The sequence below is a fragment of the Melozone crissalis genome, unplaced genomic scaffold (genome assembly GCF_028551555.1).
Source record: "Melozone crissalis strain CALT ecotype California unplaced genomic scaffold, PUWL_Pcris_2 ptg000012l_1, whole genome shotgun sequence".
Taxonomy (NCBI): Eukaryota; Metazoa; Chordata; class Aves; order Passeriformes; family Passerellidae; genus Melozone; species Melozone crissalis.
The window spans coordinates 16,358,384-16,424,877 of NW_026535790.1; the positions used below are offsets into that span (position 1 = coordinate 16,358,384).

General features: G+C 43.4%; 4 protein-coding genes across 7 annotated transcripts; 3 read left to right on the top strand and 1 right to left on the bottom strand.

Moving 5' to 3' along the window:
* Nucleotides 1-11,330: 11,330 nt before the first annotated feature.
* Nucleotides 11,331-18,508, top strand: KDM8 (lysine demethylase 8). Its single transcript, XM_054271293.1, is given in 7 exon segments — nucleotides 11,331-11,843; nucleotides 11,845-12,068; nucleotides 13,264-13,396; nucleotides 14,271-14,312; nucleotides 15,059-15,208; nucleotides 16,602-16,694; nucleotides 16,787-18,508. Coding segments are annotated over 7 exon segments (1,320 nt in total). The 3' UTR covers nucleotides 16,952-18,508.
* A 10-nt stretch (nucleotides 18,509-18,518) lies between these two features.
* NSMCE1 (NSE1 homolog, SMC5-SMC6 complex component) lies at nucleotides 18,519-26,666 on the bottom strand. 2 transcript variants are annotated; one of them, XM_054271307.1, is made up of 8 exons: nucleotides 26,602-26,666; nucleotides 25,451-25,625; nucleotides 23,130-23,251; nucleotides 22,234-22,311; nucleotides 21,342-21,488; nucleotides 20,243-20,359; nucleotides 19,254-19,374; nucleotides 18,519-18,786 (listed from the first exon to the last, which is right to left on the bottom strand). In XM_054271307.1, the coding sequence occupies exons 2-8, from the start codon at nucleotides 25,566-25,568 to the stop codon at nucleotides 18,713-18,715; spliced, it is 777 nt and encodes a 258-aa protein (XP_054127282.1). In that variant the 5' UTR covers nucleotides 25,569-25,625; nucleotides 26,602-26,666; the 3' UTR covers nucleotides 18,519-18,712. The 2 variants fall into 2 exon arrangements, with proteins under 2 accessions (XP_054127282.1, XP_054127283.1); XM_054271308.1 differs by having other exon boundaries at nucleotides 25,451-25,594; nucleotides 26,602-26,664.
* A 734-nt stretch (nucleotides 26,667-27,400) lies between these two features.
* IL4R (interleukin 4 receptor) lies at nucleotides 27,401-40,419 on the top strand. 2 transcript variants are annotated; one of them, XM_054271267.1, is made up of 10 exons: nucleotides 27,401-27,466; nucleotides 29,907-30,020; nucleotides 33,073-33,211; nucleotides 34,070-34,221; nucleotides 35,274-35,428; nucleotides 35,990-36,146; nucleotides 36,956-37,055; nucleotides 37,654-37,723; nucleotides 37,863-37,939; nucleotides 38,039-40,419. In XM_054271267.1, the coding sequence occupies exons 2-10, from the start codon at nucleotides 29,951-29,953 to the stop codon at nucleotides 39,777-39,779; spliced, it is 2,661 nt and encodes an 886-aa protein (XP_054127242.1). In that variant the 5' UTR covers nucleotides 27,401-27,466; nucleotides 29,907-29,950; the 3' UTR covers nucleotides 39,780-40,419. The 2 variants fall into 2 exon arrangements, with proteins under 2 accessions (XP_054127242.1, XP_054127243.1); XM_054271268.1 differs by lacking the exons at nucleotides 27,401-27,466; nucleotides 34,070-34,221 and having other exon boundaries at nucleotides 29,932-30,020.
* A 1,868-nt stretch (nucleotides 40,420-42,287) lies between these two features.
* IL21R (interleukin 21 receptor) lies at nucleotides 42,288-60,746 on the top strand. Of its 2 annotated transcripts, XM_054271281.1 has the most exons (9): nucleotides 42,288-43,699; nucleotides 50,387-50,461; nucleotides 53,545-53,650; nucleotides 54,272-54,468; nucleotides 56,092-56,243; nucleotides 56,645-56,822; nucleotides 58,124-58,220; nucleotides 59,040-59,121; nucleotides 59,620-60,746. In XM_054271281.1, the coding sequence occupies exons 2-9, from the start codon at nucleotides 50,407-50,409 to the stop codon at nucleotides 60,532-60,534; spliced, it is 1,782 nt and encodes a 593-aa protein (XP_054127256.1). In that variant the 5' UTR covers nucleotides 42,288-43,699; nucleotides 50,387-50,406; the 3' UTR covers nucleotides 60,535-60,746. The 2 variants fall into 2 exon arrangements, with proteins under 2 accessions (XP_054127256.1, XP_054127257.1); XM_054271282.1 differs by lacking the exon at nucleotides 42,288-43,699 and having other exon boundaries at nucleotides 50,225-50,461; nucleotides 58,127-58,220.
* Nucleotides 60,747-66,494: the final 5,748 nt, after the last annotated feature.

The following is a 66,494-nucleotide window of genomic DNA, read 5'->3' on the forward strand; positions in this document are numbered from 1 at the left end:
AAAGGTGGAAGGCTGGAGCTGCTGAGCTTGGCTGTGCTCAGGGATACCTGGGATCATCCTGCAGCACAGTCTGGCTTACACAGCAGCTGACACTAAGCTAATGCTGTCACCCTGCTAGACAGCAGCAACTACAGCCAGTGTACAGCACAGTCACAGACACAATGAAGGATGGAATGCCATGCATGGAAAATTGCAACTACCTTTTCTTACTATCTGAGGTTTCTCATTTTGCTGCTCAATCACTGTTACACGCTCTGTGACTACTAGCTCTGTTAGACCACAGCATGCTGTAGGCAAAGACCATACACATATACACTATGTGAAACTGTCTATAGCAACAGAAGTTTATATCCAACTGGATATATTTCTTCTGAATACCAGAGCAGAAAACAGCAGCTGATTCCTACCAAGCAGAAAGGTAGAGTGTGTGATAGAATAGCAGTCAGACCTTTATCACATTATTGCACCGGAGTGGTGCTTGTAAAACTGTCGCTGCATCCTGCCTCCAGACAGATTTCTCCTCTTTTTTCTCAAAGAGGCCCCAAAATATCTCAGGGCTAGGTTCACAACAGCTCTCCCCAACTAGGCAAAGAATGAGACACTAGCACCCTTTTTGTCTACTCAGCACCTCCCTCCCTTCCTGTCTGGGATCTTTTTTGCCAACCAACTATTCAGAAGAGTGGAGAAATTCAGCTATAAGGAGCAGTCCCAAATTCTTGCAGTAAAGTGCCAGAGTTGCTTATCATCTGGATACACAGAAGAAATATCTGTACAGTATATAAATCACCTGTCATCATCCTCTCTGGAAAACTCATTATTATAATAGTCTAATCATTGTGATATCCAGTGGCATTATTCCTGCTAACATTAATCCTTATTAGTTCATCTAGTATTAATGTACATGTCACAAGTATTTCCACATGATTTTCCAGGCTTCTTGTGTGCTTTAGACCATCCTTGTTTCTGCTTCAAGGAAAAAGCTGTTCATTCATCACCTGTAAGATAGGCACTGAAGTGCCCAGACTTCAACCTAAGGAATCCCTCCCTTAGGTCTCCCAGTGTCTTCCTCTTAGTGAAATACATATATCATACCCCACCACCTTGCAAGTTCCTTGGTATAGGGGATCTGTTTTTCATATTCTTATTTTGTAAATATACCACAGAACTGAGGCTGAGTTCAGCATCAGTGTTCAACAGGTAGTAACAACCTGTCCACAACACTGAGTCACAAAGTCCTTCCAATATGCAGGGTCAGTCTTTCAAAGGGAGAGAAGCACTGGGATTTTACATACCTGCTTTTCTGTGTCTGCACTCTCCCCTGGGGAGCAGTGTGGGACCAGCCTGCAGGCAGATCCCCCAGTACCAGACACTGCTGTCAGTCTGCAGCAGGCAGCACAACCACTACCAAGAGGCAATTTCTCCTGTAAGAACAGGAGTGGGGATCACTCTGCTCAGCCCGGGCATGTCATCACAGAGCCAAGAGTGTTACTACCAATTCCTTCAATGCTGTTTTACGTTTCACTAGCTCTGCCTCAAACATGGCTGGAATGTAAAGCAGAATTCCAGGCGAGGAGCATCAGCTAACCCATGCTGCCCTCCTCAGGAGCCGAGCACAGCCTGCACAGGGAATGATGGGCTGCTTAGCATAAACAGGCACACCATAAATTTCATTTTAGTAAAAGTTAAAGAGCTTCTCAAAAGGAAGGGTCTTGTCTACAGCACTAAACATGCTCGTCTTCAGCTGAAGCTCAAGGACTGAGAATAAGCCTTTCTTTAGGACAAACAGGCACTCAGGAAACACAAAAGGAGACAAAAGAGCCTCCTTACATCCCTACCACAGGGACTCCTAAAACCAGCTTCAAGCCCAGGGCTTCAGTTCCACACTAAGAACAGCCACACTGGTGCAGCAGACAGGAAAGTCAAACAGCATGTGTGACTTGGAAGCCATTTGTCACAGAGATTTTTAGTTTCTCATAGTGAAGAAAAGAGCAGAACATAAAATTAAAATTTTTAAATTCTATATAGTGACAAACTAGCAAGTGCATTTAACTACCAAAATACATTTCACAGCCAGTAATGGATACTGTAAAGTGTAAGCTGGTACTAGGATTATCAGAGTCTATCAATTTTTGGTTTTGTATTAAAGTTGCTTTTTCCATCTGTTGAAAGTGGCTCTTTGTGATTTCACAGGGCATTACACTTTATGTGTCTCATTTGCTGCACCCAAAGGAATTTCATTCTGCTACATTAAGAAATACCTTGGTACAATGGCTAAGCTTTTAACTTTCCAGAACACACTGTTTCATGTCTGTCTCCATCCTAGCAGTTACTTCCTTTAAGTGTCTCATTTATACACACACATGCACGTACAAGATATAGTGTAATTCACATGTGATATTGGCTTTGTCACAATGAGGATTCTGTCTCTGTCCCTTTGTGACCTCTGTGATCACCATCCCAGCTTCTGCCACATGTGTCCAGAAGGGACATGCCTGATTTCTGAAACATGCTTGGATCTGTAGCTTTTGTTTTGCTCTGCACCACACACAGGTGGATAAATGGGAAACTACACAGAAACTCCTTTTGCTGAGAATGTCCCACAAATGCACACTGCAAACACAGAGAGTTGTGCCTTCATTCTTGTGAAAATCTCATTTTTTCATTTTACAGCAACATACATTCCAGCAGGGTGTTCCCATGCCAAGGCACAGCTACCTTTAGCAGAGGATCACCCCAGTCGTATTACTAATACAATCTACGACAAGTGCCATCACAAAACCCATTTCCAGATGCATATTCTATTCTTTCTTAAAAGCCATGGCAACCAAATAGTTGTAATTATGCCTCAGTAGCAAGTCCAGTCTCCAGTTCATCCAAAGTTCACAATGCCCCCTTCTCCCTGCACATTTGTCCTTCCTTTAATTCTCACAATACTGTATCAGCTCAGATGTTGCTGTCATTAGATACGTATTCTGAAGGATCTTGCAATAAATTAAATTTAGGGAAGGTTTATTATACTGCTGAATCTAAGCTTCCTACGGGGTTTTTCCCACCTGCACTGTTACTTCACAGAACTGTTAACAGGAAGTGATGGTAGCTAGGCAGGTGAACCTGCTCCACAACACACACTGGCAAAAATACCTGCTCTAGGTGGGCCTGCTTTAGGTGGTTTGGACTAGATGATCTGCAGAGGCCCCTTCCAAGCCCAGCCATTCTGGGATTCTGTGAAAAGCAGAGACCCTACACTGACTTTTTGGAGCAATAGCGTTGTCCATGGTTCTCAAATGCAAGCTGCGTGTAAAGCATGCCTGGGTGACTCGTTGGAAAACATAAGTCTATTTCCACAGTGATGTGCATTATATTCCTTTAAAAATCATGATGGAGAGAATCTCCAGGGCAGAGGAAGCTGAAGCTGCACAACATTTTCATAGACTATTACAACATGAAGGGATGCTTCTTCCCTTATCCTCACTGCAGTGATCCAGAAAATTCTCTTCCACAAAAACCCTAGCCTCTCTGAACTGGAGAGTTACTCACAAATAAATGGAGGCTGTTCCTTCTCAGAATGTGCATGAAAATACACCCATTTCTATTAATTCTCCTTACCATGCTTTCCAGAGCACACTGGGAGCATGGCCTGACCTTACAGGACACCAAGGCCTCCCATTCTGGCCACACTCTCTGTATGCTTTGTGAAAAGCTTTGCTATCACAAGTATCAGGCAAGGTGGGTACACAGCTGCTCAAGAAAAATCAACCCCAAAATTCTACACAATATCTTGGAATGAGTCAGGAGGAGGCAAGAAGAGCAGCATATCTACCATCTGCCCGCATGGGAAAAATCAAAACCTGTCTCCAGTCCAAGGAGAGCACAGCCAAGAGCCCCGGATTGCTGCTGGGCAAACATGGAGCCACAACAAAGTGAAGCTTCTTATTTTCTAACACAATTCAAGCAGGGACACCAAGCTACACAGAACAGACAGATGCTGGACATTGCAGACAAAACTGAGACATACGAACCTGTTGGGTTTCTTTCCTGCATTTTCTTACAGCCTCCAATATTGCTATAGTGACGCACAACACCAGAGAATATAATTGCTGTAGTGATTACTTACAGCCATTACATTAAGCTTTAAAATGCTCCTTTCAAATTGAACAATGTTTTTTTCAAAGTCAACAGCTGGTTCACAGCTTGAAAGCACCAGTTAAGATAAATTAAATTAAAAGTGTAATAAAATCACAGACTAAATTTAATTTTTGAAGCACATGCAAACTCCAACAAAGACTTTAAAATATCTTTCAAAAGCATCCACAGAAACAAAATACAACCAACAATTGTGGTGCGCAACCACTGTGCTCATTAATAAGAATGTGATTTAGGAACACAGACAAGTATACTTAGAGCACAAAACAAATTCATGCAGCATTTATAGCTCTAGTTCAGGGGATGAATCAAACAGTTTCAAATGAGATTTTTAAATCCTGGGAGGAAGGCAAAAATGTTTATATATATGTATAAATATTCTTCCTCTTAATGTACATAAATGTATATAAAGTGTGGCTGATGAAAATTACACGTCCCAGCCCTTAGCAGAAAAAGGGAATCTTGTGTGAGCGCAAGATCAGTACAATGGCAGGAGCCTGCCTCTTGAAATGCACTATTGGAACGACAGGTAAGCCTTACATTTCCAGAGTGTACATCACCACCTAAATGCCAAGAGACTTTCCTCTGGCCTGGCCCTATGTTTGCCACTGGGAGAACACTGTTCGCAATTCCAATGGCCTCTGCCTCACTAGCAATGAAGTGCCAAAGCTACACATCCATTCGGATAAAACAGAAAGACATAAAGGACCCATGCCCTCACTTCCTTCCACACACCTGTCAGGAAGTCTAGTACCTGCAGCACTGTTCCAAACAGGCTGACTACAAGCCAGCTGTCTCTGTGCCCCAGACCTTCAGGCTGCCAATCAGCTGTTCGGCAGTTGACATCCTATGGCACTTGAACAAGAAAATGATAGAAAAATCAAGAATACATATTCTACCTTCTTCATCACAACAGGGTTTTCTGCCTCATGAGAAAGGCTGTTTCTCATTAATGCTCATTAGCAATAAGAAATATCCCAATTCAGTTTTCTTTGCACCTGCAGATATAAAGATTGTTTTAAAGGTTTGTTCTTGTGGTAGTGCATCTGCTCCATTCCTTCTTGGGTCGCAGTATGATCCAAGAAATGCTGGCTTGGCTTCGGCCTTGACAAACAGCACCTGCGCCAAGCTCCTCTTGAGCTTCTCAGAAACAGTGTCTGTTCCCAGGAAGTGGTGCTGTCTAATCAGCTCCTGTTTTTAACAAACAGCCTTGGAAACTCATTTTTCTAGCCTGAATAACAACCTAAGTGGAGCAACATTTTTGTTACCGAAATTTCAAAGGAAGTTACCAAAGCGAATTGCAGCCAGGATGAAAAATTACTGTGACTGAAACCCACTCTCTTGAGACCCTATAAACAATGGTCCTGAATGAGACCCTTTGAACTCTCCTGGACTGCAGAAGGCTGTGACCAGTGACTTCCTTTTGACTGGGACCACTCAGAGACAGTGAATTCTCATTTGCTGTACCCAGACAACCACTGCTGAATGAGAAGATAGATGCTGGGTTGATGCCTCCACTCCTTGAGGCTCAACCCTTTGCCTGTTGAGAAGATGCAAAGGCATCCAGTGTGAATCCTTCACTGAATTTGAAAGGAATTTTTCACATTTTTGTAAATAGTGTTTATGTCTCTGTGCATGCAAATGTGAATACACTATTTGAATTGTACTATAAATGCTGCTCTCTTAAATTCTTAAGTTTAGATTTTTAAGTAAATTAGGCCTGGTAGTTACTGTTGCCCTATAGTAAATGCTAAATTAATCATTTGTTAAATTGTTCAACTTGAGCTGTCAATTAAGTGTTGCTAAATATAAGAGCTGTAAAACCTTTGGGCCTAAACTGTTGGTCACACCCCAGCTCAGTTCAGCAGAGACGTCCATTCTGAACCTTGGGACTCAGCAGGAGGGTCTTCTTTATCCCTTTTTATCCTTATCATTTCTACCCTCACCCTTTTTCCCCTCCATTCCCCAGCCTTCACACAGATAACATTTGAGTTAATTCTGGGTTTAGACTGATTTTAGACTTTAGTTTGGTTTTTCTAGTTCTTAAACGAAGTAGTAGAGTTAACCTTGCAAACAAATTTTTTATGCTTCCACTTTTATATCAACCATACTTTTGCTGATACCTTCACTGGTGATTCTTTAAGCAACCTTAAAACACTCGTTCATTACAGTTGTAAAGATTTTATGTTTTCTTTAATGTTAAAGGAGCTGTCTGAACGTATTTGCATACATGAAGGGGATTCAAGTTGATATAAGGAAAAAGAACTTTAAAATAGTCTAACTTACATAATTTCCATCCAGCAAAGGTAACTAAGGCTACACGTGTAAGCAATACTGTCTCAGTTGCATCTCAGCACAGACACATGTCCCAGATGGATATTACGTAATGTTTTTGTAAAATGTTTCCCAGTGATTTCTGAAAGTAGAACTGGGTGTGCTGATATAGCTTGCCCCAGAAAGAACACTGTGTGTCCCATACCCAAAGCAATGAGATGCATTTCAAAGTGCCATGCAAAATGTCACCTTCTCTCACCTAAAGTTATTTCATGTAGTAATATCAGGGAAATTACAACAATATGTTGTTCTACATGAAAGTACATGACAGCACTATTTGTGAGACCTGGCAGCTGCCACTCGGCCAAGCAGATGGCAGTGATAAAAACAGTTCAGGGAACAGGTTGATAAAGATATATCCGTCATTACACTGTCACTGCACAACTACACTCGGCTCCAAGATACCATGAAAATACATGGCTGTGTTACTCTCAATCAGGAAGACCTTGCTCATCTGAGAAAAATTATGTTTAATAATTAATTCTATACATATTTTAATCAGAATCATTCATCTCCTGTTTGGAGGAACAGAAAAAGCAATCTGGTAAGACACTCAAAATCTTTAGTCTTATGTGTTTACAATATTTTTTTTGCAGAAGAGGAGACAATCATTTCCTGTAAAGGAAAATAAGAGCCAACTATGGCTTTTATGGCAGTTATCAATTTATATTCCCATTTAAGTGCCAGAGGGCATCTCAGGTTCCATTTTCACTTATTTTTACCTTTTTTTTGCATGGGTGGGGAGGCACAGGGGTGATGTTAAGTGAGTATATTGTGTGTACTGCTCATGGAAGGTACCAGTCAACCACTCCTGGAAGCAAAAACAGCCTAAGCACTGGTGGTAGGGCAGCAGCAGCATCAGCCTGTCCCCTCTTCATCCCTGCTCCTGGACACTGCCAAGATTGGCAGGCACTTACCTGCTGTGATGGCCAGTGAAGGCAATGCCCAGGCATTCCAAAAGCCCTGGAAACGAGGGAACAGATCACCTTCCCTGGTACAGAATTACAGAATGGTTCAGGTTGGAAAGGACCACAGGTAGGTCATCTGGCCCAATCTCCCTGCTCAAGCAGGGTCATCCCAGAGCACTTGACACAGGATCATGTCCAGTACATTCTGGAATATCTCCTATGAGGGACTTTCCACACCCCCTCCGGGCAATCTGTTCAGTGCATCTCACCCACACAGTGAAGTTCTTCCTCAGGGTCAGGTGAAACTTCCCACCAGTGCTTTGCCTCTTTTCCTATTGCTGGGCATCACTGAGAAGAGCCTGGCTCCATCTTCTTGCCATCCTCCCTTTAAGGAGAGTATAAATTCCAAAGTACCAGGTGCCAAAAGGGACGTGGCATTCCTGAGGAGCTGAGCAGCAGCCCCAAGTCCTGGGAAAGAAAATCTTCAGTGTTATTTGTTCTGCTCTGGGTTGCTAGACGTGATGTTGCACTGAAGAAGGTTTCATATTTAACAAGAACTCCAGATGAGGTAACTCATCTGAGATGACTTCACCATTCAGCACTGCAAGCAATTTACACGTCTTGACTTGTGTTAGATATTTGGGGCATCTATTTAGTTTTTATTACTCCTGGCCTCAGCTTTCACACTCCTTCACAGAACAAATAACTGCTTTCTCTATCTGCTAATTCCAACAGCTGGCTATTCCTCACCAGACTTCTGCTACATTCACCTAAGGAAGAATCATAAATAAATATGTACAGGCAAGCAGATGCTGTCATTTTAAAAATTGATCCACTTAATACAAACGTCCTATTTTGGACTTCAGTGGTGAACCACTGAGCATGTGTCTTGATGTAACTTTAATAAAATCCAAAAACAATCACAGGACTTTGTTCATTAACTCAAATTAGCAAATGAGGAAAGAGTGCTATGAAGGAGAATATTCCTATAAATAATTTTTTTAAAAAAATTAAATTCTGGACAGGCCAAATAATCTTTGGCCAATTCTCTTGTCAATTAAGACAAATGCAAGAAAAGATACAGAGTGTATTTTTTTTACACTTGGTGTAAATAATTATTTTTTCACCAGTGGCAGACAAGGTAACATCAATTGTGGGTTGTGGAATATATGACTGTAAACAGAAGAGCAAAATACAGATGGTTTTATCTGTATACAGATGGCATTATCTCCCTTAATTGTGTGCCTGTTTGTTTGGTTTTTTTTAAATAGATAATTTCTTTCTGAAAGTCCATGCTAGGAGAAAAAGAGGTGGCTGGAGCATATTTAAAAATACACAGAATATAAAGAGAACAAAAAGCACAGACTATAACCCAGGAAGCAGCAGAGGAAATCTTGGTACCAAGTTTTCTTCTATGCTTTAAGGGACATCTTTCTACAAGGTTAGGCAGTCTGCTTTCCACAATCTTTAAAAAATTTACTTCTAACAAAATCAAGTTTCAGTGATGGTGGCATAATCCATGGAACTCTTTTTCCCATCAGTTTCTGCAGGTTAGACACATGACAGTAATCTTTGTTCTTTGGCAGCAGGAATTAAATTCTCTCTTCTTGACTAAGATGGAAATGTCTAGCACTGAAGTCATCCACTTCCTTGGTCAGCCAGCTTATACAAAACATCTGCAGTAGCTTTACAGGCATTTCAAAGCTAGCATGCATTATTGCAAGGTTAACTGCTCTGAGAGACTAACCTTCCCAATTCGGCATTTGCAAATCTGTTGGGTTTTTGGGTTTTTTCCCCCCAGCGAAGATAATTTCAACCAAGTTGTTAAGATGCAGCATGATATTATGAGCATTTCGTGGATTTTCCTCCAAGGTTAGAGGCCGAACACACAAGACTCAGTACACACCCTAAGACCTGAGCTTTATTAGCTCAGCAGATATACAGCCCCTTTAACTGCAACAACAGCTTCCTGAAAGGAGTTTGTAGCCAGGTGGGGTTGGTCTCTTCTTCCAGGCAACCACTGACAGGACAAGAGGACACAGTCTTAAGATGCACTAGGCAAGTATTAGGCTGGATATTAGGAGGAAGTTCCTCACAGAAGGAGTGACTGGGCATTGGAATCGGCTGCCCACCGAGGCGCCCATCCCTGGAGGTGTTTAAGATAAGTCTGGAAATGGTACTCAGTGCCATGGTCTGGGTGACAAGGCGGTGTTAGGTCTTAGCTTCAACCTGATGATCTCAAAATATCTTTTCCAACCTAGTTGATTCTGTGATTCAAGACTATTGATGCTGTATCAGAATTGAAACTATTGCACCAAAACTGACTAGAAATAACTGTCTTCCAGTGTGTACTGGAAGGAACACTGAGCCTCCTTGAATACTCAAAAACTAAAATCACCTGAAGTGAAACTGACAAGGCTCACCCTGGCCTCAATGCTGTACTGCTGTGCTGGAGATTACTTGTTCGGACCTTGGTGTTGTTTGAAATTCCAGAAAGGAAATCCTAATCTTCAAAGTGAAACTCATGAAAATATTACTCCTATTTAAGCTACAAAAACTATTATTTAGGAGAATTGTATTAACCAACCTAAATGCAAATAGAGGTTAATGTAAATGGTTATAAAAAGTGGACAGTCCACAAACACAAGACTAACAACGGTTGCTATCATCCTAAATTGCAAATAATGAACAAAGGGTCTAACAAGAAAACCTCCTTGACACAAATACTTTCTCCTACACCAGCATATATTGACATTTAGCAGTTAAGTAGAAAATAGTGAATGAAGGTGCTAAAATAACACTGTCAGAGAAGGAATTTAAGGTGTTAAGAGAAAGGCAGTCAGAAGACAGGCAATAGACAGGCCAGCATGATAAGCAATGCACAACTTTGAAGTGTGAGAAGTGTGAAAGCAGAAGTGATCATTTCGAGGAGACAGCTGGGGGGCAGGGGAGAGCCACCACCAGCAACAACAGAAGGATTCACATCAACTTTTTTTTCCTTTTTGGACAGCACTAGTGACTGAGCATGGAACAAAGAAGAGTGAGTGTCTGAGTACAAAAAACGATGATTTTTAACTTTTTCTGTAAATTAGGATTTGTCTCAAATCTGAAGATTTCAACCCTAACTAGGAGCTAAAAACCCCTCATTTCTTCTTATGGTGTTTAGTTTCGTTCACCCCGTTAAAACATTCTTTAGTTGCTGAATTTTAAGTAAAATATTATTTTGCCTTTGCAGTCAAGTATTAAGTCCTGAGAACTTAATATTTAATATTAAGTTCAGGGCACATTATCAAAGCAAGTTGGGGCTCAGTGATGCCGTGCCCAGCGCGTTAGAAAGAAGACTTTCGTGCATATCCCATGCAGAAAGCACGTCCTATGTGCAGATTAACACCGAGCAGCTGAGCCAGCGGGAGGACACGGGCTCAGAGCCGCGCTGGGCTCCGCTCGAGCTCCTCGAGGGGGCCGGGCAGAGACGTTTCTTTGCAGCACAATAGGTCAGCTGGGAAGAGCGCATCTCCCTTTCCCCCAGCACTCACCGCCTGCGCTCCGCTGTCCCGCGACCGGGACTCAGAGGCTTCCACAGCGCAGGCAGCCCCTCCTCACGCCGGCCCTCGTTGAACGGCCGGAGAAGAGACCGTGACATTCACCGCGTCTTATGAGCTCCCGTTTACTGCGAAAGCAGCGCCGATCACAGTCACGCAATTCCAGCTGACTCGCTGGTCAAGTGCACAGGTAAAGAACGACGAGACCGAGCTTCGGCGGTACGACAGAAGCTCCGATCCCGGCGCGAGCAGCCCGACTGGCCTCCGGGCGCCGCCTCAGCCTCGTCCGGCCCCGCCTCAGCCTCGTCCGGCCCCGCCTCAGCCCCGGGCCCCGCCTCAGCCCCAGCCCCAGCTCGGCCCGGCCCGACAGCGCCGCCTCGCGGACGTCGGCGCAGGCGCGGCCATGGCGGCGACCGGCAGCGCGGAGGGCGCGAGCGACGGCCCCGCGCTGTGGGCCGAGGTGCGGGCGCTGCTGCCCCGCGCCGAGGAGGGGCTGACCTTGGCGTTGAGCGGCGAGGTGGAGGACTGCGTCCTGCCGCTGCTGCGGCGGGCCCGCTCGCTGCTCTACGGCGCGGCGGGCCGGCCCGGGGCGGCAACGGCGGCGGCGCTGGAGCGCCTCAGCGACGTCCTGCGTGACTACTCCTGGGAGAAGCTGAACGCGGGGCCATGGAGGGAGGTCGGCAAGGGCTGGCGCCAGGTCTACGCCTACGGCTGCCTCTTCGGGGCGCTGGCCGAGGTGGCCGCGGGCCGCCCGCTCTCGCGCGCCGTGCGGCTCTGCGACCTGGGGCTGCTCATGGGCGCCTCCGTCCTGGACAACGTCCTGGCGCGCCTGGTGCGCGCGCTGCAGCCGCACCTGCCCCGCGCCGCGCCGCGCGACGGAGCCCGCGCCCAGGTAGCGCCCGCGCCCCCCTCGCCCCCTCCCCCGGCGGCCCGGCCTCCCTGCGCCGGCTGCTGAGGGGGAGCGTCCGTTGCAGAGCGTCCGGCCCGAGCCGCCGCCGCCCTGCGCCGTGCAGCGTGAGGAGCTGATCCCGCGCCTTCGCTGCCCTTCGCTGGAGCACTTCAGAGACAACTACCTCGTTCCCCAGCGGCCCGTGGTCCTGGAGGGCGTCATGGATCACTGGCCGTGTATGAGGAAGTGGAGGTGAGAAGTAAGTTCCTTCCCTGTCCAAGTGAAGGCACGATCGTTCCTTGTGTGGGATGTCTTGATGTTCGATAGAGCCGCAGGCCTTCCCAGGCAATGGATACCGTGGGCAGTGCATTTTGCTAGCAGCACTGTCCTACTGCTCTGTGGAAGTTGCTTCATAGATGAGAGAAGCTCTTCATAGCATTCAAGGCAGATGCTGGGCTGTTTCGGGGACAAAGGTGACTCTTTGACCAGTCTCTGGCTCCTCATGGGGGAAGGCTACCCTCTGCCCAGCCTTCAGCCGTCCCAGGAGCCCAATGGCAACACCTGGGATCTCATGAGAAGTGCACATTGTGAAGTGCCAGTGAGCTGTTCACAGCTCCCTGGATCTGTGTCAAGCACACATATCAATGGTTTTTACCTCTTGGAGCTTGCCGATAATTACTGCAATGGAAAGTGAATTTCAGAGCCAAGAGTAAGCATGGTTGACTTTTCATTCTTAAGTCCAAGCACTGATGTTTGTTCAGTGTTGTGTTTGAGTGTTGAGTTTCAGTCAGACACCACTGTGCAGGACTGAGTAACAGCATTGTGCTGCCTGGTTACTGTACACAATGGTGCCCACATTTCTAATACTGACCATCAAGTATTTGTGAGGTGAAGGTCATGATTCCCCAGAAAAGGGAAAAAATCACTCGCAAGATTAGCTTCTCAGTTTAATTGGTACTGTCGTCCATGGAGAGATGTATTTCACCCATCAAACTAATCCCTCTGGCTACAATTGGAATGGGTATTATTGGCACCTGTATAGACACTGACAGAGAGTTGATCTAATATTACTGAGTAAAAGATACAACATGTTATCAAATGTGGCAGCAGGCAGCAAAAAGATTGGCCATCTATGAAAGCCATCCCTTGCCAAGAGACAGTAACAGCTTAAATCTTCGTAGTTTGGAGTGAAACAACTGAGGCAAACACCTTTTAAACCAAAACAAAACAGACAGTTGTGGGGTCATGTACACACAAACCTGCCTGCTGATTTCCTTGTTGCTTGCATTCTTTTATTCTGCCTTTTTCTTCTGGCTGGTTTGGTTTAGACAGGAGAAAAGCAGGGTAGTAGAATTTTATTACCCAACAAGATTGATTTGGATTGATTGCCTTACATTCAAAATTAGTAAGAGCAGGATAGAAGGTAATGGAACTTTCTTTATTTCAGTGTGGACTATTTCTGTCAAGTCGCAGGCTGCCGCACAGTCCCTGTGGAGTTGGGTGCTCGGTATACAGATGAGGAATGGTCTCAGCAGCTCATGACTGTCAGTGACTTCATCAGCCAGTATATCATGGATGAGGTCTGTTACACTCATTTGTTTAATCTCCAAACACAGCAGCATGGCACTGGTACAGACAACAGTTCTGTTTACAACAAACCTACTCAGAGGTGGTATCAGGGGAAGGGGTGTGCTGTAAGCACAGCTCTGAATGAAAAGGTTTGATATATTTTTAAGACCTGAAGCTAGGAATAGTTATTGCAACAATAGGTTCGATTTTTACCTATAATCAAATGTACAGTAGCTGGAATTTGATTAACAGATACACACATACATACGCAGCAAAAACCTGACCAGTGGAATCTAAGAATAAGGGATCCTCAGCCAGCAGTGTTGTTCTTCTGTCTCATTAAACTCCTTAGTGAGATGTAGGATCAGATCCAAATTTACAAGCCATGAGGCAGAAAAATACAAAGTTGATTGGCATCTGGAATGCCCTTTTGCTTTCAGAGATGAGGATCCCAAGCCCCCATTTCTGTTTCCTGGCCCTCTGGCAGGAAGGACTATGTGCCATAGCAAGTTGGTCTGTGGTGCACCCTGGAAAAGAGTATGGAAGTAGTTCCAGGGCGTGAAGGAGAACTGGTCTGTGTGCCAGCAGGGTCTGGCTAGAAAGATGCAGTGCATTGTCAAGACTCCATAGGAAATCCCAGCTTCCTTCAGTAACTCAAGCTGGATAATTTATTCATTGTGGAGACACACCTACACTCTCACTATTTCAATGGAGCTGTAAGTTGCTATTTCTGAAGACACCTTATACTGTTGAAATACTTATATATAGTACTCTGAACAGGACACTGGAATTTACTCTAAGTAAATTCTATTCACCTGTAAGTAAATTAACTCACAGTCGTACCTGTATGTTACTGTGTTTTTTCTTTCTCTGCTGTTATTTCAGAACAATGTAGGATACCTTGCCCAGCACCAGCTTTTTGATCAGGTAAAACTGAGTGCATGTTTTTATCTTCCTACAGTCATGTCTTCCTTTTGTTGCAGCACAAGTTGTATCTCAAGATGTTGACTGTACTAGATTGAAGGGCATATGGAGAATCCACATTAATTTTTAAGTTTCTGTTTCCATGATTTGAAGGATCAGAGGGAGAAGTTTGTTCCATTTGGCTACAAGATATGGAAACAAATGCTGTTTGGGATGAACATTCAATCCTGGTGCTGTTTCAGTACAATGTAGTATATACTTAGGGGGATATCACCTGGAAAGCCCCTTTCATAAGTCAGGGAAGAGATTTGGACAGGAAAGTTTTCAACATTAATATGTTTACCATAATCTGAAATGTTGTTCCAGTTTACCAGAGCTTATGTTGGTGGGAGACATAAAAATGGAAGCAAGTATAGTATGGAAGAGATAGCTGCTCCTTTTCCATGAGGAGCAAATGTACTTACTCTTGTGAGTGTCTCTGATTTCTGCAAAAGCAAAGGGTCTCTTGAAGAATGAGGAAACCCCTTTCTTTCTCCTGCTTCTCCTTCCAACAGTCTGCTCACTAGAACAGAAAGTTTGAGAACATTTCCTGCAGATTCCTAGCAGGTCAGCTACTTTTCTCCTACTCTTGCTGAACCAGCCAGTCATTTGTTTTCTTTGCATCCAGCCTGGCTCATCTGTTTGATGAATTACGTATTTTGGCAAGTCAGCACATACCCTTTGTAATGTTTCTTTCTTTGTGGAAATAGATCCCAGAACTGAAAGAAGATATCAGTATCCCTGACTACTGCTGCCTGGGGGAAGGGGAAGAAGATGACATCACCATTAATGCCTGGTTTGGTCCAGGAGGCACAGTCTCACCTCTTCATCAGGATCCCCAGCAAAATTTTTTAGCCCAGGTATGTCCTCTAGTTACTCTGCACATGCCATTAATGCGATACTTAGAGAAAATGTTTATGGTATGTGTTAGAGACAAGGGGAGCAGACAACTGGAACAATCGAAAGTTAGAGAACATGCAGATACTGTTTTGCTACTTTATGGCATTTGTCACTACTGAACTTACTACTGAATGTAATCTTACAGACCACAAGTGTTGCTCGTTGAGAGACCAGTATTTACCCTTGTTTTACAGATGGGAATTTGTAACAGAGTTGGGAAGAATCTGGATCCTGTCATGTTGTACTTAGGAGTTTATTTTTCTGGTGTTGTGGTTTGAGCCCAGCCAACCCCCAAGCCTCATGCAGCCGCTTTTTCATTCCCCAACCAGCAGGATGAGGGAGAGAATGGGGAGAGTAAAAGCTAAAAAACTTGTGGATTGAGGTTTAATAAGCAAAAACTGTGCATGTAGGCAAAGCAAAACAAAGAATTACTTGACTGCTTCTCATGGGCAGGCAGTCATTCAGTCATTCCCAGGAGAGCAGAGCCCATCATGCTTAACAATTACAAACACTGTCACTCCAAACATCCCCCCTTTCTTTTTCTTCTTCTTCTCCCATATGCTACACATGATGTCATGTAGTCTGGAATACCTTTGGTCAGTCAGTTTGGGTCACCTGTCCTGGTTGTGTCTCCTCCCAGACTAATCCCTCGAGGCTGCTGGGATTAGTCAGAGTACTCACAATAGGACAGCTCCCAGGTATGATCATACCTAGCTCTTGCAGTGGTCTGGAATGCTGGCACCAGCATACAAATCTTCACCCTAAACCTTCTCTTCCACTGGTATCAGTGGAGGACTCAGCTTTGACGTGTTCGTGCGGCCATATCTTGACACCAAAAACTTGCAGTTCATGCAGCATTCAGGGAAGCCAGGCCACTTGCCTTACAAATTCTCATCTCATTTCAGCACTCCAATGAAAGAACTGGTTTAATGATGAGACAGAAATGAGTTTGAGGGGTATATGGAAGGTTAGTAGTCACTGTGCAAGTACCTCTGCCTATTGATGTGAATTGCAATGAAGGTTCAGCCTCCTTATCCTCAGTTCTTATTTCTAGCTGTGTAGAGACCAAATAATGATATATAAATTGGGTTCCTTGAACTTTGAATTGAAAGCAATCTGGTGTAATGCATTTCCTTCCCAATGGTATTTCAAATTCTTATCTGCTCCAAGGGAAGAGGTACTTGAATTCCAATAGCCTGATTTAACTTTTTATTATAGCAGTGTCTATTACTAACAATAATTATATTCCTTGTAATCAGGTATATTTTACTGTTAAATGCCAGCTATGGCCCACAGCTTCCAGTAATGTGCCAATTAATGACCAATGGAAAACATTTATTTTATTACATACAGGTACTTGGAAGAAAGTACATCCGTCTCTATTCACCACAAGATTCAGAAAACCTGTACCCCCATGAAAGCCAAATTCTTCACAACACTAGTCAGGTAAATAGTTGCTTGAAATTTTAAAATCAATAATGTTATCAAATCATATTTGAGTAAAGACATTCTTCTGATGATTGTTTGTTTTTTTATAGGTTGATGTGGAAGATCCAGACTTGGTCAAGTTTCCAAATTTCACAAAGGCTGCATTTCAGTCCTGCATTCTGATGCCTGGACAGATTCTGTTTATTCCAGTTAAATATTGGCACTATGTGCGATCACTTGAACTCAGCTTCTCTGTTAGTTTCTGGTGGTCATAGTTCTGACATGTAGCTAGCAGCACTGAAATTAAATTAAAAATCAGGCAAGTAGCCTCTCTCTCTCAGGAGAGGTAGAGGTGAAGCAAAACCAAAAACCAACAAACTCTTGCTAAAGCATGGAGAAGTAGTCACAATGGGTAAGTGGAAAGATGATGCTGTAGTTACTTCATTTTTGTAGATGTTTCTAATAACTCCTAAAGAGCATATTGTTAGGTCATTGTCCTGTGCATGCAACCATCAGAAACAGCCTCTCTATGGGCACTGCCAGGGCTCTGCCTGAGCCTCTGTCTTAATAACCAGGTCAGGGTTATCTTCTACTTGGATTTAGTAACACTAAACCCTAGAGTTGGCTACAGAGATGGTGCTACGTGAAGGTTCAATCCATTAAAAAACTGAGCTAACACCAAGCAAGGTACTAGTCACTTGCATGGAAAAAGTTATTAATGCCCTGGTTCTGGGCAGGATAGGGTTCATTTTTGCAGTAGCCAGGAGGGGCATGGCCCAGACCCAGAGGTTATTTTGTACCACCTCAGCCTGCCACTGCTGCAGGCCAGGGGCAGGAAGGGGTTCCTTGGTCTTTTAGTGATTGAATCTGTGTGAATCTTTTTGTGTGAATCTTTTGTCTGTCTTGTACACTGTTACTGATATTGTTGCTATTACTGCTTATTTTCTTATTCCATTGCTGTTTCCAGTAAATTATTCTTATTGCAACTCATGATGTTTATCTTTTGGACCTCCCAATTCTCCTCTCCATGAGGGGAGAGGTAGGGGGAGGAGGGAATGAGCAAGCATCTCGTGGTTTGGAGCGTTTTGGTGGAAAGACTAATTTGGGGAGTACCATTTCTAAACCACACATCATGTTAAAGCCTAGAATATAACTGAAGTTAATCCATAGTTTAATTGCAGTTAGATAACCTGAGGTTTAATTATACTTTGATTAACCATCATATGAACTGCTGCCACAGCCCTTCTGCTGTGTCACACATCTCTACCAGGGACAAGAATGCTGCCATTTTAGTCTGGTGTCTGGCAATAGCCAGTCCTTGGCTCCTTTCCAAGTCACTCTTAAAGGAAAAAACATCCTTACTTAAAACTGGAGACAAGTGCCAAGACAAAAAACCTAAAGAATCTCAGTATGGTAATGTTTTCAGGAGTTTACAGACATAAGCTAACATTGCCCCACGTCCTGACCTACTGCTTCCCAATCCTTCTGTGGCAATATTCCCTCCTTACAGAGCACAGCTGCTCATTGCATGGCCTTACATCAAGACAAATTCTTCTGCATCTAAAGAAGGGACAAAACACAACCACAGTGCCAACCAGAAGTGCTCCAACTCCAGCCCTAGGTCAGAGACTGAGCCAGCTGCCTTGCACACGCTGCACTGATTTTTCACCTGCTTGACATGCTACAGCAGGTGTCATTTCCGTTATGCAACTGAATTTGTACTGTTCTGTACAAACAGAGAGCACTTGCTGAGAAAGGTTTCTTTCAAGAGTTCAGCTGCATATATCAGATTGCAGGACTGACTAAAACATTTGCATCTTTAATCCCCAAACATGCACCTAGGAATATGGAGAATTACAGAACAAAACAGCCTCCAAAAAAGCTGTACAAGCATTACTGTGAACAGGAACATCAATTATGTTTTTATTTTAAGTTTCTTAGAACTTTAGAAAATGAGTACACTGAGCACTGTTACTTATGAATACAATACAGTCTGGCTGTTCTGCCAGAGTGGCGGCAAACAGATGTCACTGACATCAAGTTTTACTGGCAGCATCTAGGGCCAAGAGTGGAGCTCTGTGGTAAGTCTGGGAGCCCATCCGATTCACACCTGTAAAGAAAACTAAAGGAAGGTTAATAGAATTCACACAAAAAAAAAAAAAGATAATATTGTAAAATCACCTTTTCTAAAATGCTTTGTATATTCCTCTGTTGCTGTTCACAATGTCAAATTTCCCTGGACAAATGGAGTAATTCCAAAGAGATTCTTAGAAGCTCAGTATTTCCAGAAGTTTTAGTGTCATGGGCTATGTGTGCCTCTATTCCTTCCCCACTCCCCCCTATCTCCTAAAGATAGATATAAAAAATATGCACAGGGTCTGCTAATGCCCCTGTGGCACTCTTTGGGCACTGTGGGGGCTCAATGCTGCCTGTGTGGTTTAGTGTCTGAAACGTACCAGTGAAGTCAGAAGTACCTGATACTCACAGTTATAAATAATACAGGCAGTGCCACTGAACATCACAGCCCATTTCCTAGTATTATTACATTCAACTTTTTAAAAATACATTCCTTAGTACCTGGGGTGTCACAAGACCACAACTCATTACACTTGGGACAGCGGGGTTCAGTCTGGCCTCTGAAGTACTTTCTGACACAAGGTAAATGCATTCCAATTCCACAGGATTCACATACTTGGCTCTGAAATCAGGAGTGTTGATTCATAAAATCATTCTAAACTGTCCTTCAATTTAAGAGAAAGTTGTTACAAAGAGCAGCAGATATGCAAGGCTTTGTTCCAAAGAATGGCTCCCACAATACGGGTGGTGGACACACTCAACAGTCAAAGCAGGTAACCGGTAAAAGGAGGTCTTTTTCTGTAAAAGAGGAAATACTTTTTCCCTATATGGACAAAATTTAGCTTGAAAGATGACAATTTCAGTGCAATAAAGGAGACGAATTGGGATGGAAAAAGTAACATGGAAGCATGTTAGTTGGGCAGATCAGAAGATGCAGGCTCACAGAGCAAGAAAATGTAGCAGTTTTGGAATATGAATCCAGGCTGTAACTACTTAAGCAAGATGGAATGGGTAACATCCCAGCTATCAAAACACAGTGCTTTAGCATGCTCAACATAGCACACGTGTTCCTTCTGAGGTCCAAACACAAAGAATTGCTGAATTAAAATCCCAGAACCAAGAATGAACGTGTCACACGATGACATCTATTGGCAAGGCCCAAAGAGGACGCTGCTAACACCTCACTGCTAAACCTCTTTCAGCATCAGGAGCTCATCTCTAACATGCTGGTTTAGAAAGCTAGACAGAAAAACCATATTCCTCATTGTGGGAGTGCACTTTTCCAATTTTATACTTGGAGACACTGCTCTAAGACAATTTTATTTCTAAAGACAGAAGATAAAATGCCTAAATTGGAAAAAAAAACTTTTTTTACAAAATGCACGAGCACCATGACCAGATTACAAGACCAAGATTATACTCAAGGGGAAGCATCACAAACCTCAGCTATGACCATGCAAGTCCTTAGCTGAGGTGATAAAACACGTTACCTGGATGGCGAGGCTGTGACAGAGGTTACATTTCCTTGCTACATCCTGGTAGTTGCTGAGAATGTACTGTTCCATCTCAATTATGCAACGAGTATGCAGAGTATATTCTCCATTTTTCTACGGAAACAAGTGTTGAGATTACGAATTTCTTTTGATTCCTTTTACCTTTTTTGACTTTGCTAACCATCTGTTAACAAGCCACTTCTTTCTACCATCATGAAACCAACATGCTGTACAATGCAATGCCAGAACCACTTTTGAAATAGCAGAACTCCTTTGTTTAGAGGAGCAGAATAAAAATCCCACACCTTTAACAGAGATCTAGTCCCTGGGAGGCATAGATGAGTGAGCATGCATTCCTTAACAGAGGCATGCTGTTTTGGGATCCTCCCAAAAAGAATGTTAGAGGAAATTCTTCCAGCTTTCAACAAAATCTAGGCATTTCCTGCTTGATGTATCTTTGGAAACATCTGCCAAATCAACTTAACGTGTAAGTAACAGTGTGGCAGCAGGTTGAGGATCTATGATGCAATGACTCCAGCAGAAAAGGGATTAAGGTCTCACTTAGCAAGCAACTGCAGTATCCACATGGTCAGTCCACCACGATCCACATGGTGAGTTAATCTCCACTGCTTCCTCATAAAATAAAATAGATGTAACTACGTGCACAGTGGCCCATGCATTTCTGGTACAAGAGTTTTCAACATGTCTGGCCTTACTCCTTTTCAGGAAATTCTAAATGCAACTAACAGCACTGATCATCTGAAGAGCTTTCCCCAGCTCTTGTTCCAGGCTGAAGGATGCTGTGCTGTTGTGTACAAAGCTGTGTACAAAGGATGCTGTGCTGTTGTGTCTGTGCATCACTGGGCGGGACTGGACACACAAACCCACCTGGCGCCAGTACAAGAAACTGAAACCACGTGGTCCTGTACAGACCTACCCAAGGACTTTTCCCATTTAAGTCTACTTCCTCTTCTGCAAAAATCACTGGAGCAGCAATAAGCATGGGTGCCATAAGACCATTTTTGCCATCATTCATTCAAGAAGAGCCCCAGTTTCAACTACCACATCCTTAAGAAGAACACCTGAATGCAGTTACCTCAGAGAGCCAGTTATCCTCCACAAAAACTTTCAGCACTTGTTCTGCTTCCTTTTTCTTCATTTTTTTTGTCTTAAGTTGGTCAGCCAAATTTAAAATGTCTGTAGATGAGGCAAAGCCATTTTCTGATAAAATTATTAGGTCCATCTACAGGAAGAAACGTTACCAAGTATTAGAAACACTGCAGTTAGGCAGACACACCTTACAGTAATGTGCTGATATGCATTTTTTTGCATCCAGGTATGTGAGAAATACTACAGTATATGGCTTGAACCAGAATTGTAAAACAAAGGCCAAAAGCTGAAACAATCATTGTCCCCTTAGCAGTTTTGATCTTTGCCAAGAAAACGTTTCCACAAATAGAAGTATATGTGCTGCCTAAATTAAGCTGCATTCAGGGACCCCTGGCCACACTCAGTGGTGACAAAAGATCCATTTCTTTTTATCTGCTCTTTGTCAAAGATCTTTTGAGGAAAAACCTCAATAACCATAGACAAATGTTTAAATGCAAATCAGCAAATTCATTTTGTATGTTACCAGCATTAAAAACTACTTTATATTACTAAACTACTGAAGCCAGTGAAAAACTCAGCAGTCATGATTGAAAATCCTGAAGAAAGTTGCTTGTGTAACTAAAAGTAGGCATGTCTTGCCCCTAACACAGGGAGCCATTCCCTGGTGCTGATTATGCCTTACCCATAACTGACTTACAACAACAAATCATTACTCGCACGTATCTTCATCCCTGCCCACTCCACCGATTTGATCTCAGATAAACTTAGGTAAAATGGCAACTACTTCTTCAACCACACCTCCATTTCCATTTTCATTCATTTTAAGATGAGAACTTCACAAATAACATGATTTACTGAGTGATAACTGACATACTTACTGTTTTTCTGAACAATTCCAATTCAATTTCTGTATAGTCAGATGCCATTTTAGTTACTTCAGTTTCCGCCAAATTCACCTACAAAAAAATAAACCGACAAAGTGCCAATGTAGTTTCATACGAGCAATTGTAAAAAAACCCCTGAGGTTAAGAATACATCATCTTACAATTACCATAAATGTTAGTTCTTTGAGGAGCACTTGACGGTATTAAAGTTCTTTTTTAAAACCCCTCATCTTCCAGCCACAAATTCTCCACAGCTTCCTCTGCCCAGGCAAAGCCATTCCACAACACAAGCTCCCAGAACTGACACAGAGTGCTGCAGCAGAGCTGACACATCACAGATGCTAGACTGGTCTGGTGCTAGACAGCAGCTATGTTATCAGTCACCTTTTTTTCACTGTGAAACCAGTTGCCCATGTTTTCTACTCTTATTGCACATGCTGCTACTATTAAATAGTAGCTCAACTTAACTGGAAAAAGGAAAGGTTAAAGGCAGCAGCTAATGTTAGATACCTTCTGTATGGTCTTCTGAAATTACTAGATAACCTTCTCTGACATGCACATTGCAGATCATCTGGGGAAACAACTTTTAGGCTACTTCTCAGCAATCCTTTTGCGCTAGGTTGATTTTTGAGTGGGAGAAAAAGAAAATTGATGTTGGACTGCTCTCTGTGTTTTCTAGTTTAAAAATCTGTCTCAGGAAAGAAAGACTCCTGTGGAAAAGAAATCTCCCTTCAGCACTCAAGCAATGTTTATGCTAAGCAACACCCACACTGCTGCCATCCTTGCTGCCATGTCCTATTCCCATACATCCAGGCTGTGACAGTTTATCCTCCCAGCAGCTCCTGCAGCCACTGCCAGCCCCATGCAAACACAGCACAGCAGGTACCTACTACAGCATAATGGGCTCTCCCATCCTCTTCCGAGATTCCTTTCCGGATCTGCATAAACAAAGGCTGCAGGTGGCTATTAATAGTGCTGATGAAATCGTCCAGTTTATCGTGTGCATAGTAAACTGAAAATGAATGAGAAAAGTCATACAGAGAAAAGCCAAACAACTACACACCAGGCAGATCTTTTTACGTGAAACATTTTTTCCCAGGTAAGAATGCTAAACCTGAGGCAGAATTCAAACATGAATTCAAACTGTTCTATTCAGCAGACATATAATTTCCTTGTGCTGCTGTTTCATGGCCTTCAGAGATGCTCAGCTCCCTTAAAATCAGTTGACAGAGTCCAGAGAACCTGCCTTGTTGCAGGGAACCCATAGCACTAATCCAGTAATTACAGTGACCTGAACTAAGCTGAATTGAAAAGATAATATAACTGGGGAAAAAAATGTTATGCACAATAGAAAAATACAATGACTTGAATTCCTTTATACACAAGGGACTTCTTGTTGCTGTATTCTCTGTTTCACAAATTAATGGCACATAAATGCACAAGTTACACATCAGAAAATGTAAATTCTAGTGTTATAGAAACACAAGAAATATCTTGAGTTGCTTTCTACAAACCAAGCAAATACTAGCAGCAGTTTTATCATAGACATAATTAGGATGGACTTTGCAGTCATTCTGTGGAAGAATATACAATGGTTCTTGCCTGCACAGCACCAGCACAACCCTCACAATTCATCCAAAACAAGACTTTGTCAGTGGCAACACTCCTGCTTGCCTTCATCAGGGTATGGTTTAAAAACCAGACCTAAGTAATGTTACAGTAGGCCCCCAGCCAGGTAAAAAGTTACATAGACTCCATACATTTACATAATGCTGATGATTTCTTTCTTAATAAACCTATTGTTTATTTTATACTCTAGTTCTCTACAGGTAGACCTAATTGGTCCTCCAATTAAAACACCATCACCACTGGCTAATTAAGACACCACCGTTCAGTAAACAGATCTCCATAACACATTCCTCATGTTCACAATAATAGGTGCAGCAAGTGAAGATAAGAATGGTTTCTCACTCTTTTCTCTGATCTTCTCACAGCCTTCCCCAGGCATTGTTCTGGGAAAGCTGTCTGTTGCTCTCTGTGACCAGAGAGCCGCTGCCACAAAGTAACAACTCATAATTTCAGATAAATGATTAATGTCTCAAAAATACACCCAGTTATCATGAAATTAATCCTGTTCTGAGTCACAGGAGTTCCTCACTCACATAAGAGTGGGCCAAGGTCCTGCTCCCAAACCGCACTATCCAGCCCAGTGCCAAACAGCACTCACAGGACGCTCCTGCCCAGGAGTTCCTGATTCTGATATACAAGATTCCTTCCGTGAACAAGGTCATCAAACAACAAAATCGAGAGTAACGTAAGTACAAAATTAAGTAGAGTTTTGCCACCTGCTTGGCCACTGTCAGCAGGAAACACTGCACACAGCAGCCAGGGAGCTTTAGTGACAGATCCCAGAGAGGGTAAAAGATGAAAACAGAGTACTCTTTTGTACAACAGCCTTAACACTTTAATGTTATATTCTAATGTTAAATGGCTGCTTGGGTACATCTTGTGTGGAAAAAAAGGGATAAAAATTCTCCATAAAAAATGAACAGGGGGTAGAGAACACCAAAAGTTGCACTTCACAATTTTAGCATCTAAAAAGTAGGTCAAGTTACAGTTCCTGACTCAAGAGACATACGAATAGATTGCTTTGTGGGAATCTGACCTTACATCTATAGCTAAGGAAAACCAGAAGAGTCCCTGCAGAGTGAGTAGCATGGTGGCATGGCAAGGGACACACCTAAGCCTGGTAGGAGCACAGCTTCCAGCACTTGGAATGGACAATATAGTGCAGGTGAGGTGGGAAGAAAGCACAGCAATTCACCAAGAAACCTCATCTCATCCTCACATAAATATTTTTGTAGAGTCACTTCTCCCACAACACCTGGGAGAAATAACTGAAGGGCATTTACTTAAAAGCATTAACTATAGTGAAGTAGTTCCAGTGTCAAAAATTATTTTTTTAAAATCATTTATATGTATAACCTATAAACAACAACCTTGATAAAATAAAAAGTACTATATACGAATCTGGCCTGATTAGAAGTTAGTTTACTCATTGCTGTGTTATCTTTCAGGAAAGAGAGGGAACACTCATATAATTAGAGTTTTAAAACTTTTTTTAGCTAGTATATGCCCTTCAGAAATCAAATTATTTGCAAGCTGCACCAGGAAAAAACCCCAGTTTCTTTCACCACCAAGACAGACACACCTTTATCAGTCTCACAGCAGTGCTGGTGTAATTTTCTGGCCTCTGATCCTTCTGTTATCCCATTAGACATCAGAACCTGCAAGAACCGTCGATGAGCATTGGTCATCTGAGCTGCCATCAGATTGTTTCACCAGGCTTCAAGTGCTGCAGGAGGTTTAAGCTGGAATTAATGCACCTGTTAATGCAAATTAAGAATACAACAGTCCAAGTACACACAAGATTTCAATTAAAGTCTATTACATTGAATGAGGGAGCAGATCCCAAGGCTGTCCTCAGAATGCAGAGGGTGATCAGCTCTGAGGTTCTGGAAGGGTGCAAGAGATAAAATCTAACTAGTTTTAACTACAGAAAAGAACAACTTTTAGGCATTGTGTCGTTGTCAACCAAAATCGGGACTAAAACTCCTTCTTAACACCAATGTAGCATTAAGAAGCAAGCAATACTTTATTGGAGCACTGGATACGCAGGGGAATGACTCCTGCTTAACGCGCATAATTGGCTCAAGGTTACACACATAGCAGCCGCTTGAGTCTGCACAGTCAGCCTCAGACGGTGCTCTTGGAGGGTCTTTAGGTACCCCTGGCGGTCACTGAGCCTCTACATGTTCACAGTGATCTTCTCTTTCTCTATCGCTGTAGCTTCCATCGAAGCTGCAGAGCATGTTGCTGACCAAACTGGATTGGGCCGGTTTGACTCGCTAGGAATTGGAGCTGGAGAGCGCTCCACGCCCCACCGACCGCTACGAAACGCTCCCCTGCGGTATTCGCAAACCGGAATGTAACAGCGTGGGGCGACAAACAACACCGTCCGTCATTCCACGTTAGACAAAGCTCCTGCTCCACACACAGCCCGATTTGAGCACAGGCGATCAGAGAGGGTCAATTTGGACAGAAAAGAACCCTCGACAGGTTTCGAAGAATGCCTGAAGTAATTAAAGGCAGCTCAGGAAATTCCCTGTTCACTGCACCAACCGACTGCCCTCTACTGGCTGAGCTCCGGCCCCGCCGCCCGTGCGGCCCCGGGCCAGCCGCAGCCCACGGAGGCAATGCCCCGGAAAACCGCCTAGCCCGCTGGCCCTGGGCCCTACCGGGGCTTCCCGAAGTTCCCCGGGACTCCCACCGCGGGACCACCCCCGTCAGCGGCCCCCGCACCTGTCCGTGCTCAGCAGCTCAGCGACGGCCCCGCTCGCCCGCCATGGCCGGCCCCGCCCCGCGCCGGCCCCGCCCCGCGCCGGCCCCGCCCCGCGCCGGCCCCGCCCCGCGCCGGCCCCGCCCCGCGCCGGCCCCGCCCCGCGCCGGCCCCGCCCCGCGCCGGCCCCGCCCCGCGCCGGCCCCGCCCCGCGCCGGCCCCGCCCCGCGCCGGCCCCGCCCAGCACCGCCCCGCGCCGGCCCCGCCCCGCGCCACGCGGGACGGGCGCTGTGTGGGGGCGGATGGCGTCGGGCTGGGCGTGGGGCAGCGCTGCGTCCGGGATCGGGAGCGTCCGGGTCCGGAAGCGTCCGGGTCAGGAGCGGGCGCCGGTAGACACAAGGTACGTCCGACGGCCCCTTCGTCCTGGCGTCAGGACCGACTCCTTCTCGTTATTTGCGCTTGGCGTGCAGTTTGTGCTGTGTTTTTCTCCGAGCCGGTTCTGGGAAGGGCGGAAGGTCTCCGGGGCTTGGCTGGGCGCATAGAACTGGGCCCGTCCCGGCTCCGGCTGGAACCCGCGGCCAGAATCGCTTCTCTTTCCTGGAGGCTGTTAAGTGCGAGTGCTCCTTTTACAATATTTTACACAGAAAGGTGTAATTCTCCGAAGCGTTGTTCCTGCTGGACGTGCTGCGCGGCGGGCGCAGCAGCCGCGCCTGTCCCCGGCCTGCGTTCCCGATCGGCGCCGTTCCCGGCCGTGCCCAGCCCAGGGCTCCGGCTGCGCCCCCCGTGTGCCCGAGGCCTACGAGCTGCGGACCGCTCCGTGCTGAGCGCTCGGAAAGGAGAGGTTTCTCGTCAGAAGGCATTGCACGCTCCACGGGTTTTCTTTTCAAGGTTTGATGTAGAATCTGTTGGTGAACATTTTGCTTTGCTCTGTACCGCTTGTCTCATTTTATTCAGCGTTTATAGTTAATGCTTAAAACTAGAGAGTAAGACAAGATGTGAATCAGTTTTAAAAGAGGCAGTTTTAAACAGGGAGTGATGCTTTAGCTGTACAATTGCAGCAACGGTGCGTTAGGCAGTCTTGTTTAATATGACCTCTCGGTCTGGGCAGGAGTTACTCTTTGCGCATAACAGTTTTGCAGATTATACCTGTTAATGAAATGTGACCCTGATTTTCTTAGAAGACCAGACCAAAAGTTAGTATCGTTTTTCTTGATAGTGAATGAAATAATTCTAATCACATCGCGTTTTTTTCAAGAAACAGAAAGTTAAGTGATTAAAGCATGTAGCTTATGCCAGTAACCTTGTAGATCTGCTTCTAACTCTGACAGAGATTTCTTTCCTAGTTTTGGGGAAGTCACTTATGTCTTTGCAAGGTACTTTCCTCAAATATATTGGAGTTACTAGGTTTGCTGCAATTTTAGTATTGTCTGTATGTGTTACCTACTTTTTTAAGATTGGTGTTTCATTGTCTGGTATAATGAAAAACTTAAGAGGTAACAGGCAGAAGAGCTGTGGATGTTTTAAAATTTTCTCTCTTGCAGTTTCATTAAAGCACTGGCTTAACTCCATTTTCATCCACATGTGCAGATCCATTCTTCCATGAGAAGATGCTTTTGGTCTGCCGTCTGCTCATTTGGACATGCTTACGTGGTTCAGGATTCTTTGCCAAAGTTCCAAGAGTTTCTTGGAACTCCAGTCATGTGGCAGTATTACCTAACAGTGGAAAGCAAATGCTTCCTCTCTTGAGAATTCCAGGAAAAAGGGAAATTAGGGTTTTTAATTTTTTTATGCCAGAGCAGTTGGCTCTTTTTGTCTGAGCAGCAGCCAAGGTGCTTGTGTTCTTTTTAAAAAAATGTATTGCTGTGCTTAGTCACATTTCATCTATTCTCAGAATATGAAAAAAACTTAACTCTTGAGTCATAGTTTTCTCAAGCTCTTATGAGAAATTTGTCTTTAAAGTTTGTTCTTAATAAAGAACTACTTGATGAGCAGTTACTGCCCTAGAGAAGGTCACAGAAGAGTCTCCATTCTGATCTTCTATTTTGACTAACAATGTCCTTATCCCTTAACTTCTAAGATGGGTATTTTCAGACAGACAAACTCACCTCTGTCAGACACATGTGTTGTGGTTCTGCATAAGGTTGGTTTGGGGAAGAGAGTATTGAACCACCATCCACAAATACCTTACACTAGTCTTTTCTACTTCAGAATCTGACCAGCCTTATGCAGAACACCCAATACGATTCACCAAGAGAAGGAGATTCCTCTCCTCTCCTCTCCTCTCCTCTCCTCTCCTCTCCTCTCCTCTCCCTTTGAAATGAAAACTAGCTCACTACCCAGGAGCCCTACAGGTATAAACAGAGCAGCTGAAGCTTCAGGCAGCAAGAACACCCTGTCCAGATATGAAAGTTAGAAAATTCCAAAAGCATGAGAGGAAGGGACCAAAGGGTCGTGTCTTAACAATGTGCTGCTGAACCAATATTATCCCTCCTTATACTGAAAGCAAAGCCAAAAACATATTAGTTAGCATGACTTCACTTACAAATTTACCAGAATTTTAAATGCTTGGTATCCATTTGTAGTTATATGAAAGCTGGTAGCTTTATCTTAGACATTAAGTAGCTACATTGGTAAAATATATTGGGGACACTTGCTATTTTGAAGTCTGAAATTAATTATTTCATCTGTTTTCAATTTACCTAGACAGTTTTGCTATGCTTAGGGACATAAAAGCTGCATTATTTTCCTTCTCCAAAGTTGTTCTGGTTATATAATGATTAGGTATGTGTTTTACAACTTTTTAATAATTAATGTTTTAATGAATCTGCATTCTTTTGGAGCAATGCTCAGAGTTCTTTGCTAAAATTCTTTTTTTAAAGAGATGATACTCAGATTATCGAGGTATTGGTGATAGGATTTGGAGAAAATATTTTAGTTAGTAGACTTCATTCTTAAATTCTTTTACTTATCTGAGTGGAATCATAGGGCTTTGGTGACAATGTCACTGATTTTGGCCTAGTGCTTGCCCTTTTTTACCCTTTACATACTAGCAGCCATTCTTTTCTAGTAGCTAAAGAGAGTGGCTCCGCTGCCAATGGAGCTCCCTTATCCTCCATAATGAAAATTTTGCAGAGAAGTCTTCTAGCTCATTTATGTTCTCCTTATTCTTTTACATGTCTCATTCCATGAGCTAATTTTAGGGGCCAGGGGTGGGAAATAGGTACAGCAGGGAGTCTGAATTCTAACATCTAGCAGAGTGATAGGAAAAACTATGTCTTTACCCTTAACTGAGACAGGGATGTAAGCTTACCGTGTTTTCTGTTGGCAGAATTGCAGCACGGTTTTTCCTACTGAACCTGACCATTTTCAATAATGGCAAGACTCCCAAGTGCTGCACCGTATATCCTGTGGATCCTTTTCTTTTCATATACAGCAAATGAAGGTATGTTTGTCAATACTTTAAATTATTATAGTGAAGTTTTTCTTGATAGCATTTTTCTGTGACCACTAGGTAACGCTGTTACCACTAATTAACTGCTATAAAATTTGTAGCTTCAAATATCAGAAGTATCCCTGTACTAGGAAAAAATCTTAGATTTTTGATCTCTGGTGTGTCCCTCGCCACCCTTCTGTCAGCCTGCAGGTGTGTCGAGTCCGAGTGCTGCTGGTTCCTTAAGGATTATTTCATGAAGCTCAGTTGGCAGAAGCTGACTTCCCATACCCATAAACATGGGTTGTTTTCATTTCATCTTTTATGATGTTTGATTAAAAATACTAATGAGATATATATATATATATATATATATAGTCATGGTTTTCAATAATGCATTTTTATTTTCTGGAAAATGAATCTCACACTTTGCTTTCTGTATTTTTTTAAGTAGTTCCACAGTAGTCTATAGTTTCTTAGATCTCATTTTGTTTTATAAAGCAAACCAAATAGTTAAAGGACAATTTAAAGTACCATGTCTCTAAAAAAGAAAGTTTTTTAGCTACTGTCTTACATACTACGAAATAGTGCAATTTGAATTAATGAGAAGGATCAAGGTTTGCAAGAACACATTGGCGGAATTGTCTGGTGTAGGTAATCCCACCTTTTCATTTCCCTAAATTATCTTTGTCAAAGTTTAATTTTATTGTGTTTTGTTTAGGTTTGTTTGCCTAGTTAACTCTGCGTTTTAAGTTTCTTCAGCATTGTGTACTCTTTGAGGGTCAAAAAGAAATTCAGTATTTAAGTTCCCTCTTTTAACTATGCAAAGTCAGAACAAACCCTGTACTGTATATGGTTTCAAAAGGAAATTCTCAAATATCTGAGCTTTTTGAAAAAAATATGGTATACCAGAGATGAAGAAGTGAGAAGGTGAGAGGAAAAGAGCAGAGAATAGAATTTAAAGTTCCGAAAAGACATGACAGCACTGAATGGCAAGATAAAGTAAAAATGTTAGTTATCATAGCTTAACACAGCAGGAAGAGCTTAATTTAATTGAAGTATTCTTGAAAGTGCAAGATGATTAACAGATTGAAAAATAATGTCATTCATCTTTAAGGGCCTTAACTTGATAGTACTTCTGTTAAAAGTACATTTTAAAGTGAGCTAGCAATAAAATTACAAATGGCAACCAAATATAAACAACATCAACAGAGTAATGATTATTGTAAAATAAAAAGCAGTATGACTGTTAAAGTGTTGCAGAAGTTTGACTTGCTGCTTTTTTGATGAGTGGTAAAGAATTGGATACCATGCAGAAAAAAAAGGAAACCTAACATGGTGCTGTCATCCAGAAAGGATGTAACAGCAATAGTTCTTATCTACAGGATAAATATTTAGCTCTAGTAACTAAACCAAAACATTTTCTAAGTGTTTGAACACTACTGAAACCATGAATCACAGTAATTTCTAGGTTTATAAGCAGTCAATATACCAGACAACTTAGAATCCAAATTTTATAGATCCCATTGTGCTATATATCATATCTACTAAAAGGTATCTGACTGTCACATTTTACATTTGCAGATCCTGTACTGTATTAGAGTATGCAGAGGTTGGATCATAGAAAATAACACAAGTGGACTACAGAAAAGTAGAAATGTAGGGAAGATAAAATGAAATTTGGTACTTTCAGCAAAAAAGGCATGGGATGAATAATTGAAATTTAGGTACCTGTTGGAAGGAATAAGCCTGTGAAGCAGACATGGCTTAAGGACAAAGACCTTGCAGGATGTGAATAGTTGGCAAATGTGTCTTGAATTTGCAATGTAAATGACCAGCATGGAGAGTTGGTAATGTACTAGGCCATGTATACAAAATTTGGTCTTGTATAATTGCTACAGAAAACTTTTTAGCAGAATCTCTTTAGAAATTCTCAGATAATCTTAATTAATAGGATTCAAAAAAAACAGGTATTGTAATTTTTTTTACAGGAGATTGACATGTAAAGCAGAAAAAGATTTGTATTTGTACAGATTGTGCAAGAAAAGTGAGATACTGTTTTTATTTACCTGTGAAAGAGAAGTCAAACATCAGAGAAGGCAAATAATTGTCTTGGATGATAAAAGTATTAGCTATTTCTAGCTATTTTCTTACAATCACATTCCAGGGTCCAGTATCAGCGTTGGCACACTGTTAGTCCAAATAACAACATGGCCTTACTGTCACCTAGCTTCTCTTCTGTTCTGTGTATCACTCTTTGGAGCACATTGAAGTAAAGTGAAGCTGGAAGGGATACTGAGGATTGTGGATTCTCTTTGCACTTCCAGTTCTAACTATCTTCAAAGATATTTTGACCACTGTATTCTATTTTTTGGTTAAATACTGCCAGTGAAAATAATTATAAACTTGAACACTGGAGTGCACAGACTCTGGGCCTTTGTGTACCTCCTCAGTGCCTGGCTCAGTGTGACTTCATCTCTCCTCAGTCTTGAATGCTCCCGTAACAATGGTGAATAGAAGACAGAGCAGGAAGTACTGAGTGAAATGAAGTATGGGAAGCTTAGAACCTTTTACCTTCCTTGTAGGTAAATGCATTTGGGAAGCTTAGAACCTTTTACCTTAGTTGTAGGTAAAACAGGAGTCATGACTGTAAGCAGTGATCCTTGTCTGACTCTGTTAATTATCTGCATTTTGGGCTTTGAACCTTTTGTATTTAATGCTGTTTTAATGTAATGTCATTTAATGCTGATGTGTTTTAAATAGAGCTATTGCAATCAGATTTTCTGTTCTTGGAAGTTTGTGTTGGCTGAAATGTGCCTTTCTATCTCAGTATTACTACTGCAGACTTCTCCTGTCCAAGACCATAGACATTGTCTCCAGAAAGGTGGAGATGATCTGAGTGTCTGTTTCTCCTTCCATTTTCCCAGACACAAAAAATAGCAATGTTTTCACTTAATTTGCAGAGGTGTGGCAGCTCTGTTTAGATGGAAAAGTTAGTATTTCTGCTTAGTCCAATATAGTCTTCTGATTCTCTTGCTTCTCATTGTATGCTGCTTTCCCCTAGTTTTGACTGCAGGACACATACAAGGATTTGCATGCTTCACTGACTATGACAAAGAGCTGGTTTGTCACTGGAAGGTGCCTGCACAAACCAATTGCTCCAAAGAATTCGTGCTCTACTACAGTGAGGAACCTTCTGTGTCGTAAGTGTTTAAGATGTTACACTGCCATTGTTAAGTTTTATATATCCTACAGCCACTATTGGCTTTAATTTCTTCCCTCTACTGTGGGTGTCTGGGACAAAATGTACTTCAGATTATTGCTCTTAAAGGAAAATGGATTATTTCCTTTTAAGTAAAATGGGTTTCTGCAATTAACAGCACCCTCAGTTCAGCAGTCTACTCTTCTGCAGAACTTTCTGCTTTCTTAGGACAGAGGATGGATCAAGTCCTACTGGTGGGAGTGGTAGGGCTCTTAGAAGTTTACAGAACTTTAACTTCATGTAAAATTTTACCTTCTTCATGAGAAGTCTTTCTTGATTCACTGGTCTGTAGCCCATGTGAAAGATGCTTTCCACTGAAGGCCAGGTGATTGTCTCTGCACACATTGAGCTCCTTGTTCAGGCACAGACTGTTGTCCCTGTTCTGAGCAGGGCCAGTCATCATCTCTTACACAAGAAGACGCATCTGGGTTCTCCTTTCCCTTGCTGCATGATTTCACCACACCAACATTGAAATAACCTTGCTGATACACTGCAATAAACCTGTTCCTATACTAACAAGCTGTTAGTATCTTACTTTAGAAGTGTGACAGAGGGCTGTATTTGAGATCAATACTTGGCCTTTCTGTCAAGTTTTTAATTTGTGTGATACAGATATCCAGTAGGTGGCTGGGGAGGGTGGGTTGTTTGAGGATCTCAGTTTTGTTTTGGAAACATTTCTGAGAACTGACTTGTCTCAGTTCTGGTTGGTTATACATGTTGGGAGACTTGATTTCACCTTTTCAAGGAATAGTGTGTAACACTCTCTTAAACATCACATAATTTTGTGCCTGTTTTTCAGAAACAAGTGTGTTCCTGAGAATGAAAAAGACAGTTTAAGGTGCACTTGTACAATATATCCAGAATATTTTGCAGTAAGCCTCACATATATTCTAGCCCTACAATTCAATGGCACTGATTTGTGGAATTACAATGTTACACCAGCCCTTGTTGGTAAGATCTTGTTTACTTTGTCACTGGCGCATCTGATTCAAGGCTTTGCAATCCTAGCTAACTTCTTATTCATGTCCCCAGAACAGTTTTTGCTTGTCAGTGGTGCAAAATATGGTAGTTTAAATGCAAAACCCATTTGTTTTAGAAACCTGATTCTGGATTAGATTCTTAAGGAATTAATGTATGTAATGGGGAAGGCAGAGAGTGATTGTTCCTCTAGCTGTACCCTCTCAGCTGTGAGCCAAAAGGAGTTTGGGGACTTAGATTATCTTTAGTGCCTTTTACTTGTGGCTTACAAGAGGTAGAGGAATCATGCTGCTTTCCGTTTCTGGAAATAAACTAGCTGATCCCTGCTGAAATTCTTCCCTTTCCTGTCGCTGTCATACTCTGATTTTTCATGCTAGTTGAATCATGCCAAATGATCAGGAGATTTTTTACAGTAATTCCTGTTGGATTTTAACAGTCAGTGATAAAAAAAGTTAAAGAGACTGCTCCGAAACAGGACAGAGTTCATGTCTCTGCCTAGACCCCCAGTTTGGTCAGAACAGTGTGCTTGTTGGTAACGCCTGTCACCTTAAACACTCAGAGAAACCATTTTCATACTTTAGGCAGGCCAAGGAGCTGGTTCTCTTCAGAATGCTTGATTGATGCTGCTGCTTATCTGCCAAATAAGCAGAAGTCCACATTAATTTTCAAGAGACAGGGAGCCAGGACAGCTTGGCTGTGATGTTGGAGCTCTGTGCCCACCCGGCCTCACAGCTGCTACTGTCAGGGCACAGGTTGTTCCTGTTTCTCCAGGCTGAAAGCTGCATCCAGTGCACCAAAAGGCCGTGCTTGCAATTGGTTCAGCCAGCTTGAGGAATCAGTGCTTAATAAATACCCTCAAGTTGCTCAGGTTCAGCCTCTCTATTCTCTATGGTGTGGTACACCATAGTTAAAAGGGCTAAGTGCATTGACTGCAGTGATATTCTGGTCTCTGGTGAATGCTTCTCTCTCTGCTTGTCTCTCTCAGTACTCTCCCATGACCCTGTTCTGTATTTTTTACCATACAGTTAAGCCGAGAGCCCCCAAAAATCTTGCCATTGAAAAAGCTGAAAACGGTAATTTCAATTTGAGCTGGGAGGAGAGCTACTCTCATCCATCCTTTCTCTCTGGAGAGCCAGTCATCTATGAAGTGAAATACTGGAGGAAGCAGCACCCGACAGAGGTAAGAGACACCCAGTCTCTTCATTTTCTATCTCCAGGGCTTAAAGGTTTAAAAAGTCCTCTGGAAAGTCACTTCATTAATAATAATGTAAGGGCCAGCCTGAGTACAGTGATCCTGATTACACACTTGCCACAGTTCACTTTGCCCCCGAGATAGTTCAGCTGGGTGTCAGAGAATGGAAACTCTTGTGACTGCCACCCCAAAATGTCTGCTGCTTGCAGTAGACAGGGCAGAGATTGAAAATACAATGCTTCTATTCCCTGAACTTCATTTGCTCCTTAGACATCAGGAAGCTGGAGGTTGATGGCTCTGTGGGGCAGGTGAGTTCTGAATAATTCAGCATTTCTGGGCTGGGCTGCGTGTGGTAGCAGAAGAACGTGCCTGGTGGCAGGTAATAAATGCCACCTGCCGATGACATGAACTGCAGTATCATACACAAGTCATTCATTTGTTCATTTGTGAACAGTCACTGAAACACATAACACTGTTGATATGTAGTTGCAGTCACTAACCCTTCACCCTATAAAGAAATCAAAGTGAACTTTCTCACTTTCTTTTCAGGCTTCTGTAAAAGCAATTAACTACCAGGCAAAAAGTTTTGAGATTACTGCAAGCTCCTTGAAGAGAGGCTATGATTATGTTGCAAGTCTCAGGTGTAACTACGTGGAATACCCAGCTTACTGGAGTGAATGGAGTGAAGAAGTTGAATTTCGCAATGGTAATAGTATCAGAAATAACAGCTTGGTAAAAGGGTGGTATACAGTCTTATATACTCTGCTGCTCTCTTGGAGGAGTGTTATGGACTCACCATCTTCATCATTTTGAGTGTAATGTGAATACATCTGTAAAGGCTTCCAAAGACACTAAACATAGATAGGCAACTCCTTGGGAAACTAAGGAAGAGAAGACCAAGGGAGGTTGGATTGCTTAGCCTTGTGAAAAACAGGCTGAAAGGAATCTATTTATTCTCTATAAATATTTCATGAAGTAAACAACAGGGAAGTAGAAGAGGTATTTGAACTAAACGGCAACATTGATGTGAGAGCAAGTGAGTATAAATTGTATGTGTGTGTATATTTTTATATATATATATATATATATATATATATATGCTGCAAATAAAGCAGTATTTTAATAGAGGTAGGAGGGTTTATAAAAGCCCCTGAAGAGCAACAGAGAGAACAAGAAACATAGCTGCACTACAGTGACAATGATAATGCATGATAATGCCATTTTAGGCGCTGTGTGATAGCCCTTGGGCCTGAGCGCTGGCCTCGCAGTGCACACGGCCCTCCCAGCTCCTGCCACACCCAGTAGCTGAGCACAGTACCCGTGCCAGGTCTCTGACACACCACACACCATTCCTGCTGGCAGCTGTGAGGGTCTGTTGTTAACGTGCTGGAAGCTTAATTTTACATCCTCTAAGAGAGCATTTTTTTGAGTTGCAGAAGACCAGCAAATAACTTGGTATTGTCAGTGCTTGCATTTAGATGCGCATTCACATGTAGACATTTGCTTGTTTAACAGATTACCAGGTGAAGGCTGAAGACATTCTGCAGATGGCTGTGCCCACATCCTGCATACTGATCATGGCAGGATCCATAGTTTGTTACTTCTGTTTCACCAAGTAGGTATCCTGCTTGTCACAGAGTTTATAGAGTAATAGTTTATACAGATATCAGTATTGCTATTGGTTAGACAAATGTCTGGTAGCACAGAAATCTAATGTTTTGGGTTTTCTCAGCGCCTTTATCTAGCTGTCTGTGAGCAGAGATTTTATAAACACAAGTCAGTTTTATAAACTCTGTCATTTTCTGAATAGTCTTATTACCTTACTAGAATAGGTTTATTATAGTAGGGGCTCTCAGTTTTGGACCCTGGTCTTTGCTGGAGTTCAAGTAAGGATGGCTAAATACCTTTATTTCTTTCAAAAATTTTTAAATGGTAATATGAAATTTTTAAATGGTAATGAGATCCTGTCTATTTCACACATCCTTTTAAATGTGATTAGAAGAACAGGTGACTGTTACTGTGCAGAGCAGTCACGTACCAAACATACAAACATCTTTGCACTGGTTTAATGAAAATCAGGAGATGCTCAAAACGAACGCTTTCTGTTGCTGCAGTGCAGATGCCTAAGAGGGAAAGGAGAGCAGAAGAGAGAAATGAACACTGATTAAGCCCAAGTACAGTCAAAACAAGTTATTTTCATTCTTTCCTTGCAGAGTGAAGAAAGAATGGTGGGATCAAATCCCAAATCCAGCAAAGAGCCAATCAGTTGTAAAAAATGTCAAGGTAATTTAAAAGCTTTGCAAAAAATACCTTTTCCTGATCATCAAAAGTAGAATATGTAGTAAATTCTATTGTCTGTTTAGTGTAAGGGATACTAAATATAGTTCATACGTGTCCTAAATCCCATTTGTATCTTTATTAGTTTTCAGTTTTGTGCTACTTTGATGAAATTAAGTTCCCGTTCCAGGACTTAAAGCACAGTCACATGGAACAACAAATGTAAGTAAGATTTTTTAAAAAATCCTCTGCATTACAGCATAAAATTGTTTCCTGTACTATAAACATTAACCGTCCTTTCCTTTTGACTTCCAAAAACAGAAGTTGCAAGAGCTGTCTGGCTCAAAGTTTGTCAAGCCAAAACTTCAAGGGAAAAGATAACATCAGAAATGTTGAGAAATCTTGCAGTTGCCACAGCAAGTCTGAAGAGTGGTTGCCAAAAGGCAGCAGTGCAGTTTTAACCCCTGATACAATATCAGTTGAAGAGTGTACAGAAATCTGTGTATGTTTAACAGACAGTGAAACTGAGAGCCAAGAAGAAACTGGCAACCAGATCACCATGTTTGAGCCTTGTGAGAGCAGCATTGGTGCTTTCAGAGAGCACCCTGAACACAATGAGTTACTAGCCAACATGTTTGATGCGCTCCTGGCAGATGAAAATAACATGGAAGACAATAAAGGCCCAAACTTCCCTACAGCTGAGAGGAAAACCATAAAGAACATTGGGTCTGAAAATCCATCGCAGCAAAATCCAAAAGAAAGTGTAGACCAGAGTCCGCAACCATGTGATATTTCTCATACAGCTCCTCTTTTCACCAAAGCCTCTCAAGATGGCTACAATTGTAGTACAGCCAGCAAAGAGTCAGAACTATCAGAAGAATCCTTTGAATCTGGATATCGGAGCTCCAGCATAAATTCTGCTACTCTGGATGCAAGAGATCTTCAACAAATGGTTCATCAAAGCCATTTTCTATGTCATTCTGAAAGTGAGCTTGGCTCTTGTGTCCTGACCCAGGAGTCTACAAATAAATCATTGTTTGGAACTGAAACAGACAGAAAAAACAGCCCTGCAGACAAGAGTTTTGATACCCTTGTGTCTGCATCCATGGGGTTGTATGGTTCTGCCCACAAGAGCTGTGACACCCTTTTGTCTCCATCCCTGGAACCCTGTGGCTCTGCCTACAGGAGCTTTAACATGCTTGTGTCTACATGCAAGGAACCAAGCAGCTCTGCATACAAGAGCTTCAGTGCCCTCATGTCTCAGTCGATGGCTAACAGTAGCCTGACTCTGGGCTTTGAAAGTGTGCCTTCCTTACCACCTTTGAGACAGTTGTCAGAGATGCCCAAATGCAGCTGCAGAGACCAAAGGGCTCAGCCTGCTAGCAATCAGATGTGTTACAACAACTACACGTCTCCCAGCACTGAGCTTGATTTTCCAAACACCTGTTCAGAACATACTGATTTTCCGTCTTTCTCCACACATGTAAATGAAGATGCTTCAGCTTTTCTTTCAGAGGAAGAAATGCATAAGCAAGTAATATATCAAAATGTTCGAAGGAAAGCTGATGTAATTTCTTGCCCCATTGCACCTCAGCCATCTGGCTATCAGCCTTTTGGTAGTGCAGGTAAATGTAATGGTCTATACTGGGACAGTGACAATGAGGTTATACCTACATCACTATATGAATCCTTCATTAATCTGTGCAACAACCTGAATGAAGCACCACCAGATACTGCAATCTATGAATCTGACCCAAGGATAAAGGATGATGTGTGTTTGACTGTTCAGGGTTCTGACTGCACCACTGTCCCAGGTTTAGCATCTAGTGAGAATGACACGCAGATTAGTGATGGTAGCCCTTGGATCAACAGCACTAATGAGCTGTATGGTGATAGCAACGATGAAAATACCAGCAGAGATGAACAGCTGTTGCATTTGTTAGAGATGAAATGTCAAGATTTAAACAGCAGAGAAAGAGCTACAAAGACAACAAAATGGAAAAGCTTTAACACTACTGGGAAAGTAATGCAAGAGAGTGGTGATAACAGACTAAATTACTGACTTCCACTGCCACTCACATAATCACTTAGGGAAACTTGGAGGTGCAGGGGGAAGTGAAGAGGTGCTGAAGCATGCAGACGGCTGCAGGGGGTGTGGCTCAGCAGTCAGCTTACCAGCATCACTGGACAGTATTAGGCTAAGCTTAGAAAGAAAAACTGTAGAGCCCCTGGAGCTCCATGGCTCAGATAAGGTGCTACCTAATTATTTTGTGAGTAACTGCTATCTTTCTGTCTCTCACCATTCACAGTGAGGACTCCAGACTGGCACTTGCTGTTAAAAAAAAAAAGACCCATAGAACTGTTAGTGGAAAACAGCGGGAGAAATGAGAAACAAATGAAACTTTTGTGCGAACCCTTGCCCAAGAGAACAACTATGGAGGTAGCTATATGGAGGTAGCCTAGCCACATTTGCCAAGACTGAACTAGTCTTTGGAAATAAACTGTATGGCAAGTTGAATTGTTGCTTGTTATTTCAATTGAAATGTATACATTTATTCTCATTTAGAAAACTCTGCTTGTATTGCTATTCATAAGGAAGGAAACCATAATGCTAAGCACAGCAACTGGTACTGCAAATCTCTCTTCCAAGATGGTAAAGTAGTAGAGGTGTTTATGTAGGGACACCAGTGGTGCTTTCTTTCCCTTCTACACCTATGCTCGCTCTTGCATTCTTTGTGAGAAGAAAGCATCCACAAAGGCTTGTGCCTGGCTGGAGAGGTCTGCTCAGGCCAACTTTGCTGCAGCACTTGCTTCTCTGTTGAGCCCCAGCTCCATTTTGCCTTTCCCTGGCTTTTTTGTTCAACATAGCTATGCCTTCCAGTCCGCACATTCCCATATGATGGTTTTCTGTGTGGGGTTATTCTTCCTTTTCTCTCCCTTCAGTCTTTCTTTGGTGAAATGGAACTAACTCTCAGAGAAGGGGGATCCCTGTTCGTATGTCTTTGTATAACCCAAAACTGGAGACAGACAGTGGGGTTGAGGGGGCAGCTGTCTGGCTCACCCTGCAACAGACACCATTGTTCAGAAGTATTAGAAATTCTTCCCACTTCTAGCAGCAAAGGTCGAGCTGCCTTTGCTCTTCTTGCAACTTAAAAACTTAAACAACTTGTAAGAACTGCTGTTTGTACAACTCTGGCTCTGCTCCTATATTGGGTTTGTGTAGCAAGATTTTATAGTGGATGGGGGCTACAAGGGTGGCTTTTCTGAGAAGCCACTCCCTGCCTTTTCTCCTACAGGCACGTCACTTGCTGCCTATTTTTTACAAAAAAATCGGTAATTTTTACTAATTGTTGCCCATGCATGCACACAAGATCATTTCTCACCTCTGCAGACTGCCGAATTCAAGGTCTGCCCCAGGCTCCCACATGATGATGTATCTTGATCTCACATTACCTGGAATTTTCGTTTCTTTCAGCATGCTTCTGTGACTGAGACCTTGCAGTCATGGCAACAGCCCTCAAGGCCTCTCCTACTGCACCAAAGTCACAAGTTCAGAAGGAACTTTCTGGTAAAAAAAGCAAGGAGACCAGTGAACTGGTTGGTTTTCAACTGCAGGACTGTTGTCTTTCTAAGCAGATTGCTCCAAAACAAAGGAAAAACACAGTCAAGTGATGAAGAGAGCATTTTCCAGTTACTTCACTAACACAACCAAAGCCTAATGAATTGCCATTCGTTGGCCTGTTTTCCCAGAGTGCCTAACAGCTATCAGCAGCACAGCTGGATTGCTGAATCCTGAGTGTTTTCATTCCTTGTGACAAGCTTGTTGAGAGGAAGTTTACATCTCTGCAGAACTCTGGCCAAAGGTGCTTTGCTCTATTTGTTCTTTTTGCTGTCCTGTTTCCAATCTGCCCATCCATTTCAATGTTTCTATAACATTGAAATGTCCATACTGTCTCTTCAAGTAAGATTGCAAGATGAAAGAGAAGAAAAACTGGCAACAGGCCTAGTTGAACAGAATGGGGAACTGACTGCTGTGGCATGTTTAGATGCATGAGGGGAGGAACAGCTGTTTAGGTCTTTTTTGCTCTTAGAACGCTGTCTGTAAAACTGATCATCTTTGCATGAGGCCTAAGATTCTGTATTCTGAATGCAGAGAGGCAATTGTCATGGCAAGAGCTGTTACAGTACAGCCTGTCAGCCACAATCTGTCTTTGGTAGAGGGATTTCTGTGCTAGACCCGCCCCACTCCAAGGAGCACGGCAGGCATCCTAAGGAGCTCCTGTCCCAGTTTAGTGATGGATCAGCCACTTTCTTCATCCTGTCTCTACCCAATCATAAAGAGCAGGGCATTCATAACAGTGTGGTATTTGTCCTCTGATTGAAGGCTACCAAGTTGTTGACTAATACGTAGCACTGGGATTTTCCTACTTGGTGCTGTTTCCCCAGCTCTTAGAAATGGGGAAATTCACTATAAGCTGAAGGGTTTGAGGTTGACTGCTTCTCCCCAGCTCAGCTTGTGCTGGTTTCACTTGCAATGAGCCACCCACACAGCAGCAAGAATTATAATGAGGTGAGAAAGCACTGGACGGCATTCTGGGGGTAGAATTTCCACGCCTGGGTCAGCCTTATAACCAGTCCCCAGTTCTTGTTTTGACGCCCTAGGGAGTTTCTGTGAGAACCAGATGTGCGTTGGCCGTGGAGCCAGTGCCTGTGGTAAACAGCCAGCTGAGGTCTGGAAGAGGTGTCTTGTACTGTGCTGCAAGTGCTGACCAGTGCACATCTGGCAGGCCCTGGGCTCGAAGGTTGTGCAGGGCAGTTCACTGCTGCCTGGTCTTTCCCCTCCACTGCCTGGCTGAGGTGCTTCAGAAACACATAGCATGCTGCTCCACAACATGACCGGGGGCAATGAAGCCATGAAATGCCTTGTTTCCTCTGCTATAGCAAGAATTAGGATACACAGTTTGGCCTGTGCTGACTATTTCATGGCCTCATTCTGAGCTATGCTGTGCCCCTGCAACAGACACCATTGTTCAGAAGTATTAGGAATTCTTCCCACTTCTGGTCAAGCCGCCTTTGCTCTTCTTGCAACTTAAAAACTTAAACAACTTGTAAGAACTGCTGTTCGTACAACTCTGGCTCTGCTCCTATATTGGGTTTGTGTAGCAAGATTTTATAGTGGATGGGGGCTACAAGGGTGGCTTTTCTGAGAAGCCACTCCCTTCCTGCCTTTTCTCCTACAGGCACGTCACTTGCTGCCAGTGGCATGAGAAGTCACCGAATGTATTAGGACTGCATGTTCTGTGGTTTACAGATGCAGCTGGCCACCCCCCTGCAGCTTGCTGTGTCAGGCCTTTGCTTTGCACATGCTGCCACAGCCGAGGTTGAAGACAGCTGGTGTGTTTTTCACCCTGTGACAGGTGCCAGAAACTGCCTCAGGCACGCTCCATTGCTGCACCAGCCCCAAGCATGGAAGAGCTGCAGCCAGGCAGGATAGGTGGGATGTGCTGATTTTTGACAGCTGTGGTAAAACAGAGCTCCATGAGATGCAGATGAGGATCTTGGCATGAACAGCTGTGTGCCAGGAGTAGTGTTCTGGTCTTGGTGTGTCCCCAGTTGCAGAGATCTGGGGACAAGCTGATCAATGTTGCCTTAAGAGGGTCAGTTTCTGCCAACCTGCGTGGAAGGAGCACGGAGTTCTGCCAGCACTGCCAGCTCAGGTGAGCACTGTGGGAATGCGTGAGTCTTGCTGACCTTGTGCAGAGATGCTCTGGGCATGCTTTGCATGGTGCAGCTGCAGATGTTGGGTTCGAGCCTGAGCAGAGCTGTAGGTTTCTGTTCCAGATAGTCAGGGTGAGTTCACAAGCACAGTCATTCCTGTTTCTCTTTACCAGCATGTGTTGGGTGATTTCCTAAGAGAAGATACAAGCCTCTGTGCAATCTCCTCCCTATGAGCGAGACGTACATGGCTACAGCTCTGTGAAGGTAAGCTCTTTTCCTCTGACTAGAGCCAAAGCAAAGTCCTTTTACAACAGCATTCATGGAGTATGGGTTCAGACTCCATGGATATTGGGGAAAACAAGAGGCTGACCGCAGTGTTGACGGCTACAGATAACTAGCAAAGGCAGAAGGGAGGAAGGAGGGCAGGATGCTGGGGTCTCTGCAGGTGACATTCAGTATTCCCCAGACTGAAAGCAATGCACTCCTCCCTCCCCTGCAGCATCCTGTGTCAGCTCACAGCCACCACCTCTAGAGCTTCAGTGTTTTTCAACCTGCTGCTTTGCTGACTAACACCTCCGCTTTCTCCCTGGCTCATTCATATTTTAGCTTGTTTCCTGAGCTTTGAGGTGGTTTCTTCTATTGCTTTCCCTTCCAGTAGAACACTGTTACTCATGTCTCAGCTGTTCCTTCTGCCATTTTTCACTAATTGTAATGTATGATTATCTTCCTCCTAAATGTCACCAGCCAGTAATGGTGCCTTTGACTCTAAAGTTATGCCAGGTCTGTATTTTTGATGCTGCTGGGAATATTGGTTTAATTCTGTTATGACAGGAAGAAAGTACAGAGGTAGTACTGTTTCTGTGGAGTTTTTTCTCTTTTTCGTCAAATCATGAACCTGATAACTCCAAGCATGAATGGTTTTATATCCTAGAGAAAGAATTGTCAGCTCTGAATGTTGTTTTTTCGATGATTTATCTTGCTGATAAATACACAATGATGTTGCCCTTCTTCCAGTGATGGCAAAATGGTTTTGGGTCATGAATAATAGAATCTTCCAAGCTTTCCCTTGTGTGCCCTTCACGCTTGCTTCTTGGTGAATATTATTGCTGCAGGCTAGGCTGAAATTACACTTTTTATGAGTTAAATTTGAGAAAAACAGGCCTTTTGGTGCAATGTGTTTAAATTTATAAAGCTATTAGTCTTAGAGTGCTACCAGTGTTCCTGTTTTTAAAGTTAGCTCTGTAATATCAAATACATATTATTGCATGGTTTAAAAGTAGTATGGCTTGTGTCTGCCAGACTATCACTCTTTGGACTGATAAGACACACTGCTCTTTCCCTCCCTCCCTCTGCACAATCAACAATATTGGCACACCTTGGAGAGTCCTGTGTAATCAGGGGGCAAAAGCTACACCACTGTCCTAGTGTGCTATCCTCACAACAGAAAGATGTTACTTCTGGGAAATTTCTGACTTAGCCACGCAGCCTCATTAACCCTGTACTGTCTCACACTGCACCCTGAGAGGTGGCAATCTCCACAGCCCACAGGCACCATCAGCTGAGACAAGTGTTTTCTAGAAGCTTGGGCCTGACATTGTGCCTGTGAGTGATCCTCAGAGCATGCAGAAGGGAGAGCTGGTCTTTCACAGAGGCCGCTCCAAACACAATGAGGAGTAGCTTCTGGATTAAGTTCATGCGACCATGCATGCCCTGACAGTGTGCAACCAGCTCAGTTACCAGCAACTGCCTGGCAAGCATGCTCAAGAGCTGCCTGCCATGGCCTGAACATTCCAAAACATCTGTTTTTCAAAGGGTGAGTCAGAGGTATGGAGGGCTTAACATGGAGCTCCCTCGTCATGCATCCTGCTGCTTTGTGCCAACTTCACTGCTGCAGTCTTCTTGGGTTATTACAGTTCCTTATTCTTGCTCATAGCTCCTCCTACCTTCACGCTGTATTGTGTGTGCCAAATCCTTCCACAGTGCTGCTCATTTCCCTCTTGTCCAAGAATACAGTGAGTGTGTGTGTGTTCCTTGAAGCCCCTTTAAAGGTACGATTAGGTGAGTTGGTGGATCCTCCCTCAGCACCAACCTTGCCATCTAAAGAGACCCGGCCCAGACACAAGTCACAGGCGTGAGATACAGCAGGGGTGAGCCCCTCACCTGTGTAGGAGCCAGATGACCTCCCTGCCTGTAGTCTAAGGACTGGTGCTGTTGCCCTGATCCTGGGCCATTTTGGGAAAGGATGGAAGCTGAATGCAGTGGTCTTTGACTGTCTCCAATGTGGCACATGCTGTACTATGCAGTTTGGCTTAGCCCTCTAATACCTTGACACTGATGCCTCCTCACTGCACAAATCTAAGCCCCACTGTGACCTTTTAGATATGAGGCTTGTGAGTTTTTATCAGCTCTCCCACCCTTTTCTCATGTAAGAAAGCAGAACAGTACAGTAATAAATGTTGTGTGGGTGTTTGGACCTGAATTCATCACCTCCTCTCACCACATCCTTCTGTTGGCACAGTAATACTGATACAGTGGTGACGTCAATCTCCACTTATCACTGTGTATTCCAATACACCCGGCCCTTGGTTGTGCACGAGTCGGCTTTGCTCTTCCTCAGTGCTAAGGAGCCCCACCTGCTCCTCAGCTCTCCAGGTGGGGTCTGCAATTGCAGTAATGATTTAACCAGGCTGGTCATGGAAGTGTTGGAGGGCTGAAATGCACAGAACAGGGCAGGTAATATCCATGTTTCCAGCAGCTCTCCCTGCTGCTAGTTTGTTCCTGCTTGATGTTGCAGCTTCACTGTAAATCTTTCTTATAGCTGATGTGGCCCTTGTGGCCCAGCATCATTGCTCTTAGCCTCTGGACAGTCAGGGCACCCCTTTGTCTCCCTGTTGCTTCAGCTTTCTGATTAGATGGCAGTGTGCATTGATAATGATTTTTTTCAAGAAGAAAGCTTATTTGGGCATATAACTGGTGGACTGTGTCTTCCACTCTTTTTTTGCTTGGGTGCAAAAAATTAATTTTCTCATGTTTGGAAATATTTTTTTCCTTTCTTTTTTTTACTTAAACTGAGTTCTTAATTAGTTTTGATTTGGAGTTTGGGGGTTTTTTGTTTGTTTTTGGGGGATTTCTTTGTGGTGGGTTTTTTTTTGTTTGCTTGGGGTTTTTTCCCCTTTTTTTGTGTGTTTTGTTGTTGTTTTCCAGGTTTTTTTTGTTTTGTGTTTTAAGTACATACATTCCCTGAAAACAGTTCAAACTGTCAGCTTAGACTGCATCAATGTTTGGCAGCTTATAGCATCATATTTCCAGATTCTTAACAAAAATAATTTTCATAAATGTCTGTCTTTATTAGTCCTATTTCCTGTTCTCTGGTATATTAAAAACTTGTAGCATCATTTACATGTCCATATTATGAATGGCTACTCAGCTTTATTGCTGTGATCTCATAAGGATATTACAGAGTTTGCAGATGTGGTACTTGGCAGCTGTAAAATGTTTGACATTTTATAACAAGTGTCTGTGTTGCAAGGATGCATGAAACTGATTCTGAGTCCCCATTTCACAGACTGAGAAAATGAAACGAGGTGGTAGAAAGGACTTTTCTAATGCCAGACTGGGAATAAGTTCCTGCCTTTGCTCATTGCCCACTGCCCTTCTTTCCTTCAGGTTAACGATCACATGCTGACAGATAAAAGCAAATGGGAAGGGTGTAAAAAATGGAGGGATGTAGGAAAGGTGGGGGCCCCAATAATAGACTGGGATTGAAGCTTGCAGGGGGCCTGACACTGGAGCATGCTTTAGAATTAGGGCTGCTATACATCTCCATTGAAGTCATGAGGTCTTTGGCATCAAACACCACCAAGAGGCTGCTGCAGAGCTGCAGCTTTCCCAGCTCTTCTGCACATATCTTGTCTGTCCATGTCCTGTCATAGCAATCTGGAGCACAGCCAGGAGGTCAGACAGTTTCAGCAGTACTGAAACTGTCTGTGGTGCTCCTAGAGGTCAGAGTCCCTTCCTACCACACTGAGGTGTGGAAATAGAAGAAGATAAATGTTGGACTAATCTGTGGGCATTGGCAAGGGTAAGAGATGGAACAGTGGCATCCCAGCTGAGGAAGTATTGTCTCTTTATTTCAGGTATTTTAGCAGATCCTACTGGTTTTCTTATTTTTGCTACTGTGCTCATCTTCATGAATCTTCCTTCTATATTACAAGGCTGTATGCTAACCTCCCCCCGTTGTGTAATGGCAGTCTCTGGTAAATCTGTAAGACATCTACCCAATCATCTACTTGGGCTCCTTGCTTTGACTTTTTCCAGTTAAGTCCTGCCTGTCCTTTCAGGTCAATGGTACCATTATCTGAGCAGAGAAAGAAAAGTAGGGGAGGTCCTTGAAAGAAACCACAAAGTCCAATAGGTAAAGGCAGCAAAGACTTTCCTTGCATTGGTCTGTTCATTTAGGCAGGAATAAGCATAAAAACAGGGAGCTAGTGCAATATCATGAATACAAAGCGTGAGAGGCCCTGCCAGTTGGATTCTGAAATAAGTGGTGGGTTTACAGACCTCTCGGAGGGCCCAGCCTTTCCCTTTCCTTTTCCTTTCTCTTTTCTTTTTCTTTCACAATTTGCCTTTCTTTGTTTTCTATGGTGGCCAAGAGTGTGGAGCATGACAGTCACAATACTAAGTGATGCTGAGATGGGCTCATGGTGCAGCCAGTCTCAGATAGCAGGATAACAGCAGGCCTTCCTCAAAGGAATGTGGATTTGGAGAAGAGCTGTGGAAGATGGGTGAGATCACAAGATGGAGTTAGACAGTGGACTGTATCTCAGTGCCTAGGGACTGCACCACCAAAAGTAATGGTAATGATGAAAGTTATTATACAGAGAAAACTTGGAGAGCTTGGACCAGAGGGGTCAAGAAAAGGTGTTTACTCAAGGCAATGTGTGATGCAGAAAGAAGGGCTGGAGTACAAAGGTAGAGTCTGCCCTGCCAGTGGCAGCAGGTGAGGGAGGATGGCCGGGTGTCTGGGGCTCCTTGCTGAGCTGGAACAGTGCTTCATGGGCAGGGTTTGTTTGGCAGGAAAGAAGGGGCAGAGCTGCATCATTGCTCCCACAGCAGGGTGTGACACCTGTGTCTGTGGCACCTCCAGAATGAGTCTTGCTAGTCTCACCTGGGCACTGACACCCTGAGAGCACATCTGTGAGCTCACATGAGGCTGCAGGGGCTTTCTGGTGGCTGCTAAATTTGTTTTGCTTTCATTATTTGAGTAAACCTGGGAAATTTTTAAACTCCACAAATGTTCCCCAAGTCTTAAAGGCTTCATGGGTTTCTCTCTGCTGGGTGACTGCCTGGGTATTTGTTGCTTGTGGTAGATGCTGCATAGGCACCCCAGGACCTAAATACCTTGAACCCCCCATATGAATACAGGCTGAGGGACAAACAGATTGAGACCAGCTCTGCTGACAAGGACCTGGGGGCAGTGGTGGAATAAAAGCTGTCCATAAGCAGGCCATATGTGCTGGTAGCCCAGAAACTCCTATGTCCTGGGGTTCTTCCCCAGTAGTGTGGGCAGCTGATGGAGGGGATTTTTCCCCTCTACTCTGCTCTCTTGGGACCCTGCCTGGTGTTCTGCCTTCAGGTCTGGGCCCCACAATGTGACGAGCATGGGGAACTGCTATATTGAGTCCAGAAGAGGCCACAGAAGTGCTTCAAGGGCTGAAGTACCTCTGCTATGTATGGCAGGCTGAGAGAGTTGGGCTTGTTCAGCCTGGGGAAGAGCAGGCTTTGAGGACACCTTACTGCAACTTTCATTATTTAAAGGGAGCCAGTAAGAAAGGTAAGGACAGACTTTTTAGCAGAGTCTGTTGCAACAGGACAAGTGGTGATGGTTTTTTTAATTAAAAGGGTAGATCACACTATGTGGCGTGGCAAATGGGCCCTTCCTGTTGTCTATGCATCCTTGCAACTTGCTTTCAATGAAATTATGTTGCCAAAATAATACACATTGCTTCTCCAAAGTCTTGCCCCATTTAAGAATAGCTTGAGAAAACAGTGCTGAAGTCTGTGCCAGATATCAAAGCCAATACTCTGCATATTTTGAGAGCATATTTTAAGTCTTTCTGTGCACATCCATGTGTTTCTATAAATATTTAAATGCTGTGAAAACACAGCCTTAAATACATTATATGACTTGAGGGCTTTGTCTTGGAGCAGGGGCTTTGGGTTGAACAGTCATTTGTATGTGATGCCATTTCCTCTGTTTTAAACATCCTGCTGTCATCTTCTCTGAAGACTTTCTTGTAGGTTCTCTTCACTATACCATTAGGGCAGCCTTTCCCTGCAGTCAGTACTATACATTGTTCTCTTGTATACTACATGGGAGTCTAGGTTTTTTTTTTTTTCTTTTTTTTCTCTGGTCTGTCTTTCTGGAGTCCCTTAACTAGATATTTCATGCTTATTTAACTACAGGTAGGCCAAATCAATGAGTTCTCACTAGCTTTCCTGACACAGACCCACAATGATATTCAGACTCCATTTGGCCAATTCACTGTGTAGCTATTTAATCTGCAGCAATGTCACTTCTAGTGGCAAGCCATTCCTAGCTGCAAGATACAATGAAGAAAAAATGGGTTAGCAATTAGCACAAGAGTCTTTCTTGTTGCCTGGATAGCCTGTGCTGCAGTCAGTTTGCTGCTTTCTCTGTGCATGTGCTAGCAAAGAGGAAAGATTTCACAGACCTGCAAGTTGGCAGGCTGTTGGTCATAACCCCCTTAGCCCATACACACAGAAGAGCTGAAGTTAATTGTGTTAATAAGGCACTCTACTTTTAGATGTTTAAATGAAAGCAAGATTAATTCCACCTCAACCTTAATCAAGTAAATGTCTGAGCAGAGCTCTAAATTGTGGGAGTATTGTTTGTGGTTGTTTTGTTTTGTTTTGTTTTTTCTTCCCCAGGACATCCAGTGAGAACCACCATGAAGAACAAACCGTGGCTCCAGAATATTTTCATCTGCCTTTTATTCCAGTACAGTAAGTCCTCAGATATTTCTTTCAGATTGTACAACCACAGGATTTATCTTAGTGACCATACGTGCCAGTTCTGATGAGATGTGCATGGCACAAGGTTGCCATGGGACAGCAAGCGGAGGATGAGGTCCTAGGCGAGAGAGTTGCATGCAGTGGTGAGTGGAGGGCAGGCACAGGAAGGTGCACACCGGGCAGAGCTCAGCCAGGCTGCATGCGGCTCTGGGGAGCAGCACCCGTGGAGAGCCTGCAGAGGCAGTGCCTGCCTTGCACTGAAACGGCTCCTAGTGACATTAGAGTAGGATTTCCCCCACCAAAAGTACCCTTTGCTGTAGAAAAGGTTCTGGTGGCCAAGACCAGGATATCCCCAGGGTTGCTGTTGTCTGGTCAGCCAGGATCAGGGTAGTGAACCTCTCCTAGTCTGAGTCCCTTTGCTTGGGACTGGACTGTGCATACAGTCACACCCCCTGCCCCCCCCTTTTTTTTTCTGGCTCCTACCCACACTGCAAACTCCAGCTGACTCAGACCTCACTTTCTGAACAGATCAGCTGGACAGAAAAAGGCAGTGACAGCCATGTCTGCAGGGAACCATGCAAGTTTAGTATCTTACCTGCTGCTTGTAGGCAAAGCATTGGACCTGCCCCAGACCTAAATAAGGAGAAAAGATGCATTCAGAATTATATCTTTCTATCACAGGGGATCACTATGATGTCTGGTCCAAGTTTTCTGTGATGCAAGCCAGGGAATTACCATGTACTAATTTCAGTTTCGATAAATCTAGATCTTACTGTTAAAAGTATTTGAGTTTTGTTTCTGAAGCTGCCAAGGAGAGACATTTCTCCTAGATCTAGATCCTAGATCTAACTGATTGGTTTTAGGATACTTAATTATTCCTCTCCCAGTGAAAAGCTGTCATCTTAATTTTTTTAACAGAGTCTTGCCCAAAGATACCCTTGCAACTTACCAGCTACCTAGGAAGAGTAGTCTGTCCACCTAGGAATAGTAATCTGTTTGACTAATCAACATAATAACCTAGAAGAACACTAATTACTGATGATTAATAACCTATAAATACTTGCTGCCCTTTCTAAAAGAATGCAAGAGTTTCCTAACCCCATTTTTTTTTAGGAGAGTAAAGTTAGGCTAAAAGAGAAAAAGTTGCTTAGGATTCTGGACTAAACAGCCCTTGGTCCAGGACCCTCAGAAGAGTCTATTGAGGGTTCAAAATAAAGTGTGAGAACTTAGTTAAAATTTAAAAAAGAATTCTGAAGTCAGTATGAAATTAAAAAGTCAAAATAAAGGTTTAAAAAAATCATATGTACATCCTTGGGACCAATCTGTTGCAAATATCCCCAAATTTCTTCTGCCACCATCCTAAACCTTTGGGTTAAGAAGGATTTTGTATGCAAATCTGAGTGCTGCCCAGAGCTTGTGTAGGGAGAATAGCATGTGCTCTGATATGTGAGGACTAGGAAGTAAATGTTGGATGACTTCAGCAGGGAAAAGTTGGACTTTGTTTTCCTCTGGACTTACCCCACCCTAGAAGGAGGCTGCACCCTCCGCTGGACACGCCTGCTGTTGGTTGTGACTGCCAATGCAGGCAGCCTGTTTGTGTGGACAGCTGTTAATTCTGGAGGGCAGAACCGATGTTTCTGGTCCTTCATTGCACACACTGTCTGCGTTCCATGGTGGTTCCCTGTGTGCAGCTTCAGCTGTAAGATTGGCCATTGGGGTTGTGGAGCATATCACGTTAACAAACAACACTCTGGACATAAGCATGTTGCAACAGGGGAGGAGGAAGCAGGGAGTGCAGCTTCTCTAACCAAGAAAGCAGCAGAACAACAAAGGGAAGTGAGCTTGCGGCATGGTTAGCATCAAAGGGTTTGGTTGCCTGATGGCTGCAAAGTAGTGTGTTCTCAGGAGGCTGGGAGCAGCCTTTACAGTAGGGGAGGACACATGCTTGATTTAAGTATGGATGTAACAATCATGAGGGTTTTCCTAGGTGAAGAGCATTTTATTCCCATCGAAAATGGGTACTACTTTACATGTTAGAAATGAATGGTCACCGCAGTAGGCATGGTTTGAACCAGCATGGCATGCTGCATCACCTGCTGGCCTTTCCTCATTCAGCCATTTCCTAGTGTAATGGTGGTGGTTCTTGTCAGCCCAGGGAGCTGTCAGGAGGGGACTTGTCAATGCAGACCTTTCTCACTGTGCTACTATCTTACCTGCCTTGAAATCCAGGGAGATAAGTGTGTTATGTACAGGACAATTGTACTTTTACAAAGCACGCGCTCTCTGAGCAGAGCTCCTGCAGAGCAAGTAGAAGAGTACAAATGCTGTTTTGTGACCACTTTCAAAAAATTACTTGATTTTCCTAATGACCAGTATAAGTTCTACAATTGCATTTCAAGTTCTCTTGAGAAGTCTGTAATTAATAAATTGTGCTTATCGGAATGTTTTGTAGAAATTACAGTAACTACAAATTTGCAGTATTTTTATTCCCAAATTTCATTAAAAATGTACTTCAAGATCCTAGAGCTGGACATAAAAAGTATTGATACTGCAGATATCAAGCTTTAGAAAACAGAAAAGAGAATGGCAAAGAAAAAATTACTAAAATAGCACTCGAAAAAATGTGTAAAGTGCTATGTAGATGTACAATGAAAACTAGACTAGCAATGAACAGTACTCAATTTTGAAAGTGGTATCATTAAAATGTTTGAATATGCTACTGTTTCTTACTGGGTTTTAGGCCTCTTCTATGTGCCATATAAGCTAAGATTCCTGCAGAAATATGTGACTCTGCTGTAGTGATTCTACAGGAGTCCCAATTTGGGCATTTCCTGATTTTGGCTGCTACAGCGTTTTTAATAGGTTTTTGTTTGACACTTATCTTGCCGTCAATGACTTGTCACCCTGTAGAGTTGGAACATGTCTTATGCCCCAAAACTGGAGACTTTCAGTGGGAGGGAGGGCGGTTGTCAGAGACTGGTCTGTTTCCTTCAGATATAGTGGGAATCCTGAGGAGTGCATATGTTGATTTATCACAGAAGTTGATATTGCATTTTCTCTTTCCAAACCTACAGCTGTGTGTTGTGAAAGCCTCACTTGTTTTGTGGACTATGTACAGACGCTGTCCTGTATCCTGCGAGATGAGTTGGGTGCTGGTTCATACAATCTCACTGCTACATGGTATGTCTTGGTGGGATGAGCAAGTCCAGTTAGCAGAAGCTTCTATATGGCCATAGCACAGCGGTGACCTTCTGTCCTCTTTGTTAGGGAGAAATCCTGGTTTTGCTGCCATGCTGGTTTTTTACTTGGTTTTTGCACCGCAGTTACAAACTGACTTCTTCCCTAGCAAAGGACCCCTGGTTCCTGTCTGCACTGACTGTGCTTCTTGCTGCTGACTGCTATGCTGGTTCCAACTTCCTTAGCATTGCCTTCTCTGCTACCATGGGAATACCTTGCCCTTTGCTGCTGTTAAAAGTGAAATATCACCTCTGTGCATTGGCAGGGCTCATGTAGATTGTCCAGTCTGCTGCTGTTCTGTCCCAGCAAGGAAGTGGATGCAGTCTTGGGCTGTGTAGCCCTGAGGAGCACCTTTCCTTTCCAGAAACACTTTCTTATTTCTCTCAAAGATGCTAAGCTGAGCAAGTAGAAAGGGAAAAAAATGTTTTGAAATTCAAAGATAATTTTTTATTTGAAGATGTTGATTTTTCATTTTAATAATTTCCTGTGCCTGGTGGTTCAGCAACAAATTAATCCAACTACCGCATGTAATACATGCAGACTTCTTTATTTTGGCTTTTTTAGGGTTCCCGAGGAAGATCCAGAAAATACTGTGGCAGCCTGCAGTCTCGTGCAATTGTCAAAAAACACCAGTCACACACAGTACATGTGCACTGTGGACATGACTGAACTCCTAGCAGATACCAAAGTCCAGGTGGATGTTACGCAGATAGCTGATAGGCAGCACGTGCTTTCCAAAGAATTTTATTTGTCAGACAACAGTAAGTACAAAAATGGTGAATTCCATAAATACTCTTTGACTTTATGTGCTAGGATAGTCTGGACAAGGATGAAAGTGGCAGCAAGCAGTGTGGGGCTATGTTTGCTGTACATTCATCTACAGAAAGCACTGTACTCTTATTATTGCTATTATGCTTGAGCTTCAAGCTGGCTTGTTCCATGCTTTTTGTGTGGAAATTCCTTTTCCCCATGAAGCAGTAGGTGATAAATATCCACCTTAGACCAATCTCATACCTAGGCTATGCAAGAGCTTGTTCTTGGCTAGATTCTAAAGGGCAGGAGGAATTACTTTATAACAAATGTCACAAATCACAGAATCCTTAAAATGGTTTGGGTTAGAAGGGACCTTAAAGATCATTCAGCTCAACTTCCTGCCATGGGCAGGGACACCTTCCACTAGACCAAGGTTGTTCCAAGCCCCATCCAACCTAATCTTGGATGCTTCCAGGGATGGAGCAGCCACAGCTCCTCTGAGCAACCTATGCTAGTTCCTCACCACCCTTACAGAGAAGATTTTCTCCCTGATATCCCATCTAACCCTGTCCTCTGTCAGTATGAAGTCATTCCCCCTTGTCCTATCACTACATGCCCTTGTCAAAAGTCTTTCTAGAGCTCTCTTGTAATATCCAAGGAGCTGGAGGCTCTCAAAAGGCTTTTGCAGTGGACACCTGAATCAACATGACATTATTTTGGGTGGCACAAGGTTTCCCAGATGTACTGGATGTGGCAGTTCCCCTTTCTGGGGCAATTCCTAGTCATTTCTCCTGCATGACACGCAGACGGAATGCAATCATGAGCTGACTTGGTGGAATGCTGGTAAGTTCTGGGCTGTGTATCAAAATGAGAAAAAAGGAGTGGTGAGCCAGGCAGATGGGTATCAGGCAGATGTAGGAGAAGGATTTTTCTATTTGGCTTCTTCTGAAACTTTACTTGAGAAACGTCATCTTTTTGGCAAATGCCTTAACATTTCAGGAAGCCTCCTTACTCCCACTGACAGACTAGAGATTGGGTAGTGGTGCTTTGCATATCTCCTAGAGGCCCTCATCCAAAGGCATCATAGCTCAGCGGTGAGCCCTGCAGACTGCTGGAGTTTTGCACTACTGCTTTTCAGTATATGAACATTCCCTGCAGGGATACAATAGCTTGCTTCTTGAGCAGATGGGGCATGGAATTGCAGTGGGTTTATGCAGTGTCTCCTAGCCTCAACTTTTCCTCATGACTCTGTTACATTGAGGGGTATTTCCCCAGTCTTGTGAGTGATCGTGACTACACAGAGTTCTTTTATGTCATGAGAAGAACAAGGTGATCTACATTTTACATAATCCCCCAGGAGTTTATTAGCTCTGTGTACTATCTTTCCTTCTCCATAGGCAATGAGGAGCTTCAGAGACAAGCAGAAGATATATTCAGAGAAATGTGGTCCTGACTTCATTATATTCCTCACATGTGGGGTTCCATGCATGGCTGAGGACAGGAATGCTGTGGATGTTCTGTAGTGTAGGAAGGCCCACCACTGCTAGGGCAGCTTTGTTCCCTACTCGCTCTGCATTGCTGTTACCATGTTGGGCCATCTCTTAACTGTATAACACCATCCTGTCTTTCAGTAAAACCACAGCCTCCATTCAACCTGACCGCTTTGTTCTCAGAGGGTTACAATATTTCTTGGGAAACCATCTACCAGAACTCTTCCTTCGACTTTTTGAATGAGGAGCTGGAGTATCAGCTGCGTTACAAAAGAAGAACTGACACCTGGGAGGTAAGTGAGATGTCAGTTTACCATCAACTAGGGTGTACCAGAAAAGAGAAGGCCAGCACAACTAAGACAGCAGCACTGGTGGGAAAAAAGTTTTCATAATTTAGAAAAAATGTCTCTGCTTGACTGGGCTGAAAACAGGAAAATCCAAAAATTAATTGAGATGCAGAAGCTGTGTGAGAAGTATTAGATCCTGTGAGGAAGACTGATAATTCATTTGATTCTCATGCTGTCCTGCCTGGAAGGCTCCCCCAGGATTGCATGTAGCTGCTGACCAGTCAGAGCATGGCCTTGCAGAAACAACATGAAAGCAGAAGAGGTTACTTTGCAGGCATCCTCATTGTGCAGCAGTGTGAGCAAAGTAAGAGCAGTCACTCTAGTGTTTGGTGTTTAATCATTCACAGACTCAGAAGACTAAAGCTGTTCATGAAGATAAACGGACATTGGTGATCCTGCCATGGGAACTACAGGCGGACACTGAGTACGAGTTCCAAGTGAGAGCTAGACCCCGGGAAGACAGTGACTATGGTGGCTTTTGGAGTGAATGGAGTTCTCCGCTGTCACTGAAAACCAGCCCTGCCGGTACATGCTGCCAGATCTCCTTGCCCTTTCAATTAGTCCAGTGTCAGAGAATGCTTTCAGAAATTTAATAAAATCTAATTAATTAGAACAAATTTTAAACAGTCCAGTGAAGACAGGTATGATTAGCTTCCTTACTGGTTATGTGAACCCCAAGCCTGGGCTGTCAGTATTGACGTTCTCACAGTGTGGCAAAAGAAAGAGCGTTTTGTGGAGTTGCTGTACATTTGGATACCACTTGCAGGAGCGCAGCCTCTAGCTACCTTTTCAGTGTCAAATGTCCAGGGTCCTATTTGCAGCTTTCAGAAATGGGAGAGATCTCCTCTACTGGGTCTTAGTGTTGTCTTCAGCTGAGGGAAGGGGGATCCTGCTCTCAAACCTGAGTTCTGTGTCTGGACTGTGATGTTGGGTCATGCTGGGTCTGGATGTTTTGTTTGGTAGCCACCACTCTGCAGTACTCTGCAGGGAGTTCACAGTATATGGAAGTACAGTGATGCTTGTCATGGTGGAGCAGAGGTTATGAAATAAGGAGCCTTTGCTCCAATAGAGCAGGTGCAAAATTACTGTGATCACTGCCAGCAGTATGTGCTGAGCTTCTCTGCTCTCACTGCTCTGCAGCTCAAACTGATGTATTACAGGGTTTACCTGGTGCAATGGCAGCATGGCCAGGCTCCATTTGCTAAGGGACATCTGAGTATTGGATCTCAAAGATGCTGCTTTTCATCACAGGTGGAGAGCAGCTACCAAGCCGTCATCTAGTCAACACCTGTCTCTAATCAGCTGCACTCTTTCACTTCACAGATCATCTGTGGAGGTTTCCCTAACCAGGAGTAAGAACAGCAGGGGTCTTTGTGGGAAGGAGCTGTCCTGCCCTAACTGTTGGCTGTCTGTTGTGCAGCCAAGTCATAGGGCAGCTGGTGTGCTGCTCCTTTCATTGATGCAGTCATCACTGAGCACCCTCAATCAAACCTGTCTGGAGTACAGATGCCCAGGTGACAGCCTCAGTATCCCAATGAGAGAATCTGGGGTAGAAATTAATCATTTAGGTTGGAAAAGACCTCAAGATGATCAGGTCCAACCTTTGACTGATGGCCATTTAATCAACTAGACCATAGTAGTAAGAGCGATGTCCAGTCTCTTGATCTCCAAGGATAGTGACTCCACCTTTTCCTTGGGCAGTCCATTCCAATGCTTGACAACACTTTGCATTTCAAAAACCCTCTCTCTTCCCCCTCACCATCTCCTGATTATTGATCAGGATATAAATGCAAGGTGAGCCTGAATGACCTTGTCTCTTTCTCCAGCAGTGACACAGACAGCAGGCATGGAATGGCTGTTGTTGTTTGGTATTGTCGTGGCAATCATGGCTTCAATCACAACATTTCTGGCCAAACAGCAGAGGTAAGAATGCTTCAGGAGGCAGAAGTCAATGCTTTTATTCTGCCTTGTTAAAGATGGGGTGTTCACATGCAGCCTTCCTTGAGTCTTGTATATCTATGAGTGGGCAGCTAAGAACCTGTGTGGGACAGCCAGGAATGGTCACTGGCTGATGTGCTGCCCCCAGTGACTTGCTTTTCACTGTGACTCTGTTGGGTCACAGTGGCTGGCTGGGCCAAGATGGTGGCACGTGGGCATGAAGCAAGGGCCACACAGCCTTCTGAGCTGTTCTCCTGGTCTTGTCTGTGCTCTGCAGTTGCCAAATAGAGCACAGTAGCCAGAGCTGCCCCCTTCCAAAGCTGACATAGGTCTCTCAATGCTGGCTGGAGGCCTCTGTCCCTCTCAGAGGCTTCTTATGCCCTTGAAGAGATATGGGATGCTGACATGGAGGAGGGCTGGACCGGTGCAGCAATAGGGCTGGCACAGCCTAGGTCCACAGAAGAATCGCATAGGTTTGTGGTCTGGCCTGCAGACCACAAACCAGCTCAGCCTCAGTGAAAATGCATTTCTAGCATGTAGTGCTTTTCCAGGAAGGAAAAAAACTGGAACCTCTTACCTCAGTGTGAATGTGTGTGTGCAAGTGCTGAGGTCTCGCCTCTAGTGAGCTTCACAAGAAAGGCTATTAGATTACTCTGGCAGCATAAGACATCCTTGGAACCTCAGCTGTTGCTAACTCACAAGGCTGGGCAAGTGATTCCAGTTGCTTGAAATGGATCTAGAGATGCCTTGATTTGCATTTGTAATGTGTAACTAACCCCAAAGCCTTTCTCTTCTCTCTTCCAGCTTGTGGAAGAAGATGGCTTGCATCCCAGACCCTGCTCCCTTTTTCAAACCTCTTTACATGGCTCATAATGGAGATTTTAAGGTATAAATGGGCTACTCAAGTGAGTGGAGTACATGGCAAACTAAAAGGCCATCATGCTATCTTGAACAAGGGATTTTCATTAGGGCAGTAGAAGGAGAAATCTATTTCAAAGGAATGCCAAACGTCTCCAGATATAAGAACCACAGCTTTCCAGTATCTGTTCAGTGCCATGAAAATCTTTGTTACATCTATACTCTTTATTCTCTGTAAGTGCTGTCTCAATGTGTGAGTTGAGTTCATGGGATTTCTGAAGCCTGGGATCCTGTCGGGAGTGTCAGAGAAAACCACAAAGCTCTCAGAGCTAATTATTTTCAATTACTTCAATTAATTCTCCTGCAGTTGCCCATATCCCATAATAACAGCATCCTCCTGTTATATTGGAGGAGTCAGTGAATTTAATTTATGTGCCTCCAAATGTGTAAGAAATTTGGTTATTTCTGTGGAACCTCAAACCTTGTGGTGCTAACCTAACCTCTCCCTGTGTTTCTTTTTCTGCAGAAGTGGGTTGGTGCATCCCATATGAAAATGACCTTTGATTTCTTTGAATGGGGAATAGTCCTTCCAGAAGTCCTAGAAGTTTACACCATGCATCCTTCCAACAGCACCCCACCGGAAGAGCTGCATGAGCTAAGAAAGAATCTGCCTTGCAAGCCCTGTGTGTCTTGCCTGACTACCCCAGGTCATGGTAGCCAGTCACCGTGGTGCAGTGTAAACAGCAGTGATGGGACTGAGGACCAGTCATATGGGCATTTGTCAATTGATACAGTGACTGTGGCTGATGAATTTACATCTTGTAACTGCCAGTGCAGCTGTAATCATGTGTACAAGGAACATGACCATGCCAACAAGGAAGATGATAGTGCTGGAGAACCCGGTTACCCCAAGGTTAACCTTGATGAGGAAGACAGAAAGATATCCGGTGACTTACATTTGGCTGATCTGAGTACACAGGACAAAATACTTGCTTCAGGCTCTGTGTCCACAGACCACCTGAGGAGCACAAGTGTCCCAGTCAACCAGCAAGGAGAAAGGGGAGTGGAAGGAGGTGTGGGGAGCATCCTAGAAGCCCTTTGCTTGCAGCCTTATCAGTGGGATTTGGAAAATCCAGGTTCTCTACCCTCTCCTGATGGTGAAAGTGTTTCCTACAGTGAAGGCTCCTATGACTTCTTCCCTCACAATACAAAGCCTGGTGACAGTTATCCTTTGATCTGTGTAGATTTGGACACTATTGACAGTGGCTTTGTAGACTCAGACTGTGGAAGTCCAGTTGACTCTGAATTTGGGCAAAACAGTCAGACCATTTGTGGGTCCATCCCTCTTGAGCAAGAGGGGCAAGACTTTACAAGGAGCTACGTCAAGCAGTGGGTCTCCTGCCGCCCTGAGAGCCCTGTCAGTGGGACACAGACAAACTAAGGACTGGATGAGTGTGGGGCCTTTTTCATAGTGTGCCAGGAGCAAACGGCTAGCAAAATTCAGAAGAGAAAAGTTTACTTTGTGTAAGCTCTATTGCATAAGTTGACACCTGTTAGGTCCACAGAAATATACCTGTTTCTATTCCCACTCATCCTATTAATGTCTCAAATTTATTGTGATTGATTGTTCTTGAGTTCTGTTGGGTTTTGTTTTTTTTTAGAATCACAGATCAAACCTCCCTTGATGTCAAAAAAAAAAAAGTTAGAAAAAAGGACCTGTACCTTGAAAATTATCCTTTGGCTTATATGGATATGAAAATTTTTTTGCAATAATCTTATAAAGAGTACAGAACTTTATTTCCCCTGGTATTCTCACATGACTTAAGAGTTCGGCTGCACATGGAACCTTAGAATCATAACTCATGGCAAGCACGTTTGCTATGTTTAAGTTCCCCTACCTTTCCAAACAACATGTGATGTTACTTTTCCTTCTACTATCTTTGGCTCTTTAAACTCAGCTGTAATAGTCTGTTAATTACAGACTGGCTCCAGACCGGTCCATGGGGATCAAAACTAATTCTTATGAAATCATTGCAGAAATGTGTGTACTAAAGACTAAGCACGACTCAGGTTTCAGAAAGATTTTCCAGGTAGAGTCTGCAAATGAAAAGACTTCAATATATATATAATTCTAAACAAGCTCTCACTACTTGGCTTTTCTATTGAGTCAGACTCTCTCCCTGTACTTTTCTAGCATTTTAATTGAGCAGCTTTTAGAATTTTGCCAAAATTATCGAAACATTGTCCTACCTGGATATGCCTGCCACTTCTGCCTTGGACTTGCTCTGCTGCAGTTAACAGGTCAGTAGGACAAATTTTGAGCAATTTCTGCTAGCTAATAAAGCCAAATATGAAACTGCACTGTAACCTTGAATCCGTTTTTCTCTCTGGCATCTCCATATCTCTGATTTGTTCAGGATACATGTCTTAAAAAGTCACTGAAGACTAATACTGAAACTGAATGTGAAGACCTTCATCTTACATAGACATAGTGCTACTAACCCATAGACTGCTTGGCTCCAAAAGGTCGTATCTTGAGAGAACCTTTGTGGTGAATGATGCATGTTTGCAGTGTAGTAATAATCTGTTGTTGCTGTGATACCAATAAACTCCCTTCCCTCGCCCCCTTCTCTTACCTGAGACTATAGGCAACCCCACAGCTCCCTAAACTGAGGAGAGCACTGTAGTAAAGAGAAGCTGTTTTTTTCATAGGTGAGTGCTGGGACAGTACTGCATTGCATCCACATTCTCTGGTTTGATTGTTCAGATCTGCCATGGTATTTTTTATGTTGATTTTGGGCCTACATGACTTAGTTTTGTCCATGTAGTTATTACTCCCCCAGTACATCCCTAGCTCAGTGGCTTCCTGGGTACTGCTCTGAGATATATTAGCTTCTTTGGTTTCTTCCCTCCTTATTTTCCATTTTTCTTGTCATGTGCTGTGCTAAGTCATAGGAATAGCTGTCTTCATGCGCTGATGCATGCTCCCTGCTGCTACTGGTCCCTCACATGCCCTCCACAAGGCAGCAGAGAATCCAGCAGAGAATCACCCCAGCTCCGCTGCCCTGAAGAGCTGACTGCCCCACACTATCCTATGAGGGCAGCTTGCGTTGGGATCATGTTGATGCAAATGTGTACTGGACCAGAAAGCATTTCTGGTGGTCTCAGCACAGTCTTCTGCAGCTTCATCTCGCAGCTCTTTTCACTTCAGAAACTGCACTGTGGTAACTGACCCCAGGCTGCTTAAAGGAGAAACTCGCTTGTTTTTCTGGGGCCCTTTACATCTCAGTCCTGTGTGCTCTGTTTCCATTTGTATTGATAGTCCCAGAACTGCTGAAGGAACTGTTTCTGTTACTGGAACACTGTGTAGCTGTACATCTGATAGATGGTGGTGATTTGGTGTTATGTTGGGCTGGAAATTATCTCTGCTCACCCTAGGAGGCAGACTTCATGAACAAGTGTGTGACACAAGGGTATTAAAATAAGGGAAGTAGTTCCCATTTGAAGCAATGTATAACAATTAAGCTTTTGGTCAGGGAGTTGTCACTGTGGATGTGGAGGGGTTTGAGGTGGGGGGTTTTCAAAGCCTCTCAGGAGCAAACTGCAAATGTCCCTGATCTAGCAGTTCTGATTTGGAATTTTTTTCCCCCCATGAACAATAGGGTCAAAAAGCACCCTTTTTGTACTGGTACTGGGAGAAGCACCACAATCCATTCTGATGTACCAATTTGGAAATGTCCATCTCCACTTCTGCATGGCCCCTGCCTCCCTGTCTCTTGGCCACAGAAGCTGATACTGACAGACTGTTAGTCTGTTCTTTGACTGCTTCTCTCTCTCTCTGTTCTCTCACTAGACCCGTGTACAAGACTGTCTTGATGGATTCCTGGCTGTAACACTGCCATTGCATCACTGCTGCTGGGCATGGGAAGATCTGTTCCTTACACACTAGGATCAGGGCAAGGAAGCACTGCAGTGGTTGTTTGCCTTCGCTTCCAGAGCTGCCCTTCGAGCACAGTGCAGCAATCAGCTGTGGAAGAAGCACAGGGCAGGGAAGCTCAGGGATGCTGCGGGGTCTGAGCACAGTTGGGCACAGGTCTTGGCTGGAGGGAGTTTAGCCCCACATCCACACAGGGCTAGGAAATGTCTTTAGGTCACTTAGTTATTTTGTTGACCTATTTATATAAAAGTTGCAAGTAGATACTTTTCTATTCAGAAAATTACTTGCCCTTTTAAATGTTAATGCTTTAGCAGAAATTCCTTTTTCTCCATGACTAATGAGAAATTACATATATAGCTACTTTAACTCAATCTGATAATCAGAGCAGTTTTTCATTGGTTCTTGAGATTATCTTTAAAATCAGGCACAGTAAGCTCTGTTTTATTATGCCACTGCTGCTACTGCCTGATCATCAAACCACACAGTTTAAACTATCAAGGGACAGAAGCAGAGTGAAAAGTGACATTTCTTTTTTGCTGGTAAGACAGTTTACCATATTTCTGTTCTATGCATTCCAGTATGTAATGTTAGGGGACGTCTATTGAGCAAAATATTAAAAAATATTTCTTTATTTAAATGTGGAATTCTATATTGTTTCTTGAACTAGGAGCCTGAAGACCAGAAGTGTTTTTTGCACTTTTGTTCTGATAGTTTGCTGAGCACAAAACACCACTGTTGCAATAATTCTGATGGATTGTGCTTGAAAGAAGGGCCATCTTGAACAAGGTACTCCTCTCTGACTGCAAGAGATGAATGTAAAGGAATTCAGCCAAAATAGTCCTTAGTGTTTGGGACTTTGCAGATATGAGCATACTTTTTAAATGTATGTGTACATATATATATGTGTGTGTGTGTATGAATATTGCTTTATTGCAATCATCATCTGAAGCAGCTTTCTTTCTGGGATCCAAGTATATCACATCTAAAAGTACATGGCCGTTTGTGGGCATCAAATTGTTGGGAAAATGGCTCTCTAAAGATGAAGAGAGAAAAAGGCTTGTTATATGGGGTTCTCTTGGATAATCTGTGCAGATAAGAAAATCCAACTACTTTTTCCTTATTCCCCAGGATAAGTCTCACGTGACTCTGTTGTGCACATTTGATGTGTTTCTGTCAAACGTGTGCTTAGAGGCCTAGATATTCAGAAGGTAGATAAGGTACCACTAATTTTTCTTTAAGGACCTACAAAAGTATTTTCTTATAGGCAGGGATGATTGTGTGCAATGGGTACCCCTCCAAGTGCGCATACTAGCATGACAGATTGCTCTGGAGACTCTGCACTTTGGGTAATCTTTGTGGATGAAGGGGTGTACCTGTTGGTACAGACATGCTATTGCCTGTCACTGTTTTACTTTGTTGGTGCTAGTCAGTGTCCTTTCTTTACTGCCTGTTAGTGCTGCCTCTGGAAGAGACGTAAGCAAAGGAAGGGATTATGGCCAAGGGAGAGCAAGTCATTTATGACTAATTGCTAAAATGTAAGGAATGGAAACTGAGCATTCAAGGGTGCAGATCTGCTGTGTCTGCTCCCACTGTGCACCACTCATTGTATCATAATATTCTGGAACAGCTTCAGCTGGAAGGGATCTTCAAACCCTCTGCCATGGGCAGTGACACGTTCTACTAGACCAGGTTGCTCCAAGCCCCACCCAACCTGACCTGGAACACCTCCAGGGATGGGGTAGGAATGTCTTTTCTGGACAACTTGTGCCAGTGTCTCATTGCCCTCACAGGGAAAAATTTCTGCACAATACCCCATGTAACCCTGGCCTCTGCTTGTTGGAAGCCATTCCCCCTTGCCCCATCACTACATGCCCATCTCCAGGTGTCTTATAGCTCTTTTATGTATTGGAAGGGACTCTTAAGTTCTCCTGGATCCTTCTCTTCTCCAATATGAAGAAGCCCAGCTCTCATCCTGTCTCCATAGCAGAGGGACTCCAGTTCTCTGATCATCTCTTTGGCCTCCTCCAGATTTGCTCTAGCAGCTCCATGCCCTTCTTATGTTGAGGACCCCAGAATTGGACACAGTACTGCAAGTGGGGGTCTCACAAAAGCAGAGTAGAGAGGTAGAATCCTCTCCCTTAATCTGCTGGTCATGCTGCTTTTAATGCAGGCCAGGATACAACAGGCTTTCTGGGCTACAAACATGCATTGCTAGACTTTGTCAAGTGTCTTATCAGTATCAGAATCTTGCTCTGGGAGTGAGAACAAGCAAAACACATTTTGAAAGAGTCTAGAGCCACTGCCAAATCAGAGCCTGAAGTTTCTGACTTTCTCTGAGATATAGGTGAGCATACAAGATCATGTGAATGAGCTGCAAGAAGAAAAATTTACATTGATTAAGCAACATACCTTATAAAAATGTTGATGTCAGAAGTGGAATAAAGCCTAGAACTCCCAGCTGTCTGCTATGGGCTGGCATATAATATCATGTATCAAAGGATACCCAAGCATATTGAAGAATCTCCACGTATCTCCATTCGCTTTTGTTCTGATAGTTCGCACGTATCTCCATGCGAAATCCTTACTTCATGTTTTATCAGGCTTTTGTAAACTGATCTTACTTGCAGCCATCCAAGAGTCAGAGACACAAAAATCCTATTTTATGTCCATCCCTTTGAGCCATTACATTTATCTACACATTTCTTCTATCTCTTTTCTCTATCTCATCAAGCATAAGCTTCTTGTCCCCACTTTTGAAGTCACTGACAGCTTCTTCTTGTCTTCCTGTCATCTCTCACTTCCCTATCTAGAAGTTAACTCTATGATGTTAGAGTTATGTTTAACTAGATCATTAAATCTACTTCTCCTAATCATCCTCCATACTACTGCTTGCACATTGAAGGTGCTGCTTACAATTCTCTTGGGCTACATCAACCTTATTCTTCAAGTCTCCCTGTAAAGCTCTGCTTTACAGAGTTTCTGAAACCTAGATGATATCTAGGCTACCCACATGCTGAGACTGTGTTGTCAATGCTTGCACTACTTCCTCTCTCAGTGGTATCTGTCAAATAATTTATTTTACCTTATAAATTCTTATGAGAAAATGTTATCTTTTTATTGTGTGTTCAACTGGACCCCAAATCTGGGAGTAAATCCCAGAATATTAATTTCTGGTGATAGATTTAGCAATAGCAGTCAGTCATTTGTCTTTCTGTTAATAAGCGGTTGAGAGCATTTGGAAAATCTGTGTTGTACAAATTCTAGTTAAAATTACTTAAAATTGCTTTTGGGAAGTGTAGACAGGAACCACAGGACGGGAGGGGAAAGGCACAGATACAAGGCCTCATTTCCTTGAACAGATAACAGGCAGAATTCTGCCCTGGAAACATACAGAAAGGATGGAAACACCATTGCAACCAACTTGAGACCACTTTGGAAATCAAGGTCATTACCACCTCCTGGTG

Excerpts from the sequence above, each read along its gene's own strand:
- IL21R (XM_054271281.1), top strand. The coding sequence starts at position 50,407 with ATGAAGAACAAACCGTGGCTCCAGAATATTTTCATCTGCCTTTTATTC. Across the intron at positions 58,221-59,039 it reads TTTCTGGCCAAACAGCAGAG|CTTGTGGAAGAAGATGGCTT; the intron begins GTAAGAATGCTT and ends TCTCTCTTCCAG. Across the intron at positions 59,122-59,619 it reads CTCATAATGGAGATTTTAAG|AAGTGGGTTGGTGCATCCCA; the intron begins GTATAAATGGGC and ends CTTTTTCTGCAG.
- NSMCE1 (XM_054271307.1), bottom strand. The coding sequence starts at position 25,568 with ATGGCAGCTCAGATGACCAATGCTCATCGACGGTTCTTGCAGGTTCTG. Across the intron at positions 23,252-25,450 it reads CTGCTGTGAGACTGATAAAG|TTTACTATGCACACGATAAA; the intron begins GTGTGTCTGTCT and ends ATTCATTTTCAG. Across the intron at positions 18,787-19,253 it reads GTGGTCTTGTGACACCCCAG|GTGTGAATCGGATGGGCTCC; the intron begins GTACTAAGGAAT and ends TTTTCTTTACAG.
- IL4R (XM_054271267.1), top strand. The coding sequence starts at position 29,951 with ATGGCAAGACTCCCAAGTGCTGCACCGTATATCCTGTGGATCCTTTTC. Across the intron at positions 33,212-34,069 it reads AGTGAGGAACCTTCTGTGTC|AAACAAGTGTGTTCCTGAGA; the intron begins GTAAGTGTTTAA and ends CCTGTTTTTCAG. Across the intron at positions 35,429-35,989 it reads GGAAGCAGCACCCGACAGAG|GCTTCTGTAAAAGCAATTAA; the intron begins GTAAGAGACACC and ends CTTTCTTTTCAG.